Source organism: Nelumbo nucifera, chromosome 1, assembly GCF_055504915.1.
Source record: "Nelumbo nucifera cultivar China Antique chromosome 1, China Antique-T2T, whole genome shotgun sequence".
Taxonomy (NCBI): domain Eukaryota; kingdom Viridiplantae; phylum Streptophyta; class Magnoliopsida; order Proteales; family Nelumbonaceae; genus Nelumbo; species Nelumbo nucifera.
The window spans coordinates 211,940,109-212,012,197 of NC_142649.1; the positions used below are offsets into that span (position 1 = coordinate 211,940,109).

Sequence of the window (72,089 nt, forward strand, 5' to 3'; positions counted from 1 at the left end):
AACGCAGGTAAAAATCACTAAAGCACCATGCACAAATATTCCTACATGATCCAAATATGCTCCCTAACATGGAGGAACATTTTACTTGTTTTTTCTGTTTTTCCCGTTGACCGATTGCAGAGCACATTTTTGTTTTTGTTGTATCTTAAGACCCGTTATTTGGGGTGTTTAAATAAAAGTTAACCCCACCTTACTTTGATATTTCAGATAAAATTGACCGAATCCCATTAGGGCTGTTCACGGGTCAGGTTGGGTCGGTTTGTTGGGGTTTTCCCAATCGACCCGACCTGGTCGGGTTACTTGAGGTGGAAACTGAAACCGACCCACTGATAGGAAAAACCGACCTGGTCGGTTTGAGTCAGGTTGGGTCGGTTTGGGTCGGTTTCGATTTTGCTCATGTACAAAAATGACAGAGAAGCCTAGAATTAGAAGGAAATTTATTTGAGAAGATGGGAGAGTTGGGAGAGCCAAGTTCAAAAATCAAATGATGTCTTGAGTTGAGGACTTGAGGGGGGCGGACCAAGTTAGAGAATAGAAGAGAAGACAAAAGTTATCAATAAAATAAAAAGTCAAACTGTTTTATAGAAAGAAGGCTGAAATATTTATATTTCAAGAAACTTTCTAAATTCTAATCTAGGTAAAAAAGGACACCTAATTCTAATTGTAATTGCCTATTGGGTTGCCTATTTGGTGTAAAAGACTAAAGAAACTAGGATAGATACAATTTAGGTAAAAAATGACACCTAATTCTAATAGAAGACAAAAGTTATCAATAAAAGTTATCAATAAAATAGAAAGTCAAACTGTTTTATAGAAAGAATGCTAAAATATTTATATTTCAAGAAACTTTCTAAATTCTAATATAGGTAAAAAATGACACCTAATTCTAATTGTAATTGCCTAATGGGTTGACTATTTGGTGTAAAAGACTATAGAAACTATGATAGATACAATTTAGTTAAGTAGGAACTACCGAACTAGAAGACTAATTGGTTTGGTTCAGTTTGGATTGGTTTCGGTTTTCACACACACTGATGTTCTCACTACTCCCACTTGAACTTGAAGTCTGCTCATCTCTTTCTTCAGCATTCACCTGAGCCCTCAAGGTCTTTGCGGCATTAGGGCCCTTTTCTGCCTCATCAACACTGACATTAAGGGTTGGAATCTCTAAAGGTAATTCCCCAACAAATTGTTCTGGTAAACATAATCTTCTAAATGCTTATTGGAATCTCTCCAGTCAATCTATTTGTAAACAACGCAAGTTCCTCTAATTTAATCAAAGATCCCAACTCACTTGGAAATTTGCCTTCGAGTTGGTTTTTCTGCAAGAGGAATTCCTTCAAGGAACTACAGGTCCCAATCTCTGGTGGAATTACCCCTGACAAAGAGTTCTCATTGAGGTAAAGTAGTTCCAATTTAGTTAGTAATCCAAAGGAAGAGGGGATCTAACATGTTAATTTATTACCCAGAGCTGCCAAGAATCTTAAGCCATTGCAATTGCCCAAGCCTGATGGTATTTCTCCATCAAATTGATTGTAAGTCAAGACCAACTCCTGCAAATTCTTGCAACTACCTGAACCCCCCAACTTTATTTTGCCCTCAAGTCTGTTCAAACTGACATCCAAGTAAGCAAGGAACTAAAGATTGTTTAGGCTCTTAGGCAAAACTCCAACTAGTTCTCAGTAAGATAGAGTTATTCCAATTTAGTACAATTCCCAATAGATTCTGGTATCATCCCTGATAATTGATTACTATAGAACCACAGAGATGAGAAGGTTTACTGAGACGTTAATGGTAGTGATCCACAACTGAACCGACAAATGATGCAGTAAACTGCTTGTATGAAATGAAATCATATCCTTTTATGTTGATTTTTAAGTATGGAAAACATTTTTTGAGGAAAACATTTCCAATCCAGTCCATTTGCATTTCAATTGGACTGGACTAGATCCGGTTTATATGGTGTTTGGACTGGATTTGGTCCAATCTATTTGTAAATGGACCAATGTTGGACTGGACCGGATTTGACCAAACCCAGTCCAATTGACAGCCCTATCCACAACCACTCCAATCTCTCACTTCACTTGATGGTTGATGGAGCTTATGGTTATTGGTTAAACAGCTCCTAATACACCTATCAATCACTCCACTTGATGGATGATGTGGGGTGTTATTATTGGTTAAACAGATCTTAATACACCATCAATCTCTCACCTCACTTGATGGTTGACTTGGGGTGTTATTATTGGTTAAATAGCTTCCAACACATCCGCCAATCACTCACTTCATTTGATGGTGATGTAGGGTATTATTTTTTATTAAATAGTGATCCTAATACATCCACCAACCTCTCACTTTGTGAATATAGGGAGATATTCCCAATACACTCAAGGTCTATTAGTTTCCTCTTAACTCTTATCTCTTAAGAAAAATCTTTTAACTTTAAGAGAAATATAGTTGTTCGTTTCCTCTTATCTATTAAAGTGTAATTATACAAATTTTTGTTTTCCAATAGTACTCCTAAAAAGACAAACAAAAACTCTTATATATGGGATTAAAATGGATATTTGATAATTTTTAGAATTCAAAATTAAGAACAATATTCTTTATATTTAAAGTTAAGAGAAAAGAAAAATTCACCAATATCAACATACCTCTTAATATAATTAACAAACAATACCCTTAGTTATAAATGTGAAAACAATTTGTGAATAATAAATCTAGAGTGTGATGTGGAGTGTTGTTGATTAATTAAACAGCTCCCAGCTATTAACATACCCATCAATCTCTCACTTCACTTAATAACTGATTTGAGGTGTTATTATTGGATTAATCGAGGACTCTTCTCACATATACAAAATGAAAAATTCACTCTACTGCTGCACCCAACCCTGAACCCAACAAAACAAATAAATGCTGGAAATACATTAATATGGATGTATCTGGCAAGTGGCAACTCTCTTGGTCAACTCAAAGCTGGGATCTGGCCGGCGACAAACAAAACCCAATAATTTGTTTTTATGGTTCCTCGACAGGGCATGCCCTTGTTATAATTTATTTCGCATGCACAGTCTTTCGAATCATTTCACATTCTCATGCAATTAATAAATAAATCGTCCACGTGACATCCCCCCCCCCCTCCCCTCTCTCTCTTTCTCCATTCTGCAGGCTTGAGCTTTAAGAGGGTAAGAGCCAAATAATGTTATATATATATATATATACTTCCACTGTTTTCAGTTTTGCTTGTTAATTTAAGTAGGAAGCAGATCTTCTCCTCAATGTTTTCTCTTTTCTTTATTGAGATGTTGCACTGGGTACTGCTCTATAACCTCTGTTGAGTTGCCTCGATATTCTGGAACAAAGGAAAAAGATAAGAAGATATGGATTAGGCTGACATCCTATGTTATAGCCTTACTTGATTCTTTTCCATTCATTTTCTTTTATTCAATTTCTGAATTCTAACACCAATCGAGAGCCCTGGCTCGTTGGTGTGTTAGCTGACTTGTTTTAACATTTAATTAGCGGATTAAAGCCTAGGGGGAAGGTTTTGATTTTACTAAAATTCGGGTCGGGAAAATTATGGCTCGGATCCATTCAAAATTTAGCATATTCAAAACACGACCCAATCAAAATCCAATTTCTACAAATGGATTGGGATTGGGTGGGTTGTTTTGATGAATAAACGCTAGTAGTAATATATAACTGGTCAAAAGAACACTTAAACTTGCCACGTGTCCAATACCTATTTTCACCATATAGAAGTCACGTGGTCAGAAGAAAGGACCGTTTAGGAAAATCTACTTTTACCCAGCAATGTTTTAAAAACCAATCTGGAATCAGAACCATCCTGGCCATTTGTTTCATGGTCCGATCATCTGGTTTGAATTAATGATTCATTCTGACAAAAAATATAAAATAAAAAAAACAGTTAAAGACCAGTGAACGGGTTATACAGGTAGACGAATCGATTGTCCAGATTAACAGATCGTTGACCAATTTAATAGTTTTTGGTTAAAAATTGAATTTAGAGTAAAACAGAACCAATTACCTGAATACTTCCTAAACCAAATGGTCTGACCGTCCGAATCAACGGCGGTTCGAAAACATTGCCGTAGAGAATAGAAGAGATTGAGCCTCGGCACCTACAAAACCAGCAGCAAGCGTGGTGCATGGACAAAGAGATCTGATCTTAGATTAATTAATAATTAATGATGATTTTGCTTTGGGGTCATGGCACCTGACCTGACGCTGAAAATTCTTTACACCCAATCACCAATTTCTCCCACTCATCTCGTCTCATTTTCATGAACTTTTGAGCCTTTCAAATTGTTCTCGTCTGACGTCTCGCATCAAAACTGTATCCGATTCGTTACGCCATTGACATGGATGGCAATTGCGTTAAGAAGAAATTTACTTGTTTAGTGCTCTGTCTCATGCACGTGACGCGCCCCACCTCAGTCGAATAATTTTTTCCCCAAAATTGTCTATAATAGAGTCGAATTCAATCCGTGTACCCAACATGAAATGACAAAAGAAAATCCCAAAAGATTTAAACAATATGAATTTTGTGGAATTGAAATTTAAGCAATATGAACATATAAACTGTAGAATTGAAATTTAAGCACTTAATTTAAACAAAAAAAAAAAAGAGTGAATGGTGTGAAGAGAGAATTGAGAGAGAGAGAGAGGTGAGAAGAGATGGAGGAGGGTAAGAAGAGATGTGATTGATCCAAATGGGATCAATGGTAGTTATTAGTTATGTGGGTTTAGTCTCAGGCCTCTAATGTTGGAGGGACATGACTGACCATCTCAACTACTACTGGCCATAGCCATCTCAACACCTACTAGTACTTTAGTTTTTGGCACATAGTGGAATATGTAGGGCTGTCAATGGCATCCCATTGTTGGAGTTAGAATCCAAAATGGGGTCCAATTAAGTCATGGATGTCAAAAATCAGATCCACCAATAATTGAATCTCAATCTCAAAAAATGTTATCCATTCAGATTTTTGTTTACTGAATAAAGTCCCTACCAATATTTTTTTACTTGGATATCTTTTCAGAATTTCCCCATCGTCATATTGGTATCAGAGGTTTCAAGTGATATGAGATTTGTTCTCAATAGTGCAATCAAGTCGAGTTGAATCAAACTTTGCATGTCTTGCATTAACTAATGCATGAATTTCCAAAAAATGTATTACATTTTAGACACAACAAAACCTAGGCTGAAATGCAGTTTAAAAGTCTTATTCAATGGAAAGAATAAACTATCATAAATGGATTGGACCTAGTCTAGACTAGAAGCAACGCTTTATATTTGATGCAAAGCATTCAATGTCAATCCCAAAATTTTAACAAGGACTGGTTGAAGAATAATGACTGAAATTTTTACACTTGAACCATGCATATTTGACATGGATACGTGAATATGCATGGCTCTTTAAGCATTTGACTAAAATATACTTTGATGTTGGAAATTGGATCAATCATCTAATATAGTGATTAGGGGCATATTAGAATTCAAAGCTCTCATAATGGATATAATGCAATGATAGTGATAATGTTGATGTAAATATGAAATAATGCATTAGCTCATATGTTAAATTTGTACATATTGTCAAATTCGGGATATTGTAAATACTATGGATCAGGTTAAATTTGTACATATTAGTAGGCATCATAATGCATTAGCTCATATGTTAACATATCATGCATGTTTTGATGAAAATGTTGATGTATGTAATCAGGGGGAAGTGATGTAGTAACGAATGAATGCTTGCCTTTGATTGCCAAGAAAAAGTATATTAAATGTTTGAGTTAGGGTTGATCCATAGGTCAATTTGTGTCAACCCTAAAAATAACTAGAATTTCAACAGAAAAAGAAAAAACATGGAAATTGCCAAAAATAAGTAATTAATTAGGGGTGTTCACATTAAATGTCAGACTAAATCGATCAAACCGGCCTGATCCAATCCGAGTTGATTGATTTTTCAAAATCATTGGTCGGTTTCAGTTTGTATGAGAAAATGAACTGATAACTTAGTTCGGTTTCGGTTTTTAATATCTTAAATGTTGACAAAACCGAACCGAACCAATTCTATATGTTCAAGTAATTATTAATCTGTCCCTATCTTATATGTTAAATGTTGATATATTTTATTTGTGTTTTGTTTGAACTTTGAAAAAATTGGTTATTTATGATAAAAACTAAAAGCGCATAATCAATACAAATATAATACAGTGGTACAATATTTAATTCAGTTTTGTATAAATTTAAATATATATTGACAAAAAAATCAATTTTTCATAAAAAATTAATCGATTTAAATATATTTTGATTTTGCATAAAAACTAAAACGAATAAACTTAAATATAAATAGATATTTTAGTTTAAAATATGTATAAAAACCAACTAAACCGATAAACCGACCCTTAATGTTTGGGTCCGTTTTGATTCAAGGTCAGCTAGTTTCGGTTTAGTTAATATGTAAACCGGCTAGGTCGGGTTGGTTGAAAAAATGACTCAAACCGACCCAACCCGACCGATGAACACCCCTATAATTAACCTTAAAATTTCAAATATAAAATAAAAAACATAAAAATTCAAAATTTCAAAGAATAATCAACAATAAATAAAGGCTAGATAATAAAGATTAAAGGGTGAAAACTTCTAATACACAAATAGTCCCAATTAGGCCTGTCAATCAAATCAGCAGGTTGACCCATAACCAAGCCTAACATAATCCAATTTTTTCGTAAGCTGGATTAGGTTGGGTCATTCGGTTGATCCATGACCCAACTTAACATAACCCAATTTTTTCTCGGGTCATTCTCAAATTCAAATAGCTAGATATGATATCCTAATTCTTAACCCTATTTTTCAGGTTGGGTCGGGTCATCCTTAAATTTGGGTAACTAGATATGATACCCTAACCCTAGGTTGGGTCAGGTCAGGTTCCGGGTCAACTTTTTGCTAGTGTAGCACTAGCAACAAGCATGCAACCAGACAAACTTGTATGAGCAGCCATCTCTCTAACCTATATCTCCTTTTTGTATTCGATGAGTAGGTCAGGTCACCCCTTGTGTAGATAGTAGATGAAGGCATATATAGCTCTTTTTAAAAATTCCAAGGTTTATATAAGTAATTATCTTAATTGTTTTCTTGTCATTAATTAGTAGGGACTTTGCTTTACTTGTGTAGTCCTTTTTCAGTTACCATAAAAGCCGTAATGTGAAGGATTCTACAACGGCTCATGTACTAAGTACATGCCCAATGGAAATGTTGTTTCCCAAAGATATCTCCCCACTTCGTCCCCTCTCCATGTTTAGTGCCCAACTCATGTTTATAATTTATTATGATAGCTTCTTTAAAATAAGGGCTCGTTTGGGCGGGTTGAGTTTAAGATTCGATTATGCTAATTTATTTAATTGTTTTAAAATGTTTTGGATAAGTTACTTAATAGAGGTTCGAGTGGATAATCCTTCAAATGATTCAATGCCTACTTAGGAGGGCTGAAGTTCAGTGGCTTCTTGCTTTTCAAAATGGATTACACATAGACATCCTATAAATTATATATTTGGTGCAAAATCGAGAGAGCCTAAATATATTGTCACTTTGTCAGTCTTTTTTAAGGGGCATATGCTTCAACATCTTTGAATAGGGAAATACTTCAAAGCGCACTTAAATCAGGTTAACTGAATCTTCAGTTCATCCCTTCCAAACAGGCCCTGAAAGATAACCAATTTGGGACCTAGGTTCACTTTATTTTTTGGGTAAATTGCTGAAACCTCTGTTGAAGTTTCTGTTGCTAAAATCTTCTCTAAAGTTTAGTAACTGCAATCACCTCCCCTAAATTTTTTGATATTATTGTAAATAAACCCCCTTTGGTATGATCTTTTAAAAAAGACATGAAAATTTGAAAATGTCTAAATTATCTATGTAATTTTTATTGAGGTTGGTTTCTACATGAAAAAAATACAAACTTTATAAACAACAAAAACAAAGAAAATTTAAATGAGTAGCTTTATCTTTGAGTGATTGATATGAAGGAAAAATTTGGAAAATAAATCAATTTAAGAAAAGAGATTAAAAAGATTTGGAGTAGTAATTCATATGAATAGAAAATTTGGAAAATAAACATTTTTGGTAAAAGTAACTATATGTGTATTTTGGGCATTTTCATACCCCTTTTTAGAAGATTCTACGAGAAGAGAGTCTACTTGCAGCTATGTCAGAAAGTTTAAGAGAGGTGATTGCAATTACCATTGCCAAACTTCAAGAGAGATTTTAGAAATAATCATAAACTTCAGGAGAAACTTTAGGAGAGGTTTCAGCAATTTATCCTTACTTTTTTATGAAACATAGGCTGTCAATTAGAAGCCACTAGCGCTTTGATCTTCCCAAACAATGCATATATTTGCTTTCGTGGGCATTTCCTAAGGTTTAGTTTGGAAAGAGTATTAGGCTCAGTTTGGGAGGAGTACAAATACAAATATGTAGAGTGCAAAACCTTGAATTTTGCATTATTTTTGTATACATTTGTACTCCTAAATTGAGCATAAGAGGTGTTTTTTAGATAAACATTTATTTGAAAATTGCTACTTTAAACATCTTTTGCTTTCTCTATTTCGTTGGACATTTAATGGGCATTTCAAGTAACACCCTATAAAGTTGCTTTCCACCTCAGCTAAAGTGTGCCATATCAACATAGGCATTGGGGAAGCATGAATTTGATCTTTCCTCAAATGCCCCATGCACATAAATCAAAGTGTTTTAGTTTTTTAGTATTTATATGATAAAACGGAGAAATCAAAAAGTAGTTTCATATGAAATAAACACCAATACCTATGTGGCATTGATGTAATAATGTTTATTCAATAAACGCCCACGCAACCAAAGATATGGTATGTGTTTGGTTCCGCTTACGTTTTTTCGTTCAACGTTTGTACTTTATTTGCTTGCAAAATCGAAAAAGGTAATAATTACAACCGTTTGTGGCAAGTAGGCACCACTAGGCCACATCATCGTAACAGTGAAAAAATGCCTAATCATTTGTGGAAGCTTTAAAAAATATTATCCCCAAACAGTAAGCGTGTACAAAAACTAAAGTCCACTTTTTTCCATTCTCGATGCATACGGAAGAGCAAGAGAGCGGAACTGCTGAAATGGCACCTATGTGGCAACGTTTATTGAATAAACGCCCATGGAACCAAACACTCATAGTATGTATTTAGTTCTGTGGGCATTTATGGATAGTCTATTTATTTGTACTTTTTCACTTTAAATGTTTATTTATACTTTTACTTTAAACTTTTCTTGTTTTTATTATTTGATTGGTCTTCACTTTAAACGTTTTTTACTCTTTACCTTAGATTAATATTCATTAAAATGTCATATCAACATTTGGTTTTTGGAAACACCGGAAGGAAGGTTGGAAGAAACAAGAATTTGATGTTTCCCCAAATGCTACATGTACAAAAATCAAAGCATTTCAACTTTCTACCATTTATTTGATAAAATGATTAAACCAAATAGTTGTTTCATTTTGCTTGATATATAATAAATGCCAATACCTATGTGGCGCTGATGTGACAGCATTGTGTGCCCCAAACATGTGGCTATTATGGCCGATGTGGCATATTATTATTGGTTGGGTATTATCCTTCGTAGAGTACACGTGGATCATTTAAGCAGCCACGTTGAAAGTAAAAAAACCCCCAAAAAACGATTTCTTGGGTGAAGTCACGACTCACGAATACGTACAAAACACGGGTGTATGTGGAACGGTGGGTGTAACCGAGACTTCGTTTCCCATACCGAAATTTCGGTCGTTTAAAAAAAAAGGGTCCCCGGTTCTCGAATCTCGAATCTCGACAGTGCAAACGACAAACGACGATAAATTTTATTTTAACACCGAAATATCGGGGGCCGAGAAAAACATGAGCTATTCTTAGTTTTCAAACTGACAAGTGAATTAAGTCAATTTTCGAAGTTAAGGCGAGGCAGCAAGAGCTTTGCAGTCTCTCTGTGAACTACTCTTGTCTTTTCCTTTTCCTGCCACCACCACCTCCCTCCACCACCTGCAACCACACCACGACCACGACCCTTACCTTCTCTTTTTCTCTCCCCCTCTCTGTCTCTGTCTAAATTAAAAAAAAACCAAAATAGTCCTGTTCTTGTTTCACACAGAGAGATTGACAGCTGACAGACAAGTAAAAAAATCGAAAACACTTGCTACTCTGCATCTCTATTTTCTTCCTTATGTCTTTAGCGACATAGAGAAATAAACACTGAAAGAACTAGGAGTACTTCCTTTGTTCCTCTTCATTTCAACTCAGAGACTTTGTTGGAAAATCCATCTATAGGAAAGAAAGGAAGGGTACTTCTGCAGCTTCAAAGATTCAACCAAGTCCTCTCTGTCTCTGTTATAATATATTATTCTACACATGCAATTGGGTTTTATGTTCTGTCAATGAGTTGGGTTCTTATCGATGTTCTTGGGGGGAATGGGGTGTCCAGTTTCGCGTCTGGCGGCGAAGCTCGCATTCTTCCCGCCACGGCCGGCGACTTACGAGGTGAAGAAGCGGGAAGATGGAAAGGTGGTAATAGTGTCTTCTGCAATCCCTCATGACGATGGGTCCTTCGATGTTCGGTTGCTCAAGACCAAGCGGGGTAACAAGATCGTTGCTTTCTATCTCAGGAATCCTTATGCTCGACTGACGTTGCTTTACTCCCATGGCAATGCAGCCGACCTTGGACAGCTCTATGATCTATTTGTGCAGCTTAAGGTCAATCTCAGGGTTAACATCATGGGGTTAGTTTGTTTTAAAATCCTTTTTTTTTTTACTTTTAGTTTTCTGTTAAATCTTTTCCCTTTCTATTTCTTTTCTGGCTGACGGACTCTGTTTTGAAGAGTAAATTTCCTTACTGGGTTCTTTTTTCAGCATTTCTTTTTGTTTGATGTTTTGGGCTCTATGGTTTTTTTTCTTTTTTTTTCCTTGTGACTGGGGACCATGTACGTGTAGATTTATTTCTGTGGGAGCTAGTTTAGAGATCTATTTCTGGATCATTTACTTTTTGTCAAGTAGTCTTTCTTAGTTTTGATTCTTGGAAATGTGCACTATTTGCTTTATCGTACTTTTAGCATGCAAGGGATTTTCTTTACTTTATTTCTTTTTTTTTTTTTTTTTGAAGTCATTATTTCATGTTTTTTGGTAATATTACCTTTACATAAGTAGGTTCCAACTCCATCTTTTCTTCAATGGGTTTTTCAGATATATATCCAATATCTACAGGGTTTATGCCTTGCTTGTGTTTCTGAGGTTTATTTGTTCATTGTTCGTTTTTCATCTTTTCTTATTCAGAACTCTGTCATTCCATTATGTTAATGGATTTTAGTTGAGATTAGAAGGGAACTTCAATTAACAAACTATTTCAATCTTAGTTCCTGTTTCCTTATTTCTTTTAGAAACACTTTCATTTTCCTTTCTTTTGGGTTCAAGGATACCACTCACCTCTATTCCAAGGAGGCTCCTTCTTGTTTCATGTTCTGGTATGTAGTCTTGTTCAAGTTTCCCCATTTTGTTTTTTAGGAATCCTTTTTGTTATCATTTCCATTTGATTTGTACTTTTCTGTCCAAGTTCCCATGTTTTTTTGCTGCTTCCCATTTACATAGTTGCCAATATTCTTTTCTTGATTGCTTGGTATATGTAATCTTCAATTTCCTGGTATTATCTGCAGATATGACTATTCTGGGTATGGGGCCTCTACTGGTAAGGTAGGTGGTTCTTTCTTTTTAGTCCTTGTCCTTGGGATTATGAGATACTTATCTCAACTATCTTTGCGCTATGTTTTGGTTAGTGAGCATATTCCTTGGAAAAACCAATAAGAAAAAGTAGGTCCATAAAAAACAAATGGAAAAGACAAAAATTTGCTCTATCTACTTGAGCACCTTCTTTGAAAACTAAAAGACTGTTCTCCTTTCTGAGATAAATCTTGGAGGTTGAAAGGCTATGATGCCTGACTTGTCCACTATAATGGCCTACTAGTGTATGCTGTAGGTGGAATCAAAGGGTGTTGCATTGGGCCCAACAGTTTGATAAAATAATCTGGAAGATCTCCTATGCTTGGGAAGTTAATCTGATCATGACGATCCTATACATCCCATTTAATTTGGAAGTTTGCAGAAAGAATGTCCATAGCTGATTCCATATTGGATCATCTAATCAGGTTGATGTTTTGGCTTAGAAGATCTTCCAGTTGGTGTCCATGGATTTGTTGAATCATGGTCCACTCACTTTGTGGACTTGTACTGGTTGAGCATTTAATCTTGATCTACTTTCTTTCACTTTTGATCCTTATTAATGGCTAATGATACTTATGTTGTTATATAACTTCTCAGCCTTCAATATCAGTTAGAACAATGGTTTACATCTTGGAATGCATGATACCCCAGATATCTGTGCAAGGGTACCATGTCATGTTGGATAATTGGATATTGTAGTTTTTAGGGTGAATTACATATCCACACCTTGTCCAGCTGTGAATGGAACCATTCACTCAATATCGTTTCTTGTTTATGTAATTCAGCCAAGTGAAGCAGACACTTATGCAGATATAGAGGCAGCATATGAATGTCTTCAGATTGAGTATGGAGTGAGCCAGGAAGACATGATTTTGTATGGGCAATCAGTGGGAAGTGGACCTACATTGCACTTGGCATCTCGATTACCAAGACTGAGAGGTGTGGTTCTGCATAGTGCTATACTTTCTGGTCTTCGTGTGCTGTGTCATGTGAAGTTCTCTTGCTGCCTTGACATTTACAAGGTGAGTATGCCATGACCAATGCACTTTACAGAAATAAACAAAGAGTACCTATCATTGTAAACTGTACAGATATTTGGCTGATTGAGATGTACAACACGTAAGGAGTGGGCTCCTTTATTCAATGATCCCAGAAAGTCAATCTTTACAGGAAATGAAAATCAGCCACTAAATGGCTTTTTTTGCAACATTTACTAAATGGCCACTTTGTGGAAAAAGGCCAAAAGTTATGTCCATATCCATCTCCAGTCCACCACTCCCAAGTGGCTTTTAACATTTACTATAATGATATAATCATTTGATGCTTTTGATGAGGCCAAATCCTCCACAGGACAAATCAGAATGCATTGGGTAATGGCTCTTAACATTTCTTATAATCATTCTTGATGATACTTTTTTGATGAGGCCAAATCCTCTAAAAAAGCAAAACATTGTGTAACTTGACAGGGGTAGTTTGGTTATTACAAAGAGTTAAACCAAACTACCAATGTAAAGTGGTATAGGCAGTTAAGTGATGATTTATCATCATCCATGCCTTATCCCAACTATATGGGGTCGGCTACATGAATCCTGTTTCACCTATCGTTCTATTTAAATCCATATCCACTGTTAAATTAGTAGTGCTTAAATCATTTATTACTAGTACCCGTCTACCCCAAGCTCTTATAGTCCCTTCAATGTGTAACAAACCACTTTATACAAAAAAGAAAAATCTGGGTAATTTTAGGTATTTTCTCTTTTTTCTTTTCTGAATTAACTTGTTGCTTAGTTGATGTAACAACTAGAAAGCAGTAAAAGACAGCTAGCATGAAAGAACTGAACAATAAAAGTAGAATAGAAACATAACATAACCCATTAAAAATAAGGGAAACAAATAACGAGGGAGATATAAAGAATGTATGTGTGTGTGTGTGGTGTGTTAAAATCAAATAATGAGGGAAACAAATGAATCAACAGATGGGGCCCTTGTTATGTTTAATGTGACAGAGATATAGAGAAGAGGGAAAGTCTGTTAATTGCAAAGAAAAATAAAAAACAAAGTTGGTGGAGCCCCTATTCTCTAGGGTTAGAAAGATTGAGATGAGTAATCATAGAGGATTTTGAAAAAGAAGGAATGAAGAGGCAAAGCCCCTGATTTGCCATAGAGAGAGAGAGAGATGATGTTTTGTTTTATCTTGAAAATTGATAGGGAAAGGAAGTAGAAAAAAAGAGGCCTGTTGTGAATCATAAGAAAGGTCACTAGTTGAAGTCTCTACTGTTGCAAAGACATTTCTTTTGGTTTCCTGCTGTTGTTGTTTGCCATAAACCCATTTTATGTACTTATAAATAGAAAAATGGTCTTGACAAGCATGTTTGTTGATAAGCCAATGAATCATTGGTCCTCTCACTCTGCAAATCATCTAAAGTAGGTTCCTTTCTCATATATGCATGTCTATTATATTTTTACCCTACTATCTGTACACCTTCAATGTCAAATAAACTATACCTGATATTTGTGTTCCACAATAGTTTTGTGTTCTTTCTATTGTCTTTCATAGATACTGATTATACATTGAAAATGCAGAACATCAATAAAATTCGAAAAGTGAAGTGCCCAGTTCTTGTTATACATGTAAGTACTTCCTTCTGATCTTTGATTCTACAGATCTGTGCTTTCCGGCTTTTCAATGTGTTTCTTAAGACATGAACTAGAAAGAATTATTTACATATTCTACTGCATGTCGATTAAAAGATTGTATTTAACTTGGTGATCTTTTGGGGTAATGGGATAATTTCCTTTTTCTTTTACTCTAATTTGATTGCATTTTATCATCAGTTCTGCATAATTACCATCATTATGTGGAGAGTAGTACGAGCATTCTCTATGAAAGCCTTACCTCATAAATCAAGTTTTTACCATGGCACTCGGACAATTGTACCTTCTTTTGGTGTATCAGACACCTACACCTTGATGCCATGTTGTGTTGGTTATTTTCAACTTTTTAGGGTAAATCTGATGTCCAAAACCTTGTGTAGCTGCATATGCTGTACTTGGTTAACATAGACCTATGGTATAAACGTAATCATTTTCTAAGTTTTTTGTTGGATGGTAATAAAATGTGGTTGGCATGCCTCTGTCGCATCGATTCGTCAATAAAAGAAAATAAAATATGGTTGGCATGGCAACAAGGTTTTTTATTTATCCAATATTAGTTCCAGTTAGACTGCCTGGACCTAACTTCTGGTGTTTTTTACACAGTTTCAGCTCTTATACTTGAATCATTCTCAGATTTTAGTTCAAGATTTCACCATTTCAACAAGAAAAATGACCCATAGGTTGCAGGATTAGTTAATCAGTTTAATTTCTAGGCCTGGAGATGTGCAATTTTATGTACATCAACTGTCATCTAGACGCACATACTATGTATAGTGATGACTTCTAGCACTATCAAACATAGTATTACTCAAGGTTCAAAGTTACGTACCAGCCCATATCGGCCAATACGTATCATGTCGGGAGCTTCTCAATACGCCCCTACAGGGGTTGTATCAGGTCAGAGCATGGTTCAGAGGGTAGCTGGGACTTAAACCAACCCCTCTGAACCGGTTTTGAAAAAAAATAAATATAACATAAAAAAAAGCACCAACACAGTCCGATATGCCCTGTGTCGATACTTTGAACCTTGGTATTACTCTCCCAGTTTCCTAGGCCTGCAGATGTGCAATTTTATGTTATCCATCAACTGTCATCTAGACACACATACAATGTATAGTGATGACTTCTAGCACTATCAAACATAGTATTACTCAAGGTTCGAAGTTACGTACCAGCCCATATCGGCCAATACGTATCATGTCGGGAGCTTCTCAATACGCCCCTACAGGGGTTGTATCAGGTCAGAGCATGGTTCAGAGGGTAGCCGGGACTTAAACCGACCCCTCTGAACCGGTTTTAAAAAAAATAAATATAACATAAAAAAAAGCACCAACAATATGCCCTGTGTCGATACTTTGAACCTTGGTATTACTCTCCCAGTTTCCTTGTATTATATCTCAGTAATATATATCATTTATCTAAGAAAAAAGACTGATAAGTGGATTTCACAACTATCACTCTGCTGTTGGGGATAACTTTGGATATCCCTCATGGTGATGGTCCAAGTGAACAGGTTTGTCAGCATATAAATTTTGACAACGAACACGAGGATTTCACAACTATGTTCAGCAAACCTGTGAATTACTCCAAGTAGCCACGTGAAACTGTCTCAATTTTTTTATGGATCTCTTCTGAATCATATGCATCAAAATGTTGATGTTGCTTCAACTCTTTTTATGTAGTACAACAGTTTATCTTCAATTTTCAGAATTGCAGCATTTTGCTGTCTTACCATAAATCTTTGAACTGAATGGTTCAACATTTTACAGGGTACAGATGATGATGTAGTTAATTGGCTCCATGGGAATAATCTATGGCAATTGGCAAGGGAACCATATGAGCCCCTCTGGATTAAGGGAGGTGGACACTGCAATTTGGAGCTCTACCCTGACTTCATTCGCCATCTGTACAGGTTCATCCAAGAGATGGAGAACATAACCACGGAGATTCGCCTTCGGAAGATTAGGGAGAGTCTCCGGTACTCAAAGAAATCAATTACTATTAGGTTCTGTGGAGTTAAATTATGCCCAGATTGTCTGTGCACACCCAAATGCCTAGCATGCCCCTGCCTACCCAAGTGCCCAGGGTGTTGCTGCCGACCCAAGTGTCCAGAGTGCTGCTGCAGACCCAGATGTTCATGCACAGAATGTTTTTGCCCACCCAAATGTCCAGTATGCTTGTGCCAACCCAAATGCCCTGAATGTTTCTGCCTACCCAAATGCCCAAAAATTTCGAGACCAAAGTGCACAAAATTGTGTTTCTGCCGATAGTTGAACTTGGACAGTATACATTGACAATAGTCAGTAGGATAGAAAAAGGGTTGTCTGTACAGTAATTATTTGAGGTTCTGTAACCATCTAACCCTTGGATGCTTTGTAGTCTAGGCGTCGGATGTTTTCTTTATCTTTCATTCTGTTCTTTCTTTTAAATTTAGTATGGTTTTGGCTTACACCTTCGTAGAGGCCTTTCTATTCTTTCTCTCATTTAAATTTATCAGAGGATGAGGAGGCTTAACCCCTACAGTTTATAAGATGCTTGATGTTTTCAACCTTTCAAGTTGTTCTAAGTTGTGCTGATTCAACGGCTTTCAATTATTTTCTGCAGAAAAATTCTCCTATATGAAGGTTCTGCACTCTGCCCTTTCATGTATACAATACAGAATTTAATTTGATTCTCATCTGTCAACAGATATGGGTTCAGTTTCATTGTGTTAATCAACCAAGGGATGATGATGTCAAAATGGGATGGAGGGAATGTTAATCCACCAGGAGATACAAACAGAAGTATGGATACAACCTACAACTTGGTCGAGCCCAAGCCCAACCAGTCTTGGCTTGTAAATTTTAGGTTGTTCCGCAGTCTGGAACCTGGGGTCGGGCCGAGGTCCCAGGTACCCTGTTCCCTGAGTCTGGACATACCCGACATAAGCCAACTTAATCCGAATTTCCTGAATTGTACCTAGATGTTCCACGTGGCAATTTTTTTAACATAAAAAGGAGCCTCCCACAAGGCCATAATTTAAAAGAATCTGAAATATCACCATCTAATATATGTAGCTTAGGCTGCTTGGTACATCCAAACTCTTGCTTGCACGTTATGCCAAGCAAAAGAATACATGCTATGATTGTCTGTCTACTTGTAGATCATGCCTTCCTAACCGTTCTTGTTAGAAATGGCATGGATTGGGGATGTGATGGGCTCTTCGCAGGAAAGCAAGCTTAGTTGAGATACTCTTCTCTGTTTGGCTACACCATGATTCCAAAATAGTGGTATTCCTCTCTGTTTGGCTACACCATGATTCCAAAATAGTGATATTCTTCTTTTTTTGGCTACACCATGATTCCAAAATAGTGATATTCTTCTCTTTTTGGCTACACCATGATTCCAAAATAGTTTTGACTACATTTATGGCTGTCAATGGGTTGGGTCTGGTTCCCTCTTCTCAAAATATCTTATATATCCTCTATAAAACTGAAAGTGGTGATTTTGGACATCTTCCATGAAGTGTTATAACGATTAGAAACATGTAAAAAACTCAAGATCAGACATGGAATCAACCCTATGATACATTTGGCTTTTGAATCCATTAAAACGCTATGTAGGGAGGTTTAGGGGGGAAAGGTCATAATCAGTCATTAATTCCCTTCCTAGAGATGACCTGGTTAAAATCTTGAAACCTGAAACTGCTTTGAAGTACGAGTGTTGCCTCGCTAATGACATGATACACAATTTTCATTTTTCAAGCGGGTCCAAGCCATTCATCTTACAGAAGCGAAAGTTAGAACACTTACGGGACAGTGACATAGTTTCATTGGATTAGTCGAGACTCGAGAGGAAAGTAGATATTAATTAGTGGAAATCCCAATCTTAAAAGGGGCCTAATCTCTAGGGCCCCGTAACTCTGGCACTTATGTTCTGAGGATTGGGATCAAATGGGTCCTACCTAAGGTTCAAAATTTTGATACATATCAGTCGATATTGTATCAGGGGCTTCCCGATATGTCCCTATAAGGAGTGTTTCGGGGTCTTAACTGGTTCAGAGGGTGGATGGACTTTGAACGGATTCCTTTGAATCAAATTTGAAAAAAAAACTAAAAAAATAGAAAAAAAAACAGTTATTGATATCACCCGATACGTCTCTACTGGAACATCGGGTGTATAAATATTTTGAACCTTGATCCTATCCAGAATATAATTTAGGCCAAAACATGGGATGAATAGAAGAGATTCTAATTCTGTAACTGCATTTATTTGGCTGATGAAGAAAGGTTCCTCCTGAAGGCAGAAGCTATGCTTGTCTCTCTCTAATTAGAACAGATGGTGGGTTACGAGGCCTCAGATCGTTATACTAGTCATGTCCTCTAGACTCTTTGATTTCAGTGGAAAAATGATCAATGTAAAACTCAATCGATGAGTTTAAAATTTTAATGGACCGTTGAAGGTTTTTTACGTGATAATCGATGTAAATGTACATTAATAAAATCAATATATTATTTACATCGATTGTCGATGAAAAGGTCAGCCGATTAGCTGGTTTACATCGATTTATGATGTAAACTTTACATTGGAAAGTGGAAACAAACACATAAAAATATGGACCCAGTGTGAAATTTTACATTGAAAATAAATGCATGTAAATGCAAGCCAACTGTGGAGTTTTAAATCGATTTGCATTTACACCAAAATCGAACGCAACCCTAGAGAATTAAGATGATGACCTGAGACTGTTTCATGGTTGTTGGCAATGATTATTCGAGAAGGTAGACTAAATTATGGCGTAGGTATCTCTAACTCTTCTCCCTCAGTCAAGGTTCCGAGTTTTAAACAAATGCTAATAACTTCATTTGATTTGGCCTAGGTATTCGGTAAGCTTTCAATATTACTCTTGATGATATAAAAGGGAAAAGGAATGCATTCTCGACTCTATCTATATTAGCTGTTGATCAGCATGTTAGTTATTTTCTATTGGAAAACAATACAAGTTTGTTTTTATGGGCTGTTATTAATTGACCTCTGTAAAACTTGCATCTCATTTGAAGAGACACCAACTTGCTCTGTTGGGATAATATCTGAATTGGCATCTGAGATCGAAATAACACTAGGGCTGTAATTCATTTTGTCCAACTTGAGGAATTTGATTACATTGGACTCGGGTTAAATCCGGGTCCATTGTACATTTAAGAAATTTCCAATCAACCAACACTCCAACCTAACCCTAAGTTGCACCCCTAGCAAACATAACATGAGAAAAAGAGATAAGATTGACCAATTCAAATACTTCTATTTAATGGGTATTTAGTGGGACCTCTGAATTAAAAAATTAATTTCTCTTTGCCACATAGTTTGATGCGACCAATTCAAATACTTCAAACTTCATTTAATGGAAGACCTTTTGAATATGCCAAAATGGGTGGTATAGAAACACCCATTAATGGGAGACCTTATGATGGTGATGATGTTTGGGTTTCAAAAACAAATAATAAACATTTGGTATGAAAATACCCCCTTACTGTGTCAAAGTCAATGTTACGTTAAAGCATATATTACCAGCATCATACAAATTATTAAAGGGTTATTTGCTATAATTTCATGAATTTATTAAAACCTACCTTATGGTTTGTGTTTTATTAAAAATCTAATCTAATTAAAAGAAAAAGAAATGGAAGAGGTGGTCTTCGACTGTTGATTGCCTTTTATCAGGTCCATCATAACTCGTGACGATCCAAATTTAGGCCAGATTGTTGCCACCCATGGGCCATGATTAGGATTTATAACTTTATTTATTTTTCTTTTCTTTTTTCAAGCCATTAGGATTTATAACTCAGCGAATTGGTTCCACTCAATTCTGTTTCATATTTTCCCGAAGTGATGATTAATTTCATGGGAAGATTTTGAATTAAGGATTCATGTAACCAAACTCGTATAGTTAGGACAAGGGTTAGATGATAATAAAAGAAAAACCTCACACCAGTATTTGTTTTTCTTCTAATATAAACTATAAAGTGACTGCTCTCAGGCTTGAATATACATGCTCGCTAGGTAGAGAGATGTTACCACCATACCAAACAATGGCTCTCATTTGACTAGTAGATCGATCATCTACGCTAAAAATTATCTGTATAGGATATTATATAACTTCTAGATCTTACTTTGTTTTAATTTAGGTTCAAAATATGGATATGATATACTCAATATAGGCCATATTGTATCGATATTTTAAGGCATGGACACACAAATTAACATGAGTGAAACAGCACAATTAGCAGCCCGGCCTGACTTTGGACTGGCCCTGCACGACGGTCTGACGGTTTGTGGGTCATGCCAAGCTCGAAACGATCGTAGAGCTCAGTGAGTTCGACATCAAGTATGTACCCCATCCCGCGATCAAGGCCTAGTCTCCGGTAGACTTCATTGCCGAGTGTACATTTACTTCCGAAGACCCGGCCCGCCGCCACAAGTATGGACTCTACATGTGGATGGTTCATCGAATCGGCAAGGCAGCGGGGCCGGCCTTATCCTCCTCAGCCCAGATGACACTGTGCTAGAGCACACTTTCATATTCGAGTTTAAAGCATCTAATAACGAGGCTAAGTATAAGGCCTTGACCGCCGGATTTCGCCTTGCCCTGGACCTGGGAGCTTGGAGAATATAAGCATTCAGCGATTCTCAGCTAGTAGTCAACCAGATCCACGACCAGTTCGAGACACAAACACCCACCATGGCCAACTATCTACAGAAGGTGCAAGAGCTCGTCCATCGGCTTGAGCACTTCAACATCCAACAGATCTCTTGAGTAGAAAATGTACGAGCTGGCGCACTGTCCAAGCTAGCCAGCTCTCCAAAAACTGACCTCGACATGACAATATGGTTGGACAAACTGGCCCAGTCGAGCAACACATCGATGGCCCTCGTCATCCTCCCGATACAACACAATCCATCCTTGATGGACCCCATTACGCAGTACCTTCGAAAGGGCACACTTCCGGAAGATGGGACAAAAGCAAAGAGGTTACATCATAGAGCATCCCGGTACTGCCTTATCCAAGATCAGCTTTATCACCGCTTGCATACTCTCCCATACCTGAAGTGCCTCTCCCCAGCTGAAGCAGATTATGTCCTCAGGGAGATCCACAAAGGTATCTGCGGAGACCACCCTGATACGCGCACCCTAGCACACAAGACACTCTGGCAAGGTTATTTCTAACCAACGATGAAGCAAGACGCGGCCCAGCTAGTTTGGAAATGCGACAATTGCCAGCGACATTCCAATCTCCATCATCAACCTGCAATCCCCTTGAAGCCGATCACAAGCCCGTGGCCATTCGACCCCACTGCGGTTGCACAGAAGAAGTTCTTCCTGGTAGTAGTGGATTACTTCACCAAATGGGTGGATGCTGAAACTCTGGCATGCATTACCGCACAAAATGCCTAAAACTTTTTCTGGAAAGGTATTGTCTGCCGATTCGGTATTTCGTGCATCCTCATTACAGACAACAAGATGTAGTTCACCGACCGAAAGTTTGAAGCTCTCTGTGTCGACCTAAGGATTGATCATCGAACCACGTCCATACATCGACCCCATAGCAATGGGCAGACCAAGGTAACCAAACGAACCTTGTTACATGGCCTGAAAACTCGGCTGGATCAAACCAAGGGAAGGTGGGTCGAGGAACTGTCGAGCATACTCTGGGTATACAGGACTACTCTGCGGACGGTTACTAGAGAGACACCCTTCAGCCTGACCTACGAGGCCGAGGCCATGGTGCTCGTGGAAATAGGCTCTCCAAGTCTTCGAACTGAGCTTTTTGATGAAGATCAGAATGACGAGGACCTTCGCGTGGAGTTGGACTTAGTGGAAGAAGCCCGGGACCGAGCACATGTCAGAATGGTGGCACAACAGCAAAGGATGGCAAAGTACTACGATTCCAAAGTCATAAGACGTGAAAGACAAGCGACTTTGTCCTCTACAAAGTCATCATACCCGCACCCGGGGAAGGCAAGCACGGGCCAAACTGGGAAGGACCATACAAAGTCACCAAGGTGCTTGGACCAGACACCTATAGACTTGAAGACCTCGATGGCCGACAAATATTGAGGAGTTGGAACACGAGGAATCTACGGATGTATTACTAAGAAAATGATTATTAATGCAGAATGTTTTATCTAAGCCACACGTCTGATTGCCTGACACGTCGCACACACACGCACCACACCAGATTGCACAAACACCTCACTACACATGTCGCGTAATGTACCCGTAGCTTGGCACACCTCACCGACCTAGCTGATCTTTGAACGGCTTGGGCCCATGATGCGTAGCTCGGCAGCACATCGCCGACCAAGTCATTCAACTCAGATGTCGATGGCCGAGCCTAAGGTGGAGAAGAACACCCCCGCCCATCAAGGCCTGAGGGCGGTCATTGAACTCCACTCGATCATCGACCATCAGTCAGAGCTACCCGAGGAACGGCTAGCCCTAGAAGAGCTCCAAAAGCTCCCGAGACCAGAAACTGAGCATCACAAATATGAGAGCTCGGAACATACTCCAGCCCCGCTGGCCAGAGACTGAAGATCTCGGTCAATCCTAGACCTCGACCAAGATAAGGCCGAGGAACCCAACAAGAGAGAAAGTAAAAAGGAGAAAATATTTACACACACAAGTTTAGAACAAAAAGTTTTCATTAAGTTAAAATAACCAATACAACAGTTCAAGCTCGGCATACAGAGCCATTACAAAAGTAGGGAAAACAAAGAACCCCGCAGCTATTCAATCCTCGGCAGGGGGATCAGTGGCCTCGTCTTCCTCACCATCTTCACCATCCTCTCCATTCTCATCCTTGTCAGCCTCCTCTTCAAGATTGTCCGAAGCAGGGGGAGTCTCCAAGTCATACACTTCCCAAGACTGCCCAACCTCGACCAGCTCCGGACAGTGGCACAGTGCCCTCCTGCAGAATACGTTGAACCCAATCTCGTAGGAAGCCATGGCATACTGATCCATCTTCCGCTTGAGCTCCTCCAAGGCCAACCCAATCTCGTAGGAAGCCATGGCATACTGATCCATCTTCCGCTTGAGCTCCTCCAAGGCCTTGTACTGCGCCACCGCCACCTTGCCGGCCTCTCACTTCCTCTCCACCATCAGCTCGGCGATCTTCTGCTTCAGGCTATGAACCATGTTCGCCTGCTTAGCCAGCTGGGCCTTCAGCTCAGCTACCTCCTTCTCTAGCAAGGTCAACCATTCTCTCGCTACCTGAAGCCCGGCCAATTGAGCCTTCTGTCGTAGGTACTCGGAATGCTCTGTCTCATACACTGCTCGTAGATACCGAAGGCGGTCAACCAAAGCAATAGCCGAGCGCGCATTTTGTAAACACAACAAACACTTTCAGCATATAGAAACCTACTCAAAGCAATGAAAGTAGTTACAAGCTTACCGCAGCCCAAATGAGCGAGCACTCCAGGGCACCGCTCCTAGTGGTCACAGCCTCCTCAGATATGTAAGCCATCAGTATACCTCGGAACAGTTTCTCGGGAACCCCTGGGGTTTCTAGCCCGTCCCTGGTATAGACCGACCAATGCGGAATGTGAATATCAGAGCTGCTACCCCCAACCTCGGTCTGCGAAGGAGCGGCAGCCAGACGGACCTCCGCGGGATCTACGACTATGCCTCATCATCATTTCCTCGCCGCCGATCTCTCTTTTGGCGACGAGACACCCTCTCAGAAGACCTCGGTGAAGGAACCATCTCAGGGGGAACCTGCGGCGGCGCACTAGCTCGGCTCTACCTTTGCCGGTTCTCCCTCATGCGACGAATAATCTCTTCCTTGGTTTCCATCTCAACACCTGCAACACGGAATGAGAGCAGTAACTACAAGGTCATGCAAGTAAGGAAATAAGCATAATTCAATAAGTATAACGAAGCAACGAAAAGAATAAACCAGCCACCATGCCCAAGGTCAGCTCGATGTAACGAACGACGTAGTAAGACATGAGGCTAAACAAAAACCTAAAGGAGTTCAACATCAGCTGCACCAACAATACCCTGTACCACCCAAGCACCCCGGCGATCCCTTCATTCAGAGGAAACCTCAACCCGACTTCCAAATTGTGCTTGTACACGCATATCTCGTCGGGCCGAGCATCTATTGCCATCTCGTCGTGCTGCGGGCACCTCATCCGAAATTCCTCGGGGATATCATACATAGCTCGGATCCGAGCCATATCCTCGAGGGTTAAAGCGCAGGGTGTGGTCCCAAACCGACGACTAGCTTGCAGGGGAAGCTCTACCTCTACCCTTGAATGACCAACCTCGGCCTCCTCAACCTCAACAGACTCAGAAGCCCCCGACTCATAGTCAGAGTCGCTAGAACCCGAAGAGAAATCAGAAATAGAAGAAAAACCGGAGGATGAGGAAGACATCTTACCGAATTTGAAGCCGAGGAACAAGAGCAGAAGCCGAGCAACGCAGCAAACCCTCGCTGAGAAATCAGAGCAACTCCCTGCAAATGACAAAGGGGGGAGGCCCGTCCGCCCCTTCTTATAACCCCCAGGAACACGAATCGACGCCAGATCAACGACATGGATCAAGCACCGCCCTAACGAAGCTCAGGAAGACCAATCGACGTGACTGTTACTTCACGCGCAAGGCCTCGGGAACCGAAGTGACGACCTTGACAAGCAACATTCAGAGTATTGATTGCCCTGGTTCGCCCTTCAACATCGGTCCAACCAACGCCACGGATGCCCAGGGTTCACCCAGAACCACCGGTCCAGTCAACTGCCCGGGTCACCTCATGACACAGACCAAGGGAGGCCATGCTATACCTTGGCCGAGCACTCCACTCTTTGACTTCGGAACTGGGGGAGTGGTGTTTGGATTCCAAAATTTCAAGAGCAAGTTCCTCAGCCGAAGAATAGAAAGCTTGACACAGCGTTGCCGAGCATCAGAGAGCTCGACACCCTTCCTCGACACAGCACCACCGAGCACTAGAGAGGCCTAGGCTTCGAAGCCCAACTCGATGCCTCGATACCTTCCTCGTTATAATGTTGCCGAGCATCAAAGAGGCCCAGGCTTCGAAGCCCAACTCGATGCCTCGGCACCTTCCTTGGCACGAAAAGCTCGGCACAATGTTGCCAAGCATCAAAGAGCTCGACAACCTTCCTCGACACAACTCTGTCGAGCATCAGAGAACTCGGTACTTTCCTCGATGTAGCGGAGTCCTTCCTCGGCACCCGGCCGAGATAAGCTCCCGAGTTCGGAGCTTGGCACACCATGGCCGAGCATCACAATGGCCTCAACACCAAAGCTCGGCCTCCACCAGGAATCAGAAAGCCCTTCCTCGACACCCGACCGAGCATCACAGTGGCCTCAACACCAAAGCTCAGCCTTCACCAGGAATCAGAAAGCACAAAGAGCCCTTCCTTGGCTTCACTAGGAAGACGGACCTCGAAGCTCATCTCGACACCTCAGCGCCTTGCCGAACTACACGAATGCGCAACACTTTGGCCGAGCACTCTCCCTCCTCGGCTCCAGAACTAGGGGAGTGGTGTTCGGATTCCGAAGTTAGAATTCTTGGAGTTCTACAACCGAAGATTGAAGGACTCCCCAGCCACAACCCACATTGCACGGACCTCACATTCTAGCAAACACCAAGGAACATCAAGTGGACTAGATGCTCAACTAGACTTCGACTTGGAGTTCCTCAGTCGAGGAACAAGGCATCCTGCTGCGCTACACCTCGGCCGAACACCTTATGCCTCTACTTCAAAACTGGGGGAGTGGTTTTCGGGTCATGGCCAAGCTGGTCTAGAAAGACACGTGGCCGCCCAATCATTGCTCAGTCAGCCCAGCCACGTTGGCAAAGCTCGGCCAGCTCCGCAACACACACTCATTCCGCAGCCTAGGCCGGGCTACACTATTACTGTGGCCCCTCATCTTATCCCCTCAGCCACGTCAGCTATCCGTGGCGCAGATAAGCGTAGCTACGAATAAAGAGGAGTAAGGAAGACAACTCCACCAGGGATTAGGACTCTATCCCGAATACCTCGGCGGCTTACCTCATCCCGACAACCCCGGGAGCCCAATCTGACTAGGACACGGGTCTACAACTATAAGAAGGTATTCCATGCTCAAGGTAAGGGATTCCAACTTTTGACACCCATACTATTATTTTGCTCGGACCATCATCCTTATAGCTCGGCCCAGCCATCCATCACCTCCTACTGACTTGAGTGTCGGAGTACCTACCTAGGGATAACTCCTCGAGCCTCTGACTTCTTTCTTGATCACAGGTCTTGAAGCGCGGCCTCATCCATGTAGCTCGGCATCGCCCTGCTAGCAAAGACTATCTGGTTGCTCTCCTCATTTCGTGCACCATCTCGAATTGAGCATCATCACAATACAATACAAATAAGTACTATAAATTATTTAAAAATAGACCCCACTCAAATAAATACTTATTCGACCAATCATTTATTTCCCAAACATATCTTTAGAAGGAACCGTTCCAAACATATCTTTAGAAGGAACCGTCCCAAACATATCTTTAGATATTATTATTCAGTGACCTATTGCTGGATCATAGGTAGGAATAAACATGTAAATACAAACTGCATATGCTTTGCTACTTTATCATATAATACTCGAAAAACTTTCCTTTAGAATTGAAATTAAGATTCAGTTTGAAAGAAGTATAAATGCAAATATATAGAGGGCAAAATCTTGGAGTTGATGTGGCAATTCCAAGGACTTTAGTAAGGAAATAATGGATACTTCAAAAATTGCAATGATTGGGGGTAAGGGAGCAAGGATAGGCCATATGACGTGGCTATTTTTATTTTAATAATACTAATAGATGCTAAAAATATCTACCTTTAGACTTGAAATTGTTGATAATTCATACTTTTATAGAGGGTTCAAGGACTGGATTGCAGTCCAAAAATAAATTAAAAGACGTGAACTTTTGGACTCAACTCTAGCCTAAATTTATACACAAACATATTTATATAGTTTCCTAAAAAATATAATTATATAATATTTATACATAAAAAATATGAAAAAAGAAATTGATCTGATTAGGTTCAGGCTAACTCGACTCAAGTTGCTCCCCTAGATTCAGCAATGGATCCAGGTAATGGATAACCGCAGACCCTAATGCGTCCTTTGTGCATGAATATCGTTATGGCAAAAGGTTGTTATTTTCTTGTAACAACTGACAAAGAAATTTGAACAAAAAATGAAGCCCTGTCGAAGTTGGGAATCCAATTCTAAATTTCTTATTCACCTTTTACTTTAAGTTGCCTTAATCTGACATAGCTCACCCTTAGTTTTTTTTTTTTTTTTTTCACCAAATTGCCATGTGAATAGATTTGGAAACAAGGATTCCAGGCCCACCCATAGAAAGTAGAAACAACATTTTACCGGAATTTGGAGGTGCTATGATTTTGACATTCAATCCACGAAATTCACAAATAAGTGTCAATGATTAGATGAACCTGAGATAAAATTATGCACATCAGGCTGGGTTATCTATCACGAGTAAATATGCCAGTATTTACTGTAAACCCATTTAGATTTTAGACCCTTTTATATTGATGTGCATGATTTTGCTTATACTTGGTTTCATGGGTGTTTATTAAAAAAATATCATTATATGTTTCATCAACCGAACCAACCGATTTAATTAACCGAATTTTTTATTCGGTTTCAATCAGTTTTTCGATTTTTCTTTCTCACCAACCCCGAGAGAGAATGCAATTCATCCTTATCCTGTCTTTTGTTCTTCCTTCCTTTATTTTAATTTTTTGTTTACCGTTTTAATTACAAATTTACAAGTGCATCAAGCATCACACATCTAGAGTATTGTATCAATTTAGGTGAATCCCCGTCCATCATTCAATGTGGGACCCAAATGGTTTTAAGAGAATCCTAGAACCATTCAACCAATAGGGTATTGGTAAAAGATAAGCGTGTAAATAATATTGAATTATTTGTCCAATTCTATACATCATATGTTAATTAATAAAATTACTCAATAAAAAATTAAAAAAGTATTCACCGACATGAATAAAGTTCAAGTCACAAAAAAAAAAAAGAATAAAGTGCAAGTCGAACACCACTACCCCATACCTACATGGAGAAATTATTGAATCTTAGAGTACGATCTCAGGGAAATTTATGTGAAAAATATAAAGCAACCAACTTTGAATGGAATTGAAAATAAGAAAATTACAAAAAAAAAAAGGTTAACCTTTCAACCTTTAGGCTTCATTGGGGAAGAATGTAAATACAAATATAAACGGTATATAAAATTCTGTACTGAACATATTTAATTTGTATTCGCACTCTTCCCAAACGGAGCCATAGGTGTTGTTTGGTTTGATACAAAAAATTGAAGGAGAGTTTTTCAAGGAATTTTCTGTTGAAACCAAATTGATTCCTAAATAAAAATATAAAAAATGTGTTCTTGGTTGTACATCTGTTTTTTGTTTATAAATTAAAACAAAAAAAAAACTTTTTTGTGCCAAACATCGTGTTTGAGAGATCATTATTTTTGTTTTAGAAACCATTATTTTTATGGTTCTAAAATATGGATTTTTTATAACAAAATCAACTTGTTGTTCCTTCTCATAATAAGAACATAATATAAGAACACTTATCAAGTTTTTTATGATGTGAAAATTTTAAAATAAATGAAAACAAAACCATTCATCTTGTAGAATACCCCCCCCCCCCCCTATTACGAGAAAAATTAAAAACAAAAAAAAACAAAAATTCAGCTTTTTGTTATTTCCCCAACAAAATATAGATAAAATATTTCAATTGCTAAAATATATACTATTAAAAATATTATAACTGTTAAAACCCAAAATTCCAGTTATTTTGAGATATTATAAAAAATATCCATTAAAATTTGTTCTAAAGTTTGCCCAAATCAAACATAGGCTGGATATTTTGGTTAGTTAAATATAAATTCCATTTTCTTATTGGTTTTAAAGTAATAATTAAGAACATGCTTGGATTTGGGAGAAACAAGTTTTGCAATTTTCCTGCATTCACGCCGTGTGCTATGAAGAACGATGCCAAGGCATGTGAAGGCGATGCGCCGCACGTGCTGCATTATTCTACTGAGTCTCAGTGGATCCGTGTGGGGTTCACGCGGTTCGGAATCCTGGAGGGCGGATTCACCAAACAAAAAGTCGTTTTTACACATGCCAGCACGAAACCTCATCCCTCTGCCACGTGGCAAGGGTCCGAAAACTACTCGCCAGATATACCTCCTTAAACTTCCCCCCCTGTATTTGCATTAAATTACAGAATAGCTCTCCGGGCCGCTAAATCCAACTTTAAGCCGTAGTCCTCCATAGACCGCGTCAAGTCCTGCAAAAAAGGCAACGAAATTTTCAAAAACAACTCATTCTTCATTCTGTCCTTTTTTCCCAGACGTCAATAACATCGTGCCGTCAGCCGTTGCTACTTGCTACTTTACCTACTTAGTACGTTGGGTTTGGATATTTGAGTCATTTTTTCGAAAGGTCATGAATACTTTCGACAATAAACTGGTTAATAGACTTCCTATTTACTGCAAACGCGGCGCTAGGGGTGTCCACGTGGTACCGGTTTTTCCATATCATCAAACTGAAACTGAATGGGTACCACCGGTTAATTAGTCGGCTCGTTTCGGTTTTTGATCAGTTTGATTTTTCGATTTTTCAGTTTTTTATATTTATAATATATATTATATAAATATATGTATAATATTATAAATATTTTAAAAATATATAATATATAATATATTTATAAATAGATCATTATAAATATAATATAAGTACATATTTATATATAATGAATATATATTTATATATAATACATAGAAAATATGTGACATATATTAAAAATATAATATATATATATATATATATATATATCGGTCGATTCGGTTAACCATCGGTTTTTCTGTAAGTTAATTGAAAACCGAACGGTCTTTTGGTTTTTCAAAAATTCCGAACCAAAACCGAACCAACCGGTTTGGTTAGCTGCATTTTGCAATTCGGTTTCTCGATTCAGTTCAGTTGTTTGGTTTTTCATGGACACCCCTAGCAATGGGTAGGGTAGCCATGCAAATTCGTTAATGATAGCACCAAATCTCTTATTATTCTTATTTTACGTCAATAAGTTATTTTATCTTTTATATTATTTATTGAAATAAAATAAGTTTTATTAATTTTTTTGTTCATCCAAACAATTATTGCATATATTAACAATTACAACTAAAAATTAAAAATTAGTATTTTATAACTAAATGAAATAAATAATCTAGCAAATTCAAATTTACATTAAATGATGATTTTAATTCCAAGAAATTTATACAAATAAAATATTAATAATAGAATAATTATCTTAATACTTAAATTTTATAAATTTGTGCATGATATATATCTTACAATTTTTATGTTATTAAATAATATTTTAATCTATATTAAATAACATTATATTTTGCATTTACAAAAAAAAATAAAAAAAAATGTTTACAAAATATTCAAGAATATAATATTAAATTGAATCTATCAAATCCACTAATTTATATTTACATTTTTAGTTTCAAAAAATTTATAGAAATTCAAATTTTAATAATGAAATAGTTATTTTAGTAATTAAAAATTATGAATTTGCATATGATATATATCTTAGAAAATTTAAACAGATTTGATATATTTTGAGTAAAAATTGTATATGATATTTTAATTTATATTTGATAATTTTAATACTTGATTAGCCTTTTTGTTAATGTTAAAAAGTAAAAATAATAAAATATAAAATAATTGATATAATAATTAGGATAAATATAATAGATTCATACATATGTCTTAGATTCTTAATTAATATATTGTTTGATATTTATGCACCCTGATAAATTTCAGGTATCAGATACCCTAAATTTCAAACCCAAACCCGTCCCAATAAGATTTTAATCTAACATCCCAGACCCTATAAAATTTTAATAAACGGATCCTACTAAAATCGAAACAAGTCGAATATACTTATCAGTTACCACTGAAATGTCCTAAATGTCCTCGTTCAAAAGCTGGCTTAGGTTCACATAAGTTCGACTGTCTATCATAAATCAGGGGTCGCTTTCTTTGGTTAGGGGAGGAGGAGAGGTTTTGACTTGAACAAATCGGGTTGTTATGTGAAAGGAGGCTCGAATTCGCGTAAAACTGGAGGGCGTCTCCCGTCGCTACGAGAGATTGAGAGATAATCGAGATTAAAAGCAATTTGATATTGAGAGATAATTAATGTGGGCCCAACTGGGTTGTGGACTTTGAGAAAAAAACGTGAATGCATGGCCCATGGGGCTGGCTGGGGCCTGGCTTGAACTTTCAACGAACCAAGTGTGGTTCGTACAGCAAGACGACAGCACACAATTAGCAAAGCCACATCAGCAAAATTCATTATCGCAAGTCGCCACGCGTCATGGCCCTCCACTCGATTATCCTACCCCCCATTTAAAGCCGAAATCCCGGCTTTTCCTACTCCCCTTCGATCCAGCGAATGTAATGTAAAGAGACTGCTAATAAAAGGAGGAAATATTTTAGAAAATTTCCTTCTTGTCCGAAAGATCTCTGCTACTCGATGTCGAAGGCAGGAACTCTACAAACAGCTTCCAAGATCTGAGATTTTTCCCTGTGTTGTGTTAGGGTTTTGTTGGGTGGGGTAGTTGACGATCTTCGAGGAAGATTTTGTCTGGTTGTTTAATTGTTTTGTTGATGGTTTTAGTTTAGCTTAGACGAGTTCTAAATACTAAATGTCTGTTTTCAATTAATAATAGAGGATTAGAAAAGAAGCTTTCGGAATGACGTGTTTAAGTATTTGAAGTTGGACTTTTGTGAAGGACTTGGTCTCTCCGTAGTTTTTTTGTCGCCATTAATTCTTCAGACGGATGGGGTACATCGTTTAATCCATTTTGAAGGTGTCAGACCTACCCTCCAAAGCTTTGAAGGATCGGGCGGCATCTCATTATCATAAGAGGTAATGCTTTAGAACCCTAATTCTTATTGTGTTGGGTTGGATATAATCTCTACTGGCTTATCGGGTAGAGATTTCAGGTAAATCGGCTATCTGAAAAGATTTAACATTTCAGCTGAATTGTCTACCTTTTTGTTTGAAGCATTCAATAAGTCGAAATCGATAGTTTTGATTCTTATAAGATTTGAACTTTAAAGCTATGTAGTTTTGTTGGATTTTTTATTCTTTTGGCTTCCTGTGAGTTTTAATTTGAGTCGTATGAACTGCTTTCTGCAGAGTTTGCTTTCTCTCTCTCTTTTTTTTTTTTTTTTTCTTTTTTTTGAAGATTTGTAGTTTTCCTTTAAAGTATTCATCTGAACGATTTGAAACAGGTGTTTTGAGGATACACAAGTTTTGAACTGCTTTGAACTTTTTATCTGGTTTCTGCAACGAAAGGGCTGTTTACTGTTGTTTCCTATTTTCGTTGGTGAAATTTCAGGATTTGGTGGACAAGTATCTAGTAGTGTGTCGATATGGCGTCAAAATCATTCAAAGCAAGCCGATCAAACTTATCGCAATCGTCTGACGATTTTGATGCACGGCAAGGTAGGCGTCCATTTACTCCGGTTGTGACCTTTGGCAGGAGAACTTCTTCCGGTCGGTATGTGAGCTACTCTAGGGAGGATCTTGATAGTGAACTTGGCAGTGGTGAATACACGAACTATACGGTGCACATACCACCAACTCCCGATAACCAGCCCATGGAGATCTCCATGGATCCATCTATCTCACAAAAGGTTGAAGAGCAATATGTGTCAAATTCTATTTTTACTGGTGGTTTCAACACTGTTACTCGAGCTCATCTTATGGACAAAGTGATTGATTCTGAAGCAAGTCATCCTCAGATGGCTGGTGCCAAGGGTTCTTCCTGCGCTATACCAGGTTGTGATGGAAAGGTAATGAGTGATGAGCGTGGAGTGGATATCCTTCCCTGTGAATGTGATTTCAAGATCTGTAGAGATTGCTATATTGATGCTGTTAAGATGGGTGGTGGAATATGCCCTGGCTGTAAGGATCCCTACAAGGAAACCAATTTGGATGAGATAGCCATGGATAACGGAGGTTCAATTCCACAGCTGCCGCCACCACCTGGGATGTCAAGGATGGAGAGGAGGTTGTCTTTGATGAAATCAACTAAGTCAGTGTTGATGAGAAGCCAGACAACAGACTTCGATCACAACAGGTGGCTGTTTGAAACTAAGGGAACCTATGGATATGGAAATGCCATATGGCCACAGGATGGAGGTTTTGGGAATGAGAAAGATGATGAGGTTGCTCAGCCTTCTGAGCTGATGAACAAACCATGGAGGCCTCTTACTCGCAAATTGAAAATTCCTGCTGCCATTCTCAGTCCCTATAGGTAGTTACTCTTTCCAGATCCTTTCCTGTTACTGCACTAGGACAAGTTCTTTTCTATTATTGTTTCTTTGTATGTTTTCTTTTTTTTCTTTCTTTTTTTTTTCTTTCTTTTTTTTTTGAATGACGATATACAATAAAGACTTGCATCATTGCATAGTACCTGAATCAAATAATATTTTCGTAAAATCCTGGGTGGCAAGTGTGAGAGCGTGGGTTTGAGTCAGAGTGCAGCCACTTTGTGGAAAACAAATGCCAAAGGTCAGGACCATATACAGTTCTACCTCTCTCAAGACCCCAGATTGCTGGAACCAACATTGGACAATTGCTAATACCTTCAAGTTTGGGAGTCTCCACTGTTTCTTTCTATCCTATTGTTTACCTGATTGGCTGGTAGTTCTTGGTGAAAAAGAAGTAGAAATGGAGAATCTGGTTGCATTCGCAGGCTGGACATCATTGCATCTCCACTGTTCTATAAATCAATTGGTGGTTCAAATTAACCAGTTGCCAATTTTCTCTCAAATTTGCTGTATAAGAAAAGTTGCTCATCACCTTGATGAGTACCTTGCCCATATAGGACAATTGGCTCCATTTGTTATGATTGCAAGACTGTATTTCCAAAATCTCGGTGTTCTCTCTACTTCTTCCATGTGCAGGTTCAATGAAAAAATCTTGAGATACTGTCTTGATTATCATCTGAGGAGAACAGGGTGTAATCTGTGTTGAAGAAACTTCAATGGCATTTTTTTCTCTCAAAAAATCCTTTGGTTCTACGAAATATCAATTGCATATTTACTATTTCATGTTGCCATGTCAATGAGTCCTACTTGTCTTTTACGGCTTTATAACCCATATTAGGTAAAGTAGGATAAAGTGTATTAATGATTGGTTGAAAAGGATAAAATGTGGTACAGCATATCTTTGGAGGTCATTGCACACCTTGAACTTTTTCCACCCAATATACTTCACATTGTTAGAAAGGAGATTTTTCTTTTTTTCACATACTAATAAAATTTAAAAATTAACCATTAAAAAAAACTAGAAGATTTGAAGTGGGTTTCTGTGGTTGAATAGTTGCACAAGGACCATTTGGTTTTGCATTCTATTGATATAATTTTTTATGCTAATATGGCCCTGCACCTTCAGGTAGAATTGAATGAACTAATCTATACAGAATAATTTAGCTTAATAAATTTCTTATTCATGGCTTCATGCCACCCAGACCCAGCACAATTATGCAGTATGGCAGTATGGCCATTTTTTTCCTGTCCTATGTTAATCATGCTGATGCATCATACATTGTTTCTTTGGTCACAGGCTCCTAATTTTTGTTCGGATGGCTGCCCTTGGCCTGTTTCTTGCATGGAGGATTAGGCATCCAAACAGTGAAGCAATCTGGCTATGGGGGATGTCTGTTGTCTGTGAGATTTGGTTTGCCTTTTCCTGGCTGCTTGATCAGCTACCCAAGTTCTTCCCTGTTAACCGATCTACTGACCTTGCTATACTCAAAGATAAGTTTGAAACACCAAGCCCTAACAACCCCACTGGAATATCTGATCTCCCAGGTACAGATGTCTTTGTTTCTACTGCTGATCCAGAGAAAGAACCACCTCTTGTCACTGCAAACACTATTCTTTCTATTCTTGCTGCTGATTACCCTGTTGAAAAGCTAGCTTGCTATGTTTCTGATGATGGTGGTGCCCTTCTGACCTTTGAGGCCATGGCTGAAGCTGCAAGTTTTGCCAACTTGTGGGTCCCATTCTGCCGGAAGCATAATATTGAACCTAGAAACCCAGAGTCTTATTTCAATCAGAAAAGAGATCCTTACAAAAACAAGGTACGCTCAGATTTTGTCAAGGACCGTAGACGGGTAAAGCGTGAGTATGATGAGTTCAAAGTCCGGATCAATGGCTTGCCAGATGCTATCAGACGCCGTTCTGATGCCTATCATGCTAGAGAGGAGATTAAAGCCATGAAGCTCCAGAGACAGAATGCAGGTGATGAACCTGTAGAAAGTGTGAAGATTCCAAAAGCTACTTGGATGGCCGATGGAACTCACTGGCCTGGCACTTGGTTGGTTCCAGCATCTGAGCACTCCAAGGGTGATCACGCTGGAATCATACAGGTAACTATATTCTTAAATCAACCTTTTACCTTTTTGCTTAGAGATGAGATCAAGCAGATAGTTAAGATTGGTTGAATGTAATGATTTTTGGAATTTACCTTCTTATTCTTATTGTTTTCCTTTTTCTTTATTTTATTTTTTGAAACAGGAGAACAAGTTAAAATGGAACTAAACATGATTTTATCAACTGCAGGTAATGTTGAAACCTCCCAGTGATGAACCATTAAAGGGCACTACTGCTGATGATACTAAGCTCCTTGACTTCACTGATGTTGACATCCGTCTCCCCTTATTTGTCTATGTTTCCCGTGAGAAACGTCCTGGCTATGATCACAATAAGAAGGCTGGGGCCATGAATGCCCTTGTTCGAGCCTCTGCCATTATGTCCAATGGCCCCTTCATTCTCAATCTTGACTGTGACCATTACATCTACAATTCCCAGGCAATGAGGGAAGGTATGTGCTTCATGATGGACCGTGGTGGTGACCGAATTTGTTATGTCCAGTTCCCCCAGAGATTCGAGGGTATTGACCCCTCAGATCGTTATGCCAACAACAACACTGTCTTTTTTGATGTCAACATGCGAGCACTTGATGGTCTTCAGGGTCCTGTGTATGTTGGAACTGGATGCCTCTTTCGCAGGATAGCCCTCTACGGTTTTGACCCTCCCCGATCAAAAGAACACCCTGGTTGCTGCAGTTGCTGTTTTGCTCGTCGCAAGCGAGTGGTTTCCTCTATCCCTGAAGAACACCAGGCCCTTAGAATGGGAGACGATGATGATGACATGAACATGTCTTTCTTCCCTAAGAAGTTTGGCAATTCAAATTTCCTTATTGATTCAATCCCTGTTGCAGAGTACCAGGGCCGTCCCCTTGCTGATCATCCAGCAGTAAAGTATGGACGCAAACCAGGTGCTCTCACCATTCCCCGTGAACTTCTTGATGCATCAACAGTTGCAGAGGCCATTAGTGTAATCTCCTGTTGGTATGAGGATAAGACTGAGTGGGGCCAGCGTGTTGGATGGATTTATGGATCTGTGACAGAAGATGTGGTCACAGGGTATAGGATGCACAATAGAGGATGGAAATCTGTTTATTGTGTCACCAAGCGTGATGCCTTCCGTGGGACTGCTCCTATTAATCTTACTGATAGACTACACCAGGTGCTTCGTTGGGCTACTGGCTCTGTTGAGATCTTCTTCTCTCGCAACAATGCCATCTTTGCCAGCTCAAAGATGAAGTTCTTGCAGCGGATTGCATACCTTAATGTCGGAATTTATCCATTTACCTCCATCTTCCTCATTGTGTACTGCTTCCTCCCAGCACTCTCTCTCTTCTCTGGCCAGTTCATTGTCCAGAGCCTTAATGTTACCTTCCTTGTCTATCTCCTCCTCATCACTTTGACCCTCTGTATGCTGGCCATCCTTGAAATCCGGTGGTCAGGTATTGAGCTAGAAGAGTGGTGGCGGAATGAACAGTTTTGGTTGATAGGAGGCACAAGTGCTCATCTTGCTGCTGTGCTTCAAGGGTTATTGAAAGTCATTGCAGGGATAGAGATCTCCTTCACTCTAACATCCAAGTCAGCCGGGGAGGATGAGGATGACGAGTTTGCTGACTTATACATTGTTAAGTGGACATCCTTGATGATTCCGCCGATCACTATAATGATGACCAACTTGATTGCAATTGCAGTTGGGGTAAGCCGGACCATATACAGTACTTTACCGCAGTGGAGCCGTCTTCTAGGTGGAGTATTCTTCAGCTTCTGGGTCCTGGTACATCTCTACCCCTTTGCCAAAGGGTTGATGGGAAGAAGAGGAAGGACACCCACCATTGTGTTTGTCTGGTCAGGCCTGATTGCCATCACCATCTCCCTCCTCTGGGTGGCAATCAATCCCCCGTCTAATAGTACTGAGATCGGAGGTTCGTTCCAGTTCCCATAACGGATCATTCATTTTTAAGTTTAATCCAGCTTCAATCTTTTTTTATCGAATTCTTTTCCCCGGATGTAAATCATGGTGACTGTACTAGGGGTCCTTGTATCTTCACAAGTGATCTCCAGTTTCAATTTTTAGGGGTGACCGGGGTGGCTGTGGCTTTTGAGGGAATGCAGATTTTTTTTCCGCTTTATTTCTCTCACATGTATCCAAATTCTTACCGTTGATAGAGGGAGGGATTACATGTGTCTATTTTCATTCGTTTGTAATTCTATAGAATCTAAAGTTAAACTAAACTGAATACTCCATCAAATTCATCATAAACTAGCTTATGGAGTATTACTTCACTGTTCCTGTTATTTTCTAGCCTCTCCCTCATCCTTCCTTTAAATTGGTATACTCTTGTATTAGTTTTCAATCCCTCTTTTAGTTTTGACTTTTGAGCTCTTATTTTCAAGATAGGTGTAAAATTAACCATGGATCATTGAGAAAACTAATAACAGTGGTACAGCTAGGTTTGCACTATTTGTTTTTCATGGATACAGAGATCAAACAACCTTCGTAACGTATGAAAAATTGAGATGGATTCATAGAGATAATAAGGCCCTATAACATGTCATCTATCCTATGATAGGATATCATTAGCCACCATTCAATGGGCTCTTGAAGATTCATTGGGATAAACGAAAATTTGGTTATGATGGATTCATAGTCTCCCAGTGTACTAGTGGCCTTGATAGCTTTGGGCTCCTTGTGGCTTCTTCCCATGATAATTGTTTGGTTTGTCACCGTGCATTGGTATTTCTTGTGTGGAGGCTGATTATTGATCTCCCCCACTCAAACTCATAGTACGTGGGTTGAATGGCTTTAGGCCTTCTTCATCAGGTGTCTTTAGATCAACAAGTTGCTCAGCTATGGCCATGGCTGTGGCAAGGTCTTTCACACTGTGCCGTTGAAGTTCAAGCTCAGCCCAGGGCTTGAGACCGTCTATGTTTACTTGCTTTGAAATTTGACATTTGAAAGTGCAATAATTACATTAAGAGTTATATTGGTATTGGTGAACTTTTCTTTCTAATACAGAGAATATTGTTCTGAATTCTGAAAATTAACAAATATCCATTTTGACCCTATATATGAGAGTTTTTGTTTGTCTTTTTTGGGGATATCATTGAAAAACAAAAAATTGTATGATTGAACTTTAAGAGATAAGAGGAAATGAACAATCATTTTTCTCTTTAAAAGATTCCTCTTAAGAGATAAGAGTTAAAAGAGGAAACGAACAGGCCCATAGTATGTGGTTGGTTCTGTTTATGTTTATTGAATAAATGTTTGTACTTCATTTGTTGGTAAAACCGAGAAATGTAATAATTACAACCATTTATGACAACTAAGCGCCACTAAGTGCCATTAGGCTCCACATCAGCATAAAAGTGAAAAATGTCTATTTGTGAAAGCTTTAGGGGCTGTTTGGCATTGTTGTCGTTTCCTGGAGCAACGGCGTCACATCGGAAAAAACGGTGCTCTAGGAAACGAACATTTGTTTGGAACTGTTTTTCCATAAAAAATGATGCTTCAAACCATGCCTCGGAAATCGGGAAGCTATGGCTTGGAGCAACGTCAAATTTGGCGTTCCCTGGAGCTTCAGCTCATTGCTGCCAACAGGGCAGTGATGTCGCACTGGATAATGGGTATCATTGCTAAAAACGTTTCCTGGAGCAATGGTACCAAACAAAAAAAGTTATTGTTTTTCTAAGAAATGTCCTACCTGACAGCAATGATTCCGTTTTCTGAGAAAATTGTGTTCTAAGCCACCAAAAAACGGTGTTGCACCTGTAGCATCGATGCCAAACATATACTTAAAAAATAACTTCTACAAACTGTTGGCATGCACAAAAATTGAAGTTCATTTTTGTTATTCTCGGTGCATACAGAAGAGCAAGAGAGATAAACTATTGAAGTTTCATCTATGTGGCAGAATTTATTGAATGCCCACGAAACCAAACACCCTGATAATAAAGGCAAAATCTTCGGTCCGGGGCCTATAATAACATGTCATCTAATATCATTACCCTGATAAATGAAAATTTGGTTCTTGTACACGTTTTTTTAAAAACGGAAATTTGAACGGTGTGCTTGTTCTTGAAATGATGCTTCTACTCCAATCCAATCTGCCAATGGATTAGAGATGGGTTTAATCCGACAAAATCCAATATAAATCCATTATAAATTATAAATGGATTAGATTTAATCCAATCAAATATTTCAATGTCTTATTGGACCATCCAATCCGTTTCGTCTAACCCCAAAACTGGTTCATTGACACCCTTTATTGGCTAGAACCCATCCAATGCACCTTATAGTCTCCTCAGGTTAATATTTAGTCTGAGCACCTTATAGTCTCTTCAGGTTTACATTTAATTTATTTGTCTTAGTGGAATTAATAAGGATGAACTCCTTCATTTTCCAATCCCCTAAGCTTATGGTCAAGATTCAAGTAGGGCATGGAGTAGCTTTTATTTCGGCTTATGCTTTTTTTTTTTTTTTTTTTTTTTTGTAAAAGACTTAAGCCTCCCTTGATTCTTTTTCAAAATTGACTAGGACCTTCCCCTGTTAGTAATTGCATGTGATTCTTTTGTTTTTTTTAGGAAAGAAAAACCCATTTTTGCCCCTTTTATGGTCAAGCAAGAAAAAATATTCAAAAAAAATACTTGTATCTTTATTTTCTAATTTTTCTGACAAATGTTGAAACCACTCCTAAATTTGATGATGCAAACAAGTCTGTAAATAACTTTGCAAAATTGGAATTAGGGCACATTTGAATTTTTCTGACAAACAAGTCTGTAAATAACTTTGCAAAATTGAAATTATATATAAGAAAACACATTTCAGATTGCTAATGCCAAACCCATCGTGATCAGTCAACAGATCGCCAAAATCAATTAAAAGAGCACATTTGACATAAGACTCAATGCATGAGTTAAAGCCCAGTTGAGTTGTACTCAGATGAATTTACGCGATTATTAATTACATATCTTTTATCTTCTTAAGGAAATGTCTGAGTAAAATTTTCCTTGCATTTGCTAGATTTGAAATATGAAAAACAAATAAACCGAGACAAGAGGAGCCAAGATAAACTCTCATCTCGGAGGTGCAAAAATGTGCAACGTAATCTGATATATGCCTGAAACACTAGTGATGTGGGGTGACCCAACCCAGCCCATTTGAGGCTGCGAGGCCCAGCCCACGAGCGTGAGATTAGAGAACGAGATCCGCTATAGCAGGGATCGCCATGCCCCCATTGTACGGAGCCAATCGCGATGCGCTCACATGACTCTGCCACACCCGTTGCAGGCCCTCGTACGGTTCCCATCTCAGACGTTCATCTCCACTTACCTCCAGGCAGTTCAAGTATAAATAGGGGTACCCCTCCCCCCTCCAGGTAAAGGGGTTACAAAAAACTCAAAACCAACAGCTATTGTCGTAAGGGCTATTGCAATAACTGTTGTTGTGACTTTATTCTAGAACTGCCTACCAGTATCCTATCCTGGTACTCTCCCTTCGTACCCTGTACTAACTTGACCGTCGGAGACTCAGCCTCGGGTTCTCACCCGAGGCCTCTGACGAGCTTCTGCCTTGTAGCATTTCGGCCATCTACCCTTGGCTTCTAGCGTACTCGGAGTCCACCCTGCCTCGGCCTACACACCTCGACCTCAGTAGCGACCTCTCCTAATCCTCAAAGCCTTCGGCCACCCTTCGGAGCCCAGGGGCGAAATTACTTTGTTGTCCTCAACTATTCCAACCACCAACAATTGGCGTCGTTTGTGGTAACGACACTAATACATTCCCCGAAAGAACTATAGCAAGTTAGCAAGTCCCCAAGCTTTGACCAATCAACATGGTACGAAGAATGAGGAATACGCAAAACCTTGTCACCAGTGAACAGTTCCAGGTCCTGCTCGACCGCTTGGAATATTTGACATAGCGAGTCGAGCAGAACTTCCCCCAGACAGGAGATCGCCCCCAAGGTGACCGCCCCACCGGGGAGTCAACACAGCCAGGTTAGCGTGGGTCCACCACCCAGTCATCCCCCAGCCTTGGCCACGTGGAGCGGGCTGAGCCCTCAAAGTCTGGCAGTAGTCAGCCCCCAGCCTTAGCCACGCGGAGCGGGCCAAGCCCTCAAAGTCTGGCAGCAGTCACCCGGCCGACCCACGCTCCAGCACCTTTAGACCTTCCAGGTGAAGGGAGGAGGATCTGGAGCAATCGGAGGATAGCCGTCAGCCCTACGAGTAGCATCACCGACGCCGAAGGGCCAATCCAAGGGACGAAGGCGGGTGCCACGATCGCCCAAGTGCCCATTCCAGGGCCGAGGGCCAGCGTCGAGCCTCTTCCCCTCACGTTTTGGACCTCCGGGACGTCCTTAACGACCGTCACGCCAAATGCGAAGCACGCGATCTCAACTCCGAGCACTCTGGAGTCTGTGCAGAGCACCACCATGTTCGTAAAGACTGAGAACGCACGCAGGCCATGCCCGATCCCATGTTCGCCAAACTTCGAGACAAGCTCGAAGCTTTCAAAGCCGAGCTTAAACAGGTGAAAGAGGGCCAAACTGACACCTTGATCGGACAAAGCTCCTGCCAAGGGAGAATGGATGCCTTCTCTCCTGATATCATCGCCGAGACTCTACCCCCAAACTTCAAGGCTCCCGCCTTGGAGATGTATGACGGGAACTCTGACCCAGACGACCACCTGGAAAGCTTCAGGGCCCTCATGATCCTATATGGGTACTCCAATGCTTTCACGTGCCGAACTTTCTAGGCAACCTTCAAGGGACCGCTCGGCGGAGGTTCTCAAGCCTCCCACCTCAGTCCATCAACTCGTGTGAGCAATTCTCCAGCATGTTCCTCGCGTGCTTCGTCAGCAGCCAGTGCCCCTAGAAGATAGTCGTCCCGCTGATGACTGTCAAGAAGAAGCGAGAGGAAAGCTTGTAGGCATACATTGACCGCTTCAAGAAAGAAGAACTTGAGGTCCGTGACCTCAACCCCCTGGTCTCCATGCATGCCGCTATCAGTGGGCACCTCCCCGTCTCTACCCCCAAATGCTCTGTGGCCAAAAGCCAACCGAAGACGAAGCTGGAGTTCCTATAAAGGGCCCAGAAGTAAATTGCGGTTGAGGAGGCCTCGGCCAAGGACGCCCATGAGAGGGGCGCGGAGCACCGAGACAGAGCCCCCGAGAAGAAGAGAAAAAATGGGGACCAAAGCCACAGCAACAACAGCAACAGAAAGCCTTCGGCCCCAGCCTTGGCTTATAATCAATATACACCACTCAACTCCACCCGCACACAAATCATGGTGTAGATTGGGTAGGAGAAATTTACGAAGTGGCCCGAAAAGTTGAAGAAGAACCCCCGTCGGGGGAATCCTAAAAAGTATTGCAAGTTTCACCGAGGTACGGGCCACGACACTGAGGACTACTACAATCTCAAAAACGAGATAGAGTCCCTCATTCGTCGGGGCCACCTCAAATAGTACGTCGGAGGCGAGGCTGGCGCCTCGTCCTCTCAACAATAGCAGCAGCAACACCAGCAAGCAGCATGCGTCATCGGCGTCATAGTGAGAGGCACGGTCTCAGGTGGAGCCTCGACTTCGGCTCACAAAGCCTACGCCAGGCAGTTAAACATCTAGGGACCAGCCCCCAAGAAGCAGAAGCAAGAACTCCTCTCCTTCACGAACAAGGACCTGAAGGGGTAGCAGTCCCCCATGATGATGCATTGGTGGTTTAGATCGTCATTGCGAACTTCGTAGTCAAAAGGATCCTTGTAGACAGTGGCTCCTCAACCGACATCCTTTTCTACGAAACTTTAGAAAAGATGAAGATAGCTCCGGAGCGCCTCCAACCAGTAGATGCCCCACCAGCATCGTCAAACTAGAGGGCAAGATTTTCCTACCAGTCACAGTAGGGACGGATCCCTAGCAGGTGACAAGGATGATAAAGTTCCTGGTCGTGAAGATTGGCTCACCCAATAACACCATCATGGGGAGGCCAACCCTTCATGCACTCCGGGCAGCCATTTCTTCCTACCACCTCGCCTTAAAGTTCTCCACCGAGTGTGGCATCGAGGTCGTTCATGGGGGCCAACATGCCGCCCGTCAATGCTATGTGGCAACACTGAAGGGAAAGAATAAAGAAGCTCTGCCACTAGAGGGTCTCGACCTCAGGGAGGAGACAGCAAGCCGAGGCCAGCCGGCCGAGGACCTTGTCTCGATCCCCCTAGACGAGGATGAACCCGGTAAAACAATCTGCATCGGGTCCAACCTTCCCCCTGAGAGCCTATCCGAACTAGCTGAGCGTGGACCCGATCTCTAGGCCAGTTCGGCAAAAGAAGAGGAACTTTGCACCAGAACGTTGGATGTCCATAGAGGAAGAAGTTGAAAAGCTACTCGACACCGGCTTCATCTGGGAGACCTTAACCGAGCTTGCCCCAAGAACAGTTTTCCTTTGCCGATGATAGACCACCTCGTTGACGCCACTACAGGGTACGAGTTGCTTAGCTTCATGGATGCCTTTCCGAATACAATCAGATAAAGATGCACCCAGATAATGAGGAGAAAACCTCATTCATCACCGAGCATGGCACATACAGCTACCGTGTGATGCCCTTCGGCCTCAAGAATGATGGGGCCACCTACCAGCACCAAAAGCCAATGTTCAAAGGCAGTCAGTTCAGTCCTCATTAAGGAAGATGGCATGCAGAAGCCGGTGTACTATGCCAGCAAGGTCCTCTGCGATGTCGAGACTAGGTACCCTAAGATAGAAAAGTTGGCTTTCGCCATCGTGATTTCGGCAAGGAAACTCCGGCTGTATTTCCGGGCTCACACTGTAGTGGTCTTGACGAACCAACCCCTCAAGGCCAACCTTGCCAAACCTAAGACCTCGGGACGCTTGACAAAGTGGGCAATCGAGCTATCAGAGTTTGACATCTAGTACCAACCGAGGCCCGCGATCAAAGCACAAGCCCTGACAAATTTTATTATGGAGTGCACCTTCAACCAAGCCCTTCTCCAGCCCCCAAAAAATGTTGAGAGGGATCATGTGGACGACGAGGTTCAACCTCGATGGGAGCTCTTTGTCGATGGTTCCTCCAATTTTAAAGGAAGCAGAGCAGGCCTCATCCTCCTCACATCAGATGATATTGTCCTGGAGTATGTGTTAAGGTTCGACTTTCAAGCATCGAACAACGAAGTCGAGTACGAGGCCCTCATTACTAGTCTCCAGCTTGCTAGGGACCTCGGCTCCTCACATGTCGAAATCTTCAGCGACTCTCAACTGGTGGTGAATCAGGTGAACGGCGAGTACGAGGCCAGAGAACAAAGAATGTCCAAGTACCAAGCCAAAGTCCAAGATCTAGCCCGCTACTTTCAACGCTTCTCCCCGCAACGGGTCCCGCGGTCCAAGAACGCACGAGCCGACGCTCTCTCCAAGTTGGCGAGTACCTCGAGCGGATCCCTCGGTCGGACCATGCACGTCGAGAAACTAGTTTGGCCCTCCATCAAAGAAGTTCAAGATGCTCCCCATAGAGGCCGAACCTTCATGGATGGATCCCATCGTCAACTTCCTATCTATAGGACGGCTGCCCGAAGACAGAAATGAGGCAAAGCGACTTAGATGACAGGCAGCCCACTATACCCTGCTGGAGGGAAAGTTGTACCGAAGATTCTTCACCTTGCCTTACCTCCGATGCCACCGTCCGAATGAGGGCAATTATGTGTTACAAGAAATTCACGAAGGCATCTACGGTAACCGCCTCAACAGGAGAGCCCTAGCCCAAAAAGCTCTAAGGCAAGGCTACTTCTGGCCTACCCTTCACAAGGACGCAGCTAGATTGGTGCAAAGATGTGACCCATGCCAGAGGCACGCCAACTTATTGTTAGACAGTTCGGTATACCCTTAGCTTCAATCAGAATGATGTACTTTATGAGTTTATTGTAAATGAATAAAAGTGCATATTTGATTCATGTTCCCTTGGTATGTTTCTGTGTAATACCCTTAAACTGGACACGTAATGAGACTCGTGTTAGTTTAGAATGTTCATAGCCAGTGGGTCGGTCTGGGGAGACCTATCCTGACAAGGCTGACACTGTGGTGCCACTACGTCGGTTGGGGTGGCCTGTCTCAACTGCCAGGGTGAGACCCTACGCACATACAGTGTAGGATTAATTGAATCTTTGAACTGGACCATATTTCCAGTATTGCCCTGGACTTTGGAGATTGATGGGCAAAACTGGAAAGTTACACTCGACCCCTAGACTCGATTATGATACTGCACTAGGTGTCGGATTGGGCTGTCCTTGATATACCAATCAGTGAGATCCTTAGCAGGGATCAAAACCTTGGTATATTGGGACAGTCTGAAAATTCATCTAAGTGGGTGATCATAGTGACAGGATCAGCCCCTTTGTCGGACAAAGGTAATGATCGGGGATGCACTCTCACTGATGGAAACCAAGACTGCCGGCAACTGATTTCAATCATTGAGATTTGTTTTTGCAAAATATATATATATATATATATATATATATATATATATGCTATGGTTTCGAAATGATTTGCAAAAGGTTTTAATTCCCGGGATCCATGTAAGCAGAGAGTGCAACACTGTTCCTTGTAGCCGAGGGAGAGGTCCTCTCTTGTTGAGCAGTGTATGATCATTATGGGCTGAGAGGTTAAGTGTAAGACCATTGAGGATAATACCTGATGGGCTAATCTTGCATCTGCCCACAGTCCCTGTGTGTTACAAGGTGGCTTGGCCCAAGGACCACTTAGGGTAAGAGTTGGGCCCATAGAGCCCAGAAGATGGGTTTCAGGGGGTGCACTGTCCATAACAGTGTATTCGGCCAGGCCTTGTAACAAAGGCTGGGTTGAACCCATGTGGCTGATGTGTAGATCAATGTTTGGGTCCCATGCCATACACGGAAACCCAACTGGGCAGCTGTTAGGAAGGTTATGTGAGTACATAAGCTTAATGGGCCTAAAGCCCATTTCGAACTGGGCTATTTAATTAGTTAATTATGGGGCGAATTCTAAGATAGATTAGAAGATAGGATAGGGTCTTGATCCTATCCACTCAGAGAGTCCAGATCTGAATGTGATTCAGATCTAGAAACCTTCTAATGAGATTAGGAGAAAGCTAATCTAATCTACAGATAAGATAAGGGTTTATCCTTATCACCTGAAGAGAAGCTTGATCCAAATATGATTTGGAAAAGCAGCTCCTAATGGGATTAGGAGCTGATCCTTTAGGATTAACAAAAAAAGGGGCGGCAACCTAAAGAGACACACATTCATATCCTCTTGAGAGCTGAAATCAAAAAAGGGAGAATTCTGCACCCTTTGAAATCTCTCTTGCTGCCTCCTTCCTGCCGCTGCCATTATCTCCAGTTCGATCTCCAATTCTTGGGAGAAATCAAGATCTGATCTTGATATTGGAGTTGTACTCACAAGCCATCCAGTTGATTCTTGCGAAAGGTCAAGTTCTTTTGAAGAACATTGCTGATTCTGCTGCATCCTGCACTGCGCCATTTTCAGTGGGAGTAGTCTTTGGATCCTCCCTTGGGCGTGAACACCTCCATTGGAAGATATTATTTCTCCGTATCAGGTACATCCTCCCTCCTACTCCTTTTGGTTCAGATCTGGTTTGGTTAATGGTTCAAGATTGATCCTTGAAAAATATGTTTTTCTAAAATAGGGAATGCGATTCCCAGTTGAAGGGAGAGAAAATTTTTTGAAATTCGCCCCTTATTCAGCAATCTTTGGGCGTCCATGTGATGGATATCCTATCCCTTCAGTGGTATCAGAGCCATGGTTCAAATCTTGAACCATTTTGCTTCAGATCTGAACTTGCGCAAATGGGTAGAAGGCGTTCTACCCAATTTGCACAGATATGGGTTTTGGGAAATTTGTTCCCAAAATTAGTGGGCAAATAATCTGAAATTAATTTTATAAATCTAATTATTATTTATAACTGTTCTTTATGATTTTCTTGATTTATGGGTTGTTTGTACAAGAGGATATCGAAATCTTGATTTGCGCAGGGAACCTGTGATTTTGCAGTTTTTGGATTGTTTTATTACATTTGGTCTGTAAAATAATTTTTTTTTTAATTTTAGACTGAATGTATAGGTATTCGATCTGATGTAATCATTAATAGAAATAGAATTTCTATTTATTTTTTTTTTATCAAAGATGGCGGCACAGAAAAGGAGATTTCGTAGAGAAGGAGATTTTGCAGATGGGAGAACTACAATTTGCGATTTGCAGTTTATGAAACTGTAAACTGTGATCCAACCTCTGTTTTGCAGGATGGATTGTGCGAACAGCCCTGATTGACTGATTCTTGATTTTATTTTATCAGATTATTTTCTTGAATTAAAGATTTAATTAAAGATCAAACCCTAGACCCATTCGAACCAAGATTGGTTCAAATTGTTTGGACCAAATCTAGGGTTTAATCAAGGTTGAAAGTCAGCCCTAATTTTCCCACTAATGGACTTGAGGATTGATATTTAGTTAAATGGTTAATTCGGCCCAACCTGTAAAGGCCCAGTTTTAAATATTTAAAACTGCTAAAAACCCACTTAACACATAAAGCTATATGGGCTGAACCTTTCGACCCATATACCTAGATAACATTAATGGTTAATATTATGGATTTAAAACGGGCTTCAAATGGGCCTTACAGATGATTAATTGATTGGATCAATTTATCCTTGCATGAGATGTATGGATGTGTGATGTGCTACGTACATGGGCCATAAGTGCTTGGCCCATGCTCAATCAACAGTGGCTCTTGCGTATACCATGGTTGAATGCACATCATTGCCATGGTGTCCCTTTTGGTCATTGAATGACCTCCCTCAGTGGTGGGCCCCACACCTCATCAAGAGGTTACGTGCGGAACCCTAGCCGATTTAGGCCCACCGAAATCTGACTTTATGAAAGTCGGTGGGAGCCACTTTAGTTTGACCTAGATCAAATTAGGGCATAATTAATGGTTCCCTCCAACTAATATGAGTGCATGTGATAGGGAGATTCATATGATTAAACTCTCTAAAGGCCTTCCATGATTAGCATGAGGATGGGTGCTTCAGTAATGAGGAAACACACTAGAAAATGGGCTATCCATTTGCTGTTGGGCTTGTCTGAGTGTTTCATAAGATGATAAGGCGTCATAGACCGATGTGGGAGGGGCTTCACCAGAAAATGAAAACTCTCTCACGGTACCTTGGCGTTCACGAACATGATGGGTAAGCACTCACTGGACAGAAAGGTTTACCTGAAAACGGCTCTGAACCTTGTCTGACAGAGGCCAAACGGAAAGCTCATGTGATGAGTGGATATGATCCTTCACAGAAAGGTGGTGGGGTTATGCAGCTGAAACAGTTGCATCCATGCACCCTATGTGATTTCCCACATTTCCAGAGACAACCTGTAGTCTCCGTCACTGAGAAAGGAGGGAAATCTCAGAGATGAATAAATGGAAATGGAACGTAGATTAAAATCCATATCTATGTAATGAACATGAATCAAATTAAGTTGTGGATTGATGTTTGCTCTTTTATCAAAAAATGACAAACGGATCATTTGCAAACCTACTTGATGACAACAAGTTGAAGGGCCCAAACTATGCCGACTGGTACAGGAACCTTATGTTGGTCTTAACCACTGAAAAGTTGGATAAGGTAGCCAAGAATCCTGCCCCAGATCGTCCGGGAGATAGGGCTTCCGAGGCTCGGAGAATAGAATACCAAGAATGGGAGGAGAAAAACTCCCTTGCCCGCTGCTATATCATTGCCTCTTTAGACAATCCAATTCAGAGGCAGTTTGATCAGATCGAACTAGCTAAGGACGTACTGGACAGTCTGAAGACAATGTACAAAGAGCAGAATCGTTCTACTCAGCAGAAGGTCTTGAAACAGCTCATGACCGCGCAAATGTCCAAGGGCCAACAAGTTCACGACCATTGTCTTCGGATGATGGGCTATATCAACGAACTAGAGGCTCTTGGATTCGGGTTGGATCTGATAACACAGATCGATGCTATTCTCAACTCTCTGCCTCCATCCTTTAATCCATTCATCATGAACTACAACATGAACAAGCTAAACGTCAGCTTGCAGGAACTCAGCAATATGTTGCAGAGGGCTGAAGAATTGATTAAAAAGGATGAGCCCATTGCCATGCTTGTTGAAACTAGCAAACAGGGCAAGAAAAGGAAGGCAAAGAGAAAGACCCAGAAGAAGGCTACCAAACCCAAGAAACAGAGGAAGGACAAGGCATCAGATGCCTGTCATTTTTGCAAGAAGACCGGCCACTGGAAAAGGAACTGTCCTGACTACCTGGAATCCAAGAAAGGTGATTTCGAAACTTGTGTTATAGAAACCAATTTATTGGTAGCTTTTGCGTCCTGGTGTATTGACTCCGGGGCTTCAACTCAGGCGTGTAACTCACTGTAGGGGTTCAAGGTAAGCAGAAGGCTGAGTGAAGGAGAAGTCACACTCTACTTAGGGACTAATGCAACTATTGCAGCCGCGGCCATAGAAACTATGAAGTTACTTTTTAGAGAATGAACGATTGTACAGAAAGATTGTCTTTATGTACAAAATTTAAGGAGAATTTTGATTTCTGTTTCAAAACTGTATGTAGATGGTTATTCTGTCTTCTTTAGTAATACGATAACTATTAAAAGAAACAATAGATTCATCGCATACGAGGAATTGGAGAACGGTCTCTATGTTCTACATCCTTCTCTACAAACTAACATAACCGAAACTACATCGGCTGAAATCCCCAAGAAGAGAGCCCGTGATACAGTTAATCCCACGTGTCTGTGGCATTACCGACTTGGCCACATCGGTGTTGACCGAATCACAAGGTTGGTAAAGGATGGTCCTTTGGATTTTCTAACTGTAGAAGATCTTCCCACCTGTGAGCCTTGCCTACAAGGCAAGATGACGAAATGGCCATTTAACGGTAAGCCTGAAAGATGTATAGGGACACTTGACCTAATACATACTGATGTATGTGGTCCCCTGAGTGTTAGGACACGAAATCAACACGTGTATTTCATCACCTTCACAGATGATTTTTCATGATATGGTTACGTGTACCTAATGAGACACAAATCTGAATCTTTTGAAAAGTTCAAAGAGTTTAGACAATAGGTCGAGAAACAGTTAGAGAGAGAAATTAAAGCCCTTCGATCAGATCGAGGTGGCGAGTATCTCTCTGAGAATTCAGGGACTACTTAAAGGACAATGAGATAGTATCACAGTTAGCTCCTCCTACTACACCACAACTTAACGGTGTTTCAGAGAGGAGGAATAGGACCTTATTGGATATGGTCCGGTCGCTTCTCATACACTCAAAGTTACCCACATCCTTTTGGGGTTACGCATTAGAGACTGCAATTTACCTGTTGAATCGGGTTCCAACCAAATCGGTTCCGAATACTCCATATGAACTTTGGACCAGAAAGAAACCAAGTGTCAGACACTTGAAGATTTGGGGTTGTCCAGCACACGTTAAAAGAACGAGTGCAGACAAGTTGGAATCCAAAACCATGTCGTTGCCTATTTGTAGGCTACCCAAAAGGCTCTGTAGGTTACCTATTCTATGACCCAAGTGAGTAGAAAGTGTTCTGCAGTTGAAATGCATAATTCTTGGAAACCGATTACATCCTGGACACCCATCGTCAGGAAGTTGTTCTTGATGAGGAGAGCTCAAGAGCAGTGGGAGATGTCCCACAAGTTCCAGGTAGTGACCAACCTAGAAGATCCACTCAGGTATCCAGGCCACCAGTCTGTTATGGTTATGACCAGGATAGTTACTTGGTGGAAACTCTGACTAGTGAGGAGGATCCCGTGACTTATGCGGAAGCTATGTTGGACATAAATTCCCAGAAGTGGATGGAGGCCATGAGAGCAGAGATGGACTCAATGGAGACCAATGGAGTCTGGACTCTAGTAGATCCACCCTCCAAGGTAAAAGCAATCGGTTGCAAATGGATTTACAAGAGGAAGAAGGGCCCCGATGGTAGGGTTGAGACCTTCAAAGCTCATCTGGTGGTGAAAGGTACACTGCAGCAACCGCAAGGCTTCATTGCTGCAGGTCAGGAAAACATGGTATGTAAACTTAATAGATCCATTTATGGACTTAAGCAAGCTTCTAGAAGTTGGAACATCCGTTTTGACTCTACTGTCAAATCGTTTGACTTCGAGCAGAATCCGGATGAACCCTGTGTTTACAGGAAGACCAGTGGTGACAAGGTTACGTTCTTGGTTCTGTATGTAGATGACATCCTACTCATTGGGAATGATGTAGGAATGTTAACTACAGTGAAAGTATGGCTTTCACAGCAATTCTCCATGAAAGATCTTGGAGAAGCCTCCTATATACTGGGTCTTCGACTCTATAGAGATAGATCGAAGCGGATAATAGGATTATCCCATTCTGCTTATATTGACAAAATAGTCAAAAGATACAGCATGGAAAACTCCAAGAAATGAAATGTTCTTTTCAGGCACGGAGTCGCTCTCTACAAGAAGATGTCTCCCAAGACTTCTGAGGAAATTGATGACATGAAAGACGTTCCCTATGCCTCTGCCGTAGGGAGCATCATGTATGCCATGCTTTGCACTCGTCCTGACATTGCTCAGGTAGTGAGTATAGTAAGCAGATTTCAGGCCAACCCAGGGCAGGAGCACTGGACTGCTGTGAAAAACATACTTAAGTACCTTCGAAGGACAAAAGAGTTTTGTCTAGTATTCGACATTAGCTCACTACAGATCCAAGGGTATACAGATGCCGATTTCCAGTCGGATCCAGATGATAGAAAGTCTACTTCTGGATATGTTTTCACGATAGGATCGTGTGCTGTTTGCTGGAAAAGCAGCAAACAGGGGTCCACTACAGACTCCACGACCGAGGCCGAGTACATTGCCGCAAGTGAGGCTGCCAAAGAAGCCGTCTAGATGAAGAAATTCGTTCATGAGTTGGGAGTAGTTCCGTTCAGCACATCACCCATCCCATTGTTGTGTGACAACAATGGAGCCATTGCTCAGGCTAAGGAGCCACGAGCCCACTCGAAGTCGAAGCACATCGAGAGGAAGTACCACGTACTGCGGGAGATTGTTGGTAGAGGGGACGTCCTGATTCCTAGTTGAAGGGAGAGAAAAATTTTTGAAATTCCCCCCTTATTCCGCAATCTTTGGGCGTCCATGTGATGGATATCCTATCCCTTCACTTATGCCATAGGACAACCACCACCCTCTTGGCCCTCAGTAGCCCATGGCCCTTTGCCAAATAGGGCATGGACCTCCTCGGCTCCTTTCCTCCGGCCACGAGGGGCAGAAAGTACCTCGTTGTCGCAGTAGACTACTTCACCAAGTGGGTAGAAGTCGAGCCTTTGGCCGCCATCACGGCGTGAGCCATCCAAAGCTTCTTTTGGTAAAAACATCATCTGCCGCTTTGGCCTACCCTATATGCTGGTCACCGACAACGGGAAGCAATTTGATGATGCCAAGTTCCGGGAGTGGTGTGCCTCCCTCGGCATCAGGCAACAGTACACCTCAGTAGGTTATCCCCAAACCAATGGCCTAACCGAGGTCACCAATAGGACAATGCTGAATGGACTGAAGACCAGATTAGACTGAGCTAAAGGCCAATGGGCTGTAGAACTGAATAGTGTACTCTAGGCTTACCGAACTACGCCTCGGACAGCCATGGGAGAAATCTCATTCGGCTTAACCTATGGCACAGAAGCAGTAATCCAAGTAGAGATCGGCCAGCCGACACTCCGAGTTGAAGCATACACTGAAGCCAAGAACGATGAATGCCTCAAGGCAAACTTAGACCTGCTGGAAGAAGCCCAAGAGCAAGCACAGATAAGGGTAGCCACTTACCAGCAGCGAGTGGCCCGCTACTACAACTCCAGGGTAAAAGAAAGACACTATCAAGAGGGAGACCTTGTCCTCAGAAAAGTCATGGTCCCCGAACCCGGAGTAGGGAAGCTGGGCCCCAACTGGGAAGGCCCCTACAGAATCAAGTGAGTCGTCGGCCCCAGCACTTTCCACCTCGAACACCTAGATGGAGGAGTTGTACCTCGGACATGGAATTTGGAAAACTTTCGAATGTACTACAAATGATTGTAATATCTTTTTTTTTAAAAACTATGGAATGAACGAAGCAAAGTTCCTCTTTGGCTTAATGCTCAACGCGTGTACCTACTAAGTCCTTAGAACTCTTCGGCCTCGCGACTGGCAGGGGCACACGGCCTCCTCCGAGGCTATACCCCCTCGCTAGACTGACGCCAAGACTTAACGAATAAGTAGCGGACACCTTGGCTATGACTTAGTGCGTCAGAATAAGCTAGGACAGCCGAGGGCCCTATGTGCCTCAGCACCCCACCTCGGAGGCTTCGCCTCGGCCACCCCTTTGTCATGATCCTGACGTGCAAAAGTAGAACAAAGTAAACTGAAGAGAACTATGCTCGTCCCACACTGTGTTTTTTTTCCTTTGGAGGGGCAAGGACCCTTCGGCAACAAAAGCATAAGTGCAAAAAATAGTGCAAAAGCATACAAGGAAAGATAACACAACAAAACACAAGTGCCACAATCGAAGCGAAATATCAAAACATTCCTCTGATTTTCATATGCACAAAAAATTCCTTTGACTTTACAAATTTGTTTCATGGCCCTTCAGGCCAAATACATAAAAAAAAAAAAAAAAAAAAAAAAAAAAAAAAAAAAAAAAACAAAAACAAAAACAAAAACAAAACAAAGAGAGAAGCCTGCCTTAATCCTCGCCACCAGCTGGAGGAGGAAGTACAGAGTCGAAAGTCTCTTTGGAAGTATCAGGAATCACCTTCAGAGATTCAACATCGAAGTCTGGAAGCACTGCCAGGAGTGCCTTCTTGGTGTCCTTGATCCCATCCAAATAAGCCCCGTAAGTGACATCAGTCAGCTCGCTAGCTCGCTTCTCTACTTCTTGTGCCCTCTTCTCAGCACCAGTTGTCTTCTGCTCGGCCTCGGAAGCCTTCTTAGTTGCCTCCTCGGCCCTTCGGCCACCCACCTGTTCACCTTAGAGATGCCCTCCTCGGTTTGACGGAGACGCCGCTCGGCCTCTAAGACGAGGCTCTCGACCCGAGTCCTCTCAATCTGCTCCTTGGCTAGAAGATCTTGCATTTTCTTCAGGTTCTCCTCGGCCTCCTTGTGGAACTTTTGTTTGTCAGAAAAGAAGCGCTGCATCTTGCGGCACTTCTCCATGACATTGGCGGTAGTCTGTTGAAGCTTGTCTTTCTCAACCTCTAGCTTATCCATATTGACCAGGGTCAGCTTCAGCCGATCCCCTAGACCAACAAAATGAAGGCAGACTTGCAACAAGAAAACAATCAGTACCCATCAAAAAGAATGAAAGAAAAAGAAACTAAAAGAGGAATAGACTATTTCCTCGGATAGGCTCTACAACCCTTGGTCGTATAGCTTGTCAGGGGCCATCCCCAACATCCAGAAGCGGTCTAGAGACAGTAGGGACCCGCTTACCAGCACTGGACCAACTCCCGCGTTGCGGATCGAGTCCTCCTCGCGGACCTCCCACTGGGAGGCAGAAGATCTGGTCAGACCGCTGGGTGAGCTCCTCCAACGGTGTGGAAGCAGAGAACGGCCCCATTCGCTCCATGTGGAACCCCCTCGAGGCATCACCGGCGGAGCTCCTAGTGTGGGCCACCTTCTACTGCGGTTGACCCCCCACGGCCCCCTCAGACAGTCTCTTCCTCCCTGCCTCGACCTCGTCAGCAAGTCTTCTCGGCACCTCAGCCGGTTGTTGCGGTGCTTGCTCCTCGCGCCCCGGCTAGCCCTCCTCGACGGGCCCCTTCCCCTTCGCGGGGACCGGCGGAGTGGTTCCCTTCAAGGGAGTTGTTGAAGAGGTCCCTTCGACAGGGACCTATGCCTTCGTCCTCTTGGCAAGGACCTGGCGGGAAGCCCCCCCTTTGCAGGGGTAGAGACCTTCTCGGCCTTCTCCTTCTGCCCATCAGAAGGCCACTGAGGCGTCTTGGCCTGTTCCTTCTACATGGCGTGAGCACGTTCCAGAACAGCCTTGTGGGCATCCATAGGCACCTCTGCAAACAAAGTAAAGCCATTAGTAAGGCAGCAAAAAAAAACAAGAAGAGAAGAGAGAAGAAAAAGGGAGGGGGGAAAAGGACATGTTAAAAGACTACAGGGTCTCTCCTACCGAGGGGAGCAAGGCAAAGCCCCACAAAAACTAGTGGGACCACCTCCTCCACCAAGGGTTGGACTCGGACTATCCCCTAGGTCAAGCAATTACACGAGATCATCATTCTCCTCACTCGTGAGAATGGGGACACTCTTCTCCGCAGACTGGCTAACTTCTTCCCACCCCGACTTGAAGGACCAACCCTCAGGGCATGACAAAAAGAAGAATTTTTCCTTCCAGTTATGCATGGAAGAAGGGTTGTCTATCGGCTTGGTCTTACGGGGTTGGAGGTAGTACATGTCGTTCTCAAAGAAATGCCTCCTTGGCACAAACAACGCTTGAAAGAGCCTTAGTGTCTGCTCCACCCCCTGGAACCAAGCCACCACCAACATGGCCACTATGGTCCTAACAGCGTTGGGCACCAGCTAGCTGAGAGTAATCCCATACGCTCTCAACAGTTTCAAAATCATTAGATGAAGGGGAAACCAGAGACCGAACTAAAGGAAATGTTGGTAGACGCAGATCTCCCCCTCCTTAGGAGTCCACGGCCGTTCACCTACTTCGGGCACCCTCACACCATAGGACGAGAGAATGAAGTACTGCCTTGCCAGAGCTTTAACCTGATCCCCATCCAAAGAGTTCTTGAAACCAAGTGGAGGACATCAGTCTCAGCTACTACCTGGGCAACCCTCATCCCAGGAACATGGTCTATGGTTCCCTTCCACTCGACTAGGTAGGCCCCTTTGGCCTCCCTCGGTGTCATAGAAGCGACACTCTCCCAGGGAGGGTCCTCGCCTCGACGACTGCCTTCGGCACCCTCAGAGGCTACCCTTCCCCAGAGCACCATGACCACCTACCGAAGGGGGGCAAGAGTAGAAGGACATAAGGGGGAAAGGGGAGAAGGGGTACGAGAAGAGCTCCCTTCCGACTCATGCAGAAGTTCATAGCACTCAAGTCCGGAATCTGAGAAATACATTGTTTAAAGTTACCTAAGAAATGCGAAGGAAGAAAGAGTGAGAGTAGAGTGTTGAAGGTTGGAGAGTCTGGAAGCTGAGTTCACTCGAAGGCAAAGGCTTAGAGGCAAACGAAGGGAATGCTGCCGCTAAGGGCCCTATTAAAAGAGGAACGAATGGCCCAAATTTCTCAAGATCCAACGGCTAAGAAGCCACCGCCTCCACTACCCAATTATAGCGCACCACGTGACATTCAACCTCGGAAGTCGAAACGACGCGCTAGCAATGGCTCGGATCATCCTTGATCCAATGGATGCGAAACACCTCCCCACCTACGATCCAACTGCGCCGCATCCCTAAAAACGCTCACCCTCGGAAGGCGAAACGATGCTCACCCTCGGAAGGTAAAACGACACTCCGGGTGAACCGATGTGTCCGCCCACTGTGGACCACCAACCTACGCGACCCGGTCGTGCGAAGGCGCGCACCGGTCAGACCGGAAAGCCATCCCATACACAGGTCCTCGGGCTTCACAGGTCTTCGGCCTAAACAGCCTTCGGCTCCACAGGTCCTCAGCCTAAACAGCATTCGGACCCCCATGTCCTCGGCCCAAATGACGGCACCAGAACATCCGCACTAAGCACACCTCCCGAATCGCTTGTCCGAAGCAGTAGTGTTGTAAACCACTCACAGCCCCAGCCCAACTCATAAGGACAAACCAGGCAGAGACACGAAAGAGGACGCCACCACAGGGTACACCTCGGCTACCGGGCCCACTGGCGCTCACCATTATTACTCCCATCAACCGAAGCCGAATTTTCCTCTTTGGCCTCGGGAGTGGGGGACAAATGATGTGGGGTGACCCAACCCATCCCATTTGAGGTTGGGAGGCCCAACCCACGAGCACCAGATCAGGGAACGAGATCCGCTACAATAGGGGTTGCCCTGCCCCCATCGTACGGAGCCAACCGCGATGCACTCACATGGCCCTACCAAACCCGCTACAGGCCCTCGTACGACTCCCATCTCAGGCATTCATCTCCACCTACCTCCAAGTAGCTCAAGTATATATAGGGGTACCCCCTCCAGGTAAAGGGGTTACAAAAAATTCAAGACCAACAACTATTGTCGTAAGGGTTATTGCAATAACTATTGTTGTGACTTTATTCTAGAACTGCCTACCAGGATCCCATCCTGGTAGTCTCCCTTCGTACCATGTACTAACTCGACCGTCGGATAATACCCCGAGTTCTCACCCGGGGCCTCTGACGAGTTTCTGCCTTGCAGCACTTCGGCCATCTACCCTCGGCTTCTACCATATTCAGAGTCCACCCCGCCTCGGCCTCAGCAGCGACCTCTCTGAATCCTCAAAGCCTTCGACCACCCTTCGGAGCCTAGGAGCGAAATTACTTTGTTGTCCTCGGCCATTCCGAGCACCAACAACTAATATGAACAAGTGGGTGGACTTACTCAATTTGGGTTGCTGTTGCTTGAAATAGAAGGGAAATTTCAATCAGAAGAGGCACTTCCTATTTTTGTTTTGAAATGATTCCACCGTTTTGAAAATTTAAAATTTTATCAAGGATAAAAGAGACTTTGTGATGATTCAATCGGATGTAATTTTGACAGGGGGGATCTTAGTCCACTTTAAAAAGAGGAGAGGATTCAGTATTTAGGTGAAATCTGAGGGGAGGTTTTAAGTCTTTCACCCTTTCCATGCATCATTAATAACTTCCCTTCTACCCCTTTTTCCCTTAAGTGCTGATTGCGAGATTTATACCACATCAACACTTGAACAAACCAGCAAACACCAACAAGCCAGCCCTCGGTTGGTGTGCTTTGTCAAGCACAACCTTAAACATTCCAGAATTCAGTTCACCATTTATTGTCTAAGTACAAATTCTCAGTCAGGCTTCCAAGCCTAATTGCTTGAAAAAGACCAATTTGTGGGCTGGGCTTTGAGTTCAGCTTTACACTGGCGAGCTTGGGCTTCTGGAAATTTTGTTGATAATGTATTCTTATCCATCCAAACCACGGTGTCATTGTAAAAATATAGTGTGATTCACACCAATGTTACCCGGAATTAAGGGTGTCAATGGACCCGTTTGGGATTGGACCCCATCCAGTCCAAAATCAATTTGGACAGATTGGATGGACCAACGAGACATTGAATTGAACCAATCCAGTCCAAAATATTTATTAGACTGGATTGGACCTGGTCCGTCCATAACAAATTTATATTGGATTGGGTTGGATCAAGCCAATATCTGGTCCATTGATATAAGATAAGAATATATGTGTCAATGGGTTGGGTTTGGGTTGAAACCAATCTAAATCAAAATAAATTTGAACAGATTGAACAGTCCAGACATTGAATTGGATCGGTCCAAATTGGTCCAAAACATTCATTGGATTGGATTAAACTTGGTCCATTTATAATAGACTCACATTGGACTGGATCGGATTGGACCAAATCCAATTGACATCCCTACCCGGAACCAGAATTGTTCTAGCCACTGATTTCCATATCAACAATTCAACTTTCTGTATCAAACAGACAGCCCATTCTGATGAAAAAATTTAAAATTAAATTAAAAAAACGACCAAAACCATTGAATGGGTCAAATGGTTCAACCATCTGAAATAATAAATTGTTGATCAATTCAATGATTTTTGGTCAAGGACCTAATTTGGGATAAAACAGAACTGGTTGCCTGGACTGCTCCTTTTTTTTTATCAATAACATCAACTTCATTAAATTAAGAGAATAGAGGGAAAAGAATACAAAGGGAGATAAAATAACTTAGCTCCCCAAAAACAGAAAATACAGGGGATGCAAAGAAAATTAAAAACTAGCCCAAAAAACAGCATCCCTATTCACTTCTTGCTTGGCCAACCCATCCGCAAATGAGTTGGCACTCCTCTTCACCCAGCTGTACTGAATCTCAATGTCCCTACCCAGCCATAAGAATTGTTTTTTTCTCATTGTTAAAGTTCCACAAACTACTGTCATCTGTCTTCAACCAATTAACCACCACCTTCGAGTCACCTTCTAGAATCAAACGGCTAATATTTAGATCTTTTGCTCTTCGAATTCCTTCAAGCGCTGCAAGGATCTTAGCCCTAAGAGAGTCACCTTCTCCAATAGGGCCAGAGAATAAAGCAGTAGCAATCCCTTCATCATTCCTGAAGACTCGAATCCCAAAGGGCCCTGGATTCCTTACACTGCTGCCATCAAAATTCAGCTTTATAAAGCCCGAGGGGGGAGGGGACCAGGACGGACAAAGAATCATCTTGCATCTAACAATGAAAGCAATCTCTTTCCAGTTTCTTAGTAAGTCATCCATAAGACAATCTGAAAACAACTCCAAAGATTTTAGCCAGTGGACCGCTCTTATGAGGATTCGATCTAACAAATCTTCCAAAGTTTTTTCCTTGTCAAAAAATATGCATGAGTTTCTTTCTTCCCACAAAGACCAGCAAACCGCTGCCCTAATACACTTCCACATAGTCTTCCCTCGCTTCTTAGGTTGCCTGGACTGCTCCTGGGCCGAACAGCCTGATGGTCTAGATCAACAACGGTTCAAAAACATTGATTCACACTGTAACGTGAACTAACCTACAAAATTTAACTATGGATGAAAAATTACAAAATAGTGTGCTTTGATCTACACACTATCGTATCAAACGAATATCGATGAAGACGTGGCGTGGACATACACAAATCGTCCACTGTTTCACCAACAGTACCAATCACTGCCTCTATGAACATTGAATTTTAACTGCAAAAAGAGGTAAATCCTTAAAATAAGGAATGCCAATTTGTCACTACAGAAGCTATGAAAAGGATTATGTGAGAGACTCCTGAGAAAACCCCACATTATGGAGGGTTTAGACTTTAAATGCAAATCAAATGGCAGTTCCAGACTACCGAGCCCTGCAACTGCAAGTGCATCACCAAATATCTATAAGCCATTTTACTTCTTATTCTCCTGCAAAATAAATACATAGCCACACCACCTTTTGTTATTTATTTTTCTTTTGGAGGGGGGTAATACCGTAATAGTAATACTAAAGCATTTTTGTGGAACAGGAAATTGCGACACAGATTACTCCAAAATATGAATTACAAGAATGGCACTATATTTCTTTGAAACACATGTACATGTAAATGTATCCGCAGACTTTCCTCTTTAGGATATCTGACTTGTGATGAGAAAGATAAAATAAAATTAGAGGATAAAGATGTTGAGACAATTTACATAAATGGGAGCCCCGAAACCAACAAGGAATATTGAGCTTTTATTAAGCTTGAAAAATCATCAAATAATCGGATAAGATACAAACTCAGCGTATAAAACTGTGAGATCACACAAGGAGAGACCAGTCGGTGCTCCGAGTGGAGAAAAAATGGCAATCATGTGTAGCCTAGTTCATGAACTTCCTGCAGTTTGGTGCTTTGCAGAGGCATGGGACCTTACATTCATCAGGATCAAACAAATAATCATACCTGCCAATGCATAAAAATGTAAAATGGGGTGATTTGGCAAATTTTGAAGATACAGTGAAACGTATGTTGATAAGTTCCTAACCAGATGATTGAAGAAAAGCTCATTGACACATACATGCACCCCGCCACCCACACACACACACACATGAAAAAGGCTGTGGAAAGAGGTAATACGTTAGCTCATCTCCAGCGGAAACGTTGGTCTTCGCAATAAGTACAATCCGGCTCTCATCATCACCTACACTCATGATTCTTGCATAGCAGTTGGGCATACACTGCAATGACAGAAAGTAGTTAGCCATATGATGATGTATCAACAGCAAACTCAATTACAAAGCTCTGCAAACATGCAATGAACACTCATAAACACTGCCTTTAGTAAACCTCAAATGGGTTTATTCGACACAAAATGTGATTATAGAAATGACCTGTCAGCTGTTTGGACATGTACAGGTTTTTGCAGCATAAACTATCAAATGTGTAAAACATCAAGAAAGCACATTCTTAATAGTGAAATAAAAGTATAAAACATGGAAAAAGTAATACACATTATATAGGGCGAAAATGCATTATCCTTTGACTCTGAATTTCTACCTTAACAAGAATAACTTACAGAGTGGTTAATCAAGCGTGCTATATTCCCCTTATCAGTTGCATCAACCACCACTTCTTCGCTGATCTTAAATAGCTGGAGGAAGAACAGTTTGTGATGTCAGGATAAAAGCAAGATCCAAGATCTCTATGAAACATTATCCTTAACATCCATGCCTTACCCCAACTATATGGGGTTGGCTACCAAGATCTCTATGAAATTAATTACCAAAAATAAAAATGGGGGGAAATAATCTTTAATACAGAAGTGGTTGATATTATAGTAAAAGTGAAGGGAAAAGAATCCAATGCAAGAAATGGTAATCATGATATACCTCTAGCATGTTCATACAAATGGAATTGGAAATGGAATTGGAACACATAAGAAGGATAGGAACACACAATGTGACACTAATTTATGGTTCCACAACCCCACCTAAAACATCTATGGCAAAACATACACCATGTCCAGGCATGTCCTCACTGTGTCTGGGTAACATGGACATTTCTGGTCTTCTAAGAGAATGAAATAATAATAGATGAACATGATCAGTGGAAAATATATTAGAGGTTTATGCATTCATGATATCAGCTCTCTCTCTCTCTCTCTCTCTCTAAAAAATATATGCTGAAGATCAGTGATGTACACATGTCAAATGAACCAATAGATGGTCTGTTTTCCACAATGCTGCCAAGATCTAGGAACCTTGGCGCTTGACGATAAAACAATATGAAAAAATGCCACGAGCTAGAATCCTCTCTATTATAGGCAAATTCAGCAATTGTGACCGGAAATGCAAGTCTAATACTACATTCTGCTTTACCTTTAAATTATTTAATTACTTTTGTCATTCCTTTTTCTTCCAGAGGTGGAAAGGATGAAAAATAAAAGCAGGGCTAAATCACATGTTAACAGCTTTTACTTTAAATGATCTTTATTCTCCATATTTCTAAAAGTATACTGCAAAAATACAGTCTGCTCTAGGAAAAGAGTTTTCTTTGTTATTTCTAAAGTAAACCACTTTAAATTCCCCAGAGTATTCTAAGTCATCACAAGCCTTACTGCAAAGGACGGCCAAATCAAAATTGGCTGAGCAACCTAATCCAATCTTGAATTTTGAAAAAATATAAGCCAAGGCTTTTAATGTATGTTGTGGCAGTTTTGCTCTCTCAGACAATGTCAGCAGCCAACATTTGAACAATCAACACTAATCAAGAGAAAATAATAATGAGAAGTGACTTACATAGCAATCCTTTCCCTCCAGTCGATAGCTTGCTTCCCTCAAATCTGCAACACTGCGTCTTACCTGCTCACCACGATACTCGAGAACCTGGAAACAGTTTATCAAATAAAATGAAAAACAAGACATAGGAATTTCAGAGACCACATTATAGCTAAAACTTCAAAGGGATACCATTTCTCCTTCTTGAATGTTTCGACGTGCAAAGAGGCCCCATCCATGTATGCCAGATCTACCAAAGCAAACCCTCTCATTTTCAGTTCTCTGCAGAAATGAACAAACAACACCAACATGAGTACAGAAAATGTTAATTAAGTAAACAAATAACAATTTGGACTGAAGGTAGAGGAATCTTAGTTTACCTGTAAGTGGTAAAGGCGCTCCCTGAATGAAGAAAAAGATTTAACATCCTTGTCTTCCTGTTTAAAGAAAAAAAAATGAGCATTTGAACTTTGTCCAGTTAAGAGAGGAAAAGGAAAATAAGTCCACATAACATGATAAGATATAAAATTACCTTAAATGTGTTCAAGCACTCAATTGCATCTAAAGGATGATGGCAGGGCCCCATTACTCGGTGGGCTATTGCTTCTTCTCCTGTCCTCTAGTAAAAATAAAAAAAAAATGAAAATAAAAGTGAAAATAGGGCCAAATTTACCACAATATCGAAAATGCTGGTTCTTGAGCCAAAAATCAACACATTCAATAAGCAAACTGTCCAATCTGGACTTTTCATTCTTTTCTGGACATCCCAAAAAATGCATATTAGAATCAATAGATAGATTGATCCACCCCCTTTGCATTGAGGCCATACGAACCACTACACATAGGTAGACCACACAGCCCAACATGCAGGTCCTTTAAATATCCTTTCTAAGCAGTAAGCTAATGAGCTAAATAAGTAACTTTCAGACAAATAAAAGTCATCCTTAAACATGTAAAAGATACTCCATATGCAGTTTACCTTATTTTTTGATCTTTTATATATCCGACACCTTGCAGCAGAAGATGGCTCAAACTGATCAGCTTCTGAGGTTGAATCTTCCTGAAGATCTGATCTTTTAGACGAAATTAGCCTTGAACCAGTCTGCTTCTTATTTCTAAGCAAGCTTTTGGCAGAGAAAATCCCTATAGGTGTCTGTATAACTAAAACAGTATCTGGGTTTGGAGCCCTGCCACATAAAGTCATTAAGGCATCAAACCTGAATCAACATGTAATGGACATCTTAGGCTTCTTAGAAGGCAAAACAAGGTTTATGAAACACATAAACCTCAGCAATTAGCATTCCATTAGAGGTGTTGCAGTGCATATTAAAATGACTCTGGCTAATACAGCAAAAACAGAGCAATATTGCTAGGATCATGGCACACTAATGTCTATCAAAATGAAAGATTACTAATTAACCAGCTAATAAATGAACCATCTACCATCCCAAAAATAACAAAAAGGGAAGAAGTATCGATGAATCAAATCATGTCAAGCTTAGAGGTGATGAAAGTTTCATCAAGACAAACAAGGAAGCCAGGCAGAAGCCATCAAAAAGCATATTTGTCTTACCTGTGGAAAGCACAATAAGAGACCATTTTCGTAATCTGTCTCCCATTTTTCTCCAAACAATGCAACTGTAAATGAAATTATGTTAGCAGATATCACAGAATAATCCAAAATGTACACACAGAGTAAGACAAGCATATTTTCAATTGATTCAGTATCATTGTGACCCAGGAAACCATGTGATAAAAGTCTGCAAATATGATAAGCCATTCTTTAAAAAATTCATGAAAAATAAAACGCCACCTGGATCATTTCCAGAGAAATATTGAAATAAATACTCAGGCCAGCAAAGGCAAAAAAACCAAAACTACGAAAAAACAAAAACAAAACAGCTGAACATCAAAAATGGATTCCTAGTTGGAGTGGAATTGCTCAATTATAACCTCCTGAAATTGTTGAGCCACTCTCACGGTCTCACCCAACTGACCGTGTACCACTTCTGTTGATAATGGCCCCAATTAGGGAAGATTTTGATTCAAGGAACCGACTATTGATCTCTTTCCAGATGGCCCAGCAGAGAGCAAATGGCATTAAATTCCAAAGGACGTTACATTTGGCACCCTCAACCCTCCAAGGCAAAATTAAGCAAACTCAGGTGCCCCAGCATTATATATTGTCTTTGAAAGAGAAGTGGCCCCATGCCTGTGATGCAGAACCACAATAGATAGATATGTAGTTGATGGATTCCCCCGGCACCCCAGAAAACCAGCAAATATTGTCCAATGTCAATCCTCCATGCAGGAGGTTCTCTCTGGTGAGGGTTCTACTTAAGGTTCTAGACCAAATAAAGAACTTGATTTTGGGTAGGACTGCTACTTTCCAAACCCACCACCAGCCTATAGGTGGATCTCCAGTTTCCAACAGCAGACCATAGCATGATTTAGTACAGAACATGCCAGAAACCATGAATCCAGCACAAGGGCCTGGATGCAGATGCCATTGAAGCATCCAAAAAATCTGCTAAAGATTTTAATTTAAAAAATGTCCACCTTTCAAGGGTGAGTTTGTCCACCTTCAAGACACAATTTTTAGCACTTTAATTTGCATATTTTAGGGTGGCATAGTGTTACTAGTTGGGCTATCAAGATAAAAAGGTCTTGTGAGAAATATGAACAATACCCAAAGCTAATGTTTCTCTCCTGTTCAAAGAATGAAAATTGATAAACAACATGCCTTGGCCAATTCTTTTTTTTTTTTTAATCAATAACAATAAACTTTATTAATGAATAAGATTTGTGGAATTTTAATTACAAAAAGGGGGAGGTAAACTATCTTAACTCCCCAACAACAAAAGAACAAAGAAAGAAGCTAAAAATTATCCCAAAACAGAGATTCCTTAAGTGCCCCTTGCTTAGCTAACCCATCAGCCATTGAGTTAGCACTTCTCTTCACCCAGCTGTACTTCACCTCAATATCCCTACTCAGCCATTTAGATTTTTTCTTTTCATTGCTGTAGCTCCACAAACCACTGCTGTCTCCCTTCAGCCACCTAATCACCACCTCCGAGTCCCCTTCAAGGACCAAGCATCTAATGTTTAATTCTCTTGCTCTTTGGATTCCTTCCAGAACTGCTAGAATCTCAGCCCTAAGAGAGTCACCCTCTCCAATTGGGCCTGAGAATATAGCAGTAATAATCCCAACCTCATTCTTGAATACACCCCCAATCCCAGAAGGCCCTAGATTCCTTAAGCTACTACCATCAAAATTCAGTTTTATGAATCCAGAGGGGAGGGGGGACCAAGAGGGCCTAGAAGTCCTCTTACATTGGGCAGAGATAGCTATTTCTTTCCACTCTCTCAATAAGTCGGGCATGGAAAATTCTGAGAATAGCTCCATAGATTTCAGCCGGTGAGCTACCCTTAAGTATATCAGTTCTAGTAAGTTTTCCGTGGTTCTTTCCTTGTCTAAAAAGATTTGTGAGTTTCTCTCTTCCCATACGGACCAGCACACTGCCACCCTAATGCTTCTCCACATAACCTTCCCTCTTTTCTTAGGCCATCTAAAGAACAAAGGAGAGAACAAGCTTTGCACACTCACGGGGAGATTCCAAGTACATCCAAAAAGGGAGAAAGCCCACTCCCAAACATTTTAGTAACCAGACAAGTAACCATAAGGCGGTAACCCGTTTCCCCATCAGCTTTGCAAAGATTACACCTATTGGGAAGTAAACAGATATTGGGTCTCTTTCTCTGAAGTAAGTCATTTGTGTTAATTCTTTCCAGGAAAGTTTCCCAACAAAAACTACCAACCCAAGGAGGAATGGGTTTGCTCCAAATCTCTTTAACAGGGAAGGACAACCCAAGAGGAACAGGAGGCTGAATTAAAGTCTCAAAAAACGAAGCACAAGAAAAGGAGCCAAAGGATGAAGGGGTCCAAAATCTGGTGTCTTCCTTACTAGGGTCCAAGAAAACATTTTCAAGGATGGCTAGCAGAGATGAAATACAGCCCAAGCCTGTATGCCTTGGCCAATTCTTCACTGGAAGAGAAAATCTTGCATAGCAACATGAGGCCACCAGTATAATCATTTTTCCCTATTTCTTTTTTATTCCCCATCTCTTGTTTTTCTTAAAAGGATTTTTACCATATACTTACCTACTGATAAACCGTGGCTTCTTCTCATTACATGTTAGAGAAGTTCTGGACTCAAGAAAAACTCATAAGACCTAATAACTATTAACAAAATCCCCAATCCCAACTCCCAAGGAAGGTTGGCCATGCAAACAGGCACCACATTATTCTTCTGCTTTTACAAGATGCAGATCCAGCACCTAGCACTTCCATTATGCAAGCAAGGGTAATAATAAACAGCATCCCTGGAAATTGTTGCATTGTTTATATTATTTGTCAAATTGCATACTCCCTCAACCATTGACATGATATGGAAAACAGGCAGCTAACTGTTATGTAAATGCAAAATAATCAACATCAGAAATGTAGGTGAGATATACTTCGCATACAAATACCAGTAAAGAAAAAAAAAGATCATTTCTAACCCAAGAAGACATGGTGGCAGAAAAAAATAGTCCTCAATCAATCAATAATTTGAGTATGAGAAAATCATAAATTAAAATAGAAGCAGCAGAAGCCAAATGGAAGAAAATTGCACCAATTTGTTTTTCTTCACCTCATAAAAATCAGAGCTTCTAAATTTCAAGCTTTTCATGTTCAGTTGCTTTTTAACTTTTTTTTGATAGGTTTCAATCACTTTCAACTTAAAGACTTCAGAAAATATAGAGGAAAAAAAATGAATCAGATCACAAAATGTCCTTAGCTAATCCATAAATCTCAATGCAACTTACCTCCATGCGGTAACCTGCCCTTGATGCACACATTGCGTGATAATAAGTGGAGCACTTGCAACACTGTGTGCAAGAACCATGCATTTGCTTACAGATCACACAAACCTACATCCATTACCAAAGTTACAAACAAAACACCACTTAGATCAAATTCAAAAAATATTAAAATATGTCTATACTTTATAAATATTAACAAACAAAACCAAACATTTCAACATTATCAACTGAACCAATAAAAGAGACTAGGAAATGACAAAAAAAGTGCATAAACTGAGATTGGTGAGCTGCAGTTTGTCGTTGCCCTATTTTAAAGACAATTAAACTATAGAGTTCTCTTTGGCTTGACAAAAAACTTACTCCACACCCATTAGTTTAATTAGCAGTCTTTATAAGATTGTGGCTAATCTGGCAGTTGTCTGGTTGATCAAGTTGCTATTGTGAAGGAGAGACATTCTTCTTATTGTTCAGAGAGGGTATTGGGGAGGGGGGACTAACCTAGCATAGCTAAGATAACCCCACAAGGGATTGCAAATTTATGTATATTAATTGTTGAGTGGTGTTTGAATTCTCACATCCAGCACGGCCACATGGGGAAATAGGTCTTATGTATAAATAGCACCCTGAAAAGACCTACGATCACATGGACTGTGGTTATCTCATGTTTGTCATGGAGTGGAAGGGCTTTAGTGCTACATAGAAGAACTGCACTGGGCATGTATCTTGATTGTCTCCGGCTCTCCTTTACTGTGCTTATCAATGAATTTTATTGGACCTCTTCCATATTGTAGGAGGTCCCAAGTGAAGAGGCCAGAGGCCTCTTTTCCATTTTCCTTCATTATGATGAATAAATCCTTGAACCAAATTATATGTAAGGCTGAGGAAATAGGTCCAATTTCAGGTTTTAAGGTGGAGGAGGTAGCTGCCATATCCCACCTCCATTATGCTTATGACACTTTCATATTTCTCATCCATTTATTAAAAAGATGGAAGAGGCAATTTTCTTCTTCTGGCAGGAAGAGCACACCCATCAGAGTTCCCTTGCCAACCTTCATGTTTGCTTTTTCCTTTCTCCAAAGATGCCACCCCAGTTGCTAAGAGCCTTGAAACAATCGAAGGAACTTCTTTTGGAGTAGGAGCAGGTAAAAAAAGAGGTTTCATTTTGTCAAGTGGAAAAGGGTGGTATATACACATCTTTAAGAGGTTCGGGGGGCTTCTTGAACAAAGCTCTCCTTAGGAAGTGATTTAGGAGGTTTCCCTTGTGAGGACATGATGACTTGGAAGGGGTTGTGACCGTGAACTACACAGAGGTTTCTCATGGAGTCATGGACACACTCCCAAAGTAGTCAAAACCTTATATAAGGCAATTAGGAGTAATGCACCATTGACAGACTTCAAAGTTCGGAACAGATTGAGGATACACTTTCAGAAGGACCATTCAAAGAAATTAAGCAAGATTTAGTGCTATTTTCCCAAGGCTTTACAGAGTTTCAACTCAACTGAGAAGAACTACCAATGAGTTCTCTTCTCAAGAAAGCTCACTGATCTGAAGACCAGTTCTCCATGGGCCTTAATTAAACAGGAAGATTAGCAAGTGTCTAGCCCTTATTTACAAAATCCCAAATAAAAGTTTTCAATTGAGTCTTTCTACTTTTTACTTCAAGAGTTGTTTCTATTAAATGCATTTCTGCAGAACATCTTACTTCATGTGGCATGGCTTCCTTGAAAGGTTTCTTACAGTGATGCAAGAATGGAAACAAGGAAAGAATCCATGGAGAAAGAAATCAGAAATCTCCCAATTCCTCATCCAATGGCAATTTCACATTTTTTGGGTATTTTGAATTAGTAGTTTCAAGTCTTTTCAAATTGATTTTCTAGTTTGTTGTTGTCTTAGGAATAGGGTTTTAAAGTCTTATAGAAATTTTCCTTAGTAAAAATCAAAATTATTTTTTATGGTAACATTTTTCTATCAATAACAGATTCATTTCATTTCATTTATGGTAGCATTTGAATTTACTATTTGATAGCAATTCTCATAATTATATTTACAGTGAAGTCATGGTTTGTTATTTTTAGTGATTTCTGGGTGTCTATATTATAAGGTAATTTTAATAGGGGATTAGTATGGCGGTGTTATTAGAGTTGTTTAAGAGCAAGAGTCCTTGTTTGGGTTTCCCTATAGATTGTTTCTTTCATATTTCAGATCCTTGATTCTCCCCCTTCTTCCAATCAGCACCCCAGTAGGACTCCATCCTACATCAATTTGGTTTTAGTGCTAGGTCCGTGCTTTAGAGATAATCTAATTAATTTGAGTTTGAAATTCTTCCAATGAGCGTTGGATATCTTCCGAACTCCTCTCCAAACTTTGCTATGATACCAAATCGATGTATGACAAGAAGGAGAAAGTCTTACCAAGGGTAAACATGGTGGAAAAAGGAAATCATAATTTTACTCCTCTCCAGAAATTACTATAAATAGGATATCACAATTTTACTGTATATAGTAATTGCGGGAGTTATGTACATGGTACATAAAAAAGTTGGCATAATAGTCATTTCGGTTTTTTCTAAAAGTAGTTTTCTAAAGACTTAAAAACCGTATTCCCAAGACACCAACAAACTAGAAAAAAAAAATTGAAAAGACTCAAAACATGCAAAATGTGAAATTGTCATTGGATGAGGAATCGGGAGACGTGATTTCTTTCCCCATGGATTCTTTCCTTGCTTCCATGCCAGCATTATACAGTCAATCCCCTGAACCATGAGGGTATTTGAATTATAAATAGAAGCATCATCTCTGCAAAACAACTCAATATCAGATTCTTTTTTGCCTGGGGTTCTCCTACTTTTGTAATTCGTCTTCTTCCCTCTTTCTAGCACTTACTGACTGATCTAGGCAAATCTTTTTTTTTTTTTTGAGAAAATTTAACCAGAATTTATTAAGAAAAAAAGGGGGGAACAAGAGATATACAAAGCAGGGGGGAACCCCTACAAGTTACAAAGGAGGAAGCTTGTCCTATACAGATGCTCCAAATACACACCGAATTTAGCTAGGCCATCTGCAGTATGATTGTGTTCCCTAGGAATCCAAACTATGTTAACATTCAAACCATCCACAGAATCCCAAGCTTCAGTCAGTGATGCAGTCTCCAAGGGCCCCCTTTTTTGCCTCTTAACCATTTTATCGTATTTGCTGAATCACCAGCAATGATCAAATTCTGAATTCCCAGATTCTTTATTATCCTGATTCCGGTGAGAGCAGCCATCACTTCAGCCTTTGTGGAGTCGGCCCAACCGAGTGGACCACTAAAAGTCCAGCAGATATTGCCCCTTTCGTCCCTTACTGTACCACCAATACCTGCAAAGCCCGGATTGCCTAAGGCACAACCGTCAAAATTAAGGGTTATCACACCATCACTGATGGAATCGGGATGCCTCAAGGGAGTTTTCTGGGGATGAGGCAGCAAATCTTGACTGACAGTTTCAACAGATTGTAACAGCTCCATTTTGGAATATGGTATGATTCCTTATGTGGTATCTTGGAGTACTTGGAGAACATGAAAAAAGGTCTATCCATGTATGTCTCATGTGGATACTAGAATTTTTCTTATGGACTAGGCATTTAAATCAAATTTAAACTGCTTATTCAGATGGGTCTCATGATCTGACAAGTGGGACGGCAGACTCTAAAGCTAGGAATGGGAATGGAGTCAACAGGGCAGATAAGAGGGGCACCATGCCCAGGTTC

General features: G+C 40.8%; 4 protein-coding genes across 6 annotated transcripts in view; 3 read left to right on the top strand and 1 right to left on the bottom strand.

Annotated features, from left to right (window-relative positions):
* The first annotated feature begins 10,094 nt into the window (after positions 1-10,094).
* LOC104604805 (uncharacterized) lies at positions 10,095-16,982 on the top strand. The gene is made up of 5 exons (XM_010269350.2): positions 10,095-10,814; positions 11,742-11,778; positions 12,591-12,827; positions 14,389-14,436; positions 16,230-16,982. The coding sequence occupies exons 1-5, from the start codon at positions 10,492-10,494 to the stop codon at positions 16,728-16,730; spliced, it is 1,146 nt and encodes a 381-aa protein (XP_010267652.1). The 5' UTR covers positions 10,095-10,491; the 3' UTR covers positions 16,731-16,982.
* Positions 16,983-31,987: 15,005 nt separating this feature from the next.
* LOC104604803 (cellulose synthase-like protein D3) lies at positions 31,988-38,345 on the top strand. Of its 2 annotated transcripts, none has more exons than XM_010269348.2 (4): positions 31,988-32,482; positions 32,958-33,878; positions 35,192-35,999; positions 36,193-38,345. In XM_010269348.2, the coding sequence occupies exons 2-4, from the start codon at positions 32,992-32,994 to the stop codon at positions 37,939-37,941; spliced, it is 3,444 nt and encodes a 1,147-aa protein (XP_010267650.1). In that variant the 5' UTR covers positions 31,988-32,482; positions 32,958-32,991; the 3' UTR covers positions 37,942-38,345. The 2 variants fall into 2 exon arrangements, with proteins under 2 accessions (XP_010267650.1, XP_010267651.1); XM_010269349.3 differs by having other exon boundaries at positions 32,435-32,559.
* Positions 38,346-53,711: 15,366 nt separating this feature from the next.
* On the top strand, positions 53,712-54,038 carry LOC148804477 (uncharacterized). Its single transcript, XM_088901474.1, has one exon. It carries the CDS (start codon positions 53,712-53,714, stop codon positions 54,036-54,038), a length of 327 nt encoding a protein of 108 aa, XP_088757600.1.
* Positions 54,039-61,274: 7,236 nt separating this feature from the next.
* LOC104604802 (histone-lysine N-methyltransferase ATX4-like) overlaps positions 61,275-72,089 on the bottom strand; it is a 22,995-nt gene continuing 12,180 nt past the window's right edge. For both annotated transcript variants that reach the window (XM_010269346.3, XM_010269347.3), the window contains 10 exons: positions 68,346-68,450; positions 65,050-65,114; positions 64,456-64,663; positions 64,009-64,095; positions 63,857-63,913; positions 63,669-63,758; positions 63,498-63,584; positions 62,276-62,350; positions 61,837-61,937; positions 61,275-61,662 (listed from right to left, as the gene is read on the bottom strand). In XM_010269346.3, coding sequence (XP_010267648.1) covers positions 61,581-61,662; positions 61,837-61,937; positions 62,276-62,350; positions 63,498-63,584; positions 63,669-63,758; positions 63,857-63,913; positions 64,009-64,095; positions 64,456-64,663; positions 65,050-65,114; positions 68,346-68,450 — 957 coding nt within the window. In that variant the 3' untranslated portion in view covers positions 61,275-61,580. The remainder of the gene's footprint in view (positions 61,663-61,836; positions 61,938-62,275; positions 62,351-63,497; positions 63,585-63,668; positions 63,759-63,856; positions 63,914-64,008; positions 64,096-64,455; positions 64,664-65,049; positions 65,115-68,345; positions 68,451-72,089) is intronic.

Bases quoted from the DNA above. Each gene is read 5' to 3' on its own strand.
- LOC104604805 (XM_010269350.2), top strand. From the start codon at position 10,492: ATGTTCTTGGGGGGAATGGGGTGTCCAGTTTCGCGTCTGGCGGCGAAG. The intron at 11,779-12,590 runs GTAGGTGGTTCT...TATGTAATTCAG, and splicing joins ATGGGGCCTCTACTGGTAAG to CCAAGTGAAGCAGACACTTA. The intron at 12,828-14,388 runs GTGAGTATGCCA...TTGAAAATGCAG, and splicing joins GCTGCCTTGACATTTACAAG to AACATCAATAAAATTCGAAA.
- LOC104604803 (XM_010269348.2), top strand. From the start codon at position 32,992: ATGGCGTCAAAATCATTCAAAGCAAGCCGATCAAACTTATCGCAATCG. The intron at 33,879-35,191 runs GTAGTTACTCTT...CTTTGGTCACAG, and splicing joins GCCATTCTCAGTCCCTATAG to GCTCCTAATTTTTGTTCGGA. The intron at 36,000-36,192 runs GTAACTATATTC...TATCAACTGCAG, and splicing joins ATCACGCTGGAATCATACAG to GTAATGTTGAAACCTCCCAG.
- LOC148804477 (XM_088901474.1), top strand. From the start codon at position 53,712: ATGGGAGAAATCTCATTCGGCTTAACCTATGGCACAGAAGCAGTAATC.